This window comes from Euphorbia lathyris, chromosome 6, assembly GCF_963576675.1.
Source record: "Euphorbia lathyris chromosome 6, ddEupLath1.1, whole genome shotgun sequence".
Taxonomy (NCBI): domain Eukaryota; kingdom Viridiplantae; phylum Streptophyta; class Magnoliopsida; order Malpighiales; family Euphorbiaceae; genus Euphorbia; species Euphorbia lathyris.
This window is the reverse complement of record NC_088915.1, coordinates 53634117-53706205: the sequence shown is the minus strand read 5'-3', so window position 1 is coordinate 53706205 and position 72089 is coordinate 53634117. Positions and strand designations below refer to the sequence as shown.

General features: G+C 38.6%; 2 long non-coding RNA genes across 2 annotated transcripts; both read right to left on the bottom strand.

Moving 5' to 3' along the window:
• Positions 1 to 39143: 39143 nt before the first annotated feature.
• Positions 39144 to 40879, bottom strand: LOC136234138 (uncharacterized). The gene is made up of 3 exons (XR_010691081.1): positions 40801 to 40879; positions 40504 to 40598; positions 39144 to 39733 (listed from the first exon to the last, which is right to left on the bottom strand). It is a non-coding gene; the product is annotated as an uncharacterized lncRNA (long non-coding RNA).
• A 25458-nt stretch (positions 40880 to 66337) lies between these two features.
• LOC136231885 (uncharacterized) lies at positions 66338 to 68012 on the bottom strand. The gene is made up of 2 exons (XR_010690169.1): positions 67570 to 68012; positions 66338 to 66804 (listed from the first exon to the last, which is right to left on the bottom strand). It is a non-coding gene; the product is annotated as an uncharacterized lncRNA (long non-coding RNA).
• Positions 68013 to 72089: the final 4077 nt, after the last annotated feature.

Genomic DNA, 72089 nt, shown 5'->3' with positions numbered 1-72089 from the left:
TGGATAACGACAGAAATGGAATTTCATCTCTGAAAGGTGAAACTATAACAACAATTGTTTAATAAAAATAAAACAACAGCACAATTGAGAAAATCAAAAATTGAGTTCATATAAAGCCGGAAATCTAAATTTAGTTAAGAGTTAGCAATCGAAACGATAACACCTAGCAACATATACTAAAAAATAATACAAATTTACAAAATCTTTATTTTAGTCATTTTGAAAAAAAAGACAAATAAAAAAGAAAACATGGATAAGGTAGCGAGAGGTATGGAACCTGGGTAACGACAGAAATAGAATTTCATCTTTGAAAAATGAAACTATAACAACTATTGTTTAATAAAAAGAAAACAACAACACAATTGAGAACAAAAATAACTACAACATATGAAAAAAAAATCGAATAATTACCTTGAGAAACATAAGAATTTCTTGTAATTTTTGACACTTTTGTGTTTTCCGGTTTTAGTTGTTCATGCATCTTCTATTTTTGTCGGATTTCTTCAATTGAAGCTATCAGTTTGGAAAAAAAAACACAAATAAAAAAGAAAACATGGATAAGATAGCGAGGGGTATAGAACCTGGGTAACAACAGAAATGAATCTGAAAGATGAAACTATAACAACTATTGTTTAATAAAACAACAACATAATTGAGAACAAAATAACTACAACATATGGAAAAAAATCGAATATTTACCTTCAGAAATATAATACTATCTATCGTGACCAATGAATATAATAGTGGAATACTATCTATCATGCTTTATATAGAAGTTTATTTGTGACTTTTGGATTTCCTTTGCTTTGTGTTTTTTCATCTTCCCGTAACTGTTGCTTTCTTTTATTATTTTAATTAATAGGTTAGTAATTATTTAATATATTATAAATATAAATTTGTTATTTTTAATTAATTAAATATTTTTAATCTGATTTTTTACACGACTTATCGAAAAGACCTCTAAAACACCTCTTCTCATTTCTCTCTGCTTCCGTAATTATATATAGTATAGATGTTGTAATCTCTATCATTTTAATACAAATTAATGAGTAAATTTAATTGTATAAGTTAATAAAATTATTACAAAACAATTACATTAGTAATTGGTTCATACATGATTTGATCACATGAATATTTATTGCAGATTCCATAAACAACACATAAAATATGAAAACATGTTCCAGAAACAATTAAAACAGAAATTACAACAAAAAAAGTAAGAAAACTGATTAAAAATGCAAAAATGGAATCAGTTGTTGTGTTCCTGAAGATAAAAAGCTGAAGCAGGAAAAGATCGGGAAATCCCCTTAGGAGTACAGAAAGTGATTTTGGTATGATCTTTATCATCAATATAAATATCTGAAATGTTAACCCATATCATAATCTCCTTACTCTTCACCCCTGTCACTCTTCGCATCCGCTTGTTCTCCACGAACGCGGTCACCTCTGTATCATAAGATACGTTTTTACCGATATCTTTGAATTTATGCTGCGTCTTCGCCTTCTGCTTCAGCCAGAAGAAACCAGTGGTGCGGTTATACCCAAACTCAGTGAGATTTTCGAGCTGCAAGAGGCCTTTTGGGAGATTGATCTCCTCGAGGAGTTGAAGATGTTTCTGGTTGCAGATGGATTCTACATTGAAGATCTCGGCCTTTTCTCTGTTTAATTGTATCTGCTGAGATTCCATTTCCGTTCGATTTTTTATTTCTTTTTAGGAGTTGAGAAAAGAGAGGTGAAGATTGGGTGAAGATGGCGGCGATCCCGCAGCTCCCTCAACCACGACCACCGCTTGCCGTCCCACCCGATAAAGAGTCATCACAACATCAGCACGTCCCTCCTCCCCGTCGTTCATGGAAAGAGATAGCAGAAGGAAAGATTGGACGTTCAGCACCAAGAACCTGTCAAGATCTCCGTGCGGCCGGCCTGCTAAAAATTGAGGTATCAGACTCTAACCCTTTGCACCTGAGGGTAACGATAGACCCGGAATTGAAAAAGAAACTGAGCAAACCATGGGAAAAAGCACTGGTAATTAAGCTGTTAGGGAGAAATCTAGGGTATGTTGCTTTACAAAGAAGAACAGAGGAATTGTGGAATCCAATTGCAGGTTTTAGTATGATGGACCTTGGGGAGGGCTTCCACTTAGTTCAATTCGACAACGACTTGGACCGTGATCATGTAATCAACGATGGCCCCTGGCTAGTGCAGGGACACTACCTGACAGTAAGGACGTGGTCGGCGGAATTCAATCCCTCTGAAGCCTTTGTTGAGAAATCTCTTGTTTGGATTCGTTTCCCTCAACTGCCCCTCATGTACTATGATGAAGATGTCCTGATGGGGTTAGCAGAAACAGTAGGAAAGCCAATTCGAGTGGATGAGAATACGGCACTCAGAGCTCGGGGTCGTTTTGCCCGTGTATGTGTGGAATTAAATCTCCAACAACCACTTATCGCCCAATTTGAGCTCGAAGGGGATACACAGAGAGTGGAGTATGAAGGCTTGCACATTGCTTGTACGAATTGTGGGAGATACGGCCACCTGAAGACGGACTGTAACTGGCCAAGTGCAATACCGGCTAAGGATACACACATGAGGAGCAAGATATCAATTAATCAGGACCCTGCTAATATTGGTAATTTGGAAAATAGAGATTCGGAAGAAGCAAAGGTGGAAGGAATAGTTGAGGACAAAACTACACCTACTGAAGATTATGGTCCCTGGATGATTGTTCCTAGAAGAAGGTTCAACCCGAGAGTGCGAGGAGACAGTATGAGGGAGATAAACAATAGCGAGGCAAGGAAAACTTTGATTGAGAATCCTTTCACAGGGTCTGCACCAAGTAAGAAAGCGTCGACACAGGAGTTTGAGGGTTTTGGACAACAACAAAACACTCGCAATACTGGAAATACAAGGGGTTCTCGGCTTGCTCATAGAAGCCTAGTGGGGACTGTAGGTACAAAGAATACTAAGGAGATGAAGCAAATGGGGAATCCTCATCAGAACAGATTTGCAAGCCTAACAGAAAACCAGGGAGTAATGATGGATTTCGAGATAGGAAACTCTTCTATTACAAAAACGAGTGATTCCAACATTGGCCGTGGGAAGAGGATTCGAACTGAACCAGACTCTGGATCCGTCTTGCAGGGAATTGACCTAAATGCTATTAGACCGACTAATATGGAACGAAGTGATGACAGTATGGGATGAGGGACCAGGGATTGGGATCCTTTGAGAAGAGAGGGCGTTGGTGGGGAGAATATTCCCCCGGGTGCCTAAGTTGCGGAAGCTTTCAAGGGTTACGATTTCGACTTACCTTAGTTTTAATGATTGATATGCGAATTATAACTTGGAATTGTTTCGGTGCAGGTGGTACTGAGTTTCAAAGATCTCTTCGCCATCTTGTTCGAGTTTATAAACCTACCATTTTGTGTTTATTAGAGCCGAGACTTCCTGGCTCACGCGTTGAGGAAATTGGTCGTAGGCTTCACTTTCCCAACTGTGAAATTATGGAGGCTGATGGCTTTAGTGGAGGGATATGGAAGTTTTGGGATGATCACCAGGTTCAGATTGAGGTGGTAGATAAGGAACCACAATATATGAATAGCTTGGTTAATTTGAGACATGGAGAAATGCGTGAAAAGACTTTCCTTTTTACTGTGGTCTATGTTAGGCCACAATTACACTTCAAGAGAGCTTTCTTTGAGGCTATGCGGGACAGGAGCCGTAGCATTGGGCATCCGTGGTTATTCAGTGGTGATTTCAACTGTATCAGGACGTCTTGTGAGAAGCAAGGTGGGTCGGCCAGGGTTTTGGATAGATGTACAATGTTTGCTAATTGGATCACTGATCTCGGTCTTGTTGATATGGGTTATACTGGGCCTCGGTTTACATGGTTCAGGGGCTCATCCCCACAGACTCGTGTTGCTTGTAGGCTGGACCGCGCCTTGTGTTCAGTGAGTTGGAGACACGACTTTCCGGAGGCTACCGTGAGGCATTTACAGAGAAATAAATCGGATCATGTCCCTGTCTTGATTAAATTTAAGAAGGAAACTACAAGACCTAATTCCACTTTCCGCTTTATTAATGTTTGGCTAAGCTCGCCGGATCTCAGACCACTTATGAACCAATGGTGGACGAATGGTGCTGGTATGAACAATCAACTCAGGGAGTTGAGTGAGAAGCTTAGAAATTGGAACAGCTTCTCCTTTGGGAATATTATTCAGAGGAAGAAAAGGGTTTATACTAGACTTGCAGGGGTCCAACACGCACTAGCCAAAAGATGCACCCGTGGTCTAGTTCGTCTTGAAGGTAGGCTATTGACCGAACTGAATGAAATTTTGATGCAGGAAGAGTCGCTTTGGGCTCAAAAATCTAGAGTACAATGGCTAAAAGATGGGGATAGGAACACCAATTTCTTCCACATTTCAACTATAATCAGACGAAAAAGGAACAAAGTTGAGGGCATCCGTGATATTACAGGTGTTAGACGAGGTGCCGCGGCCTAATCTCCCGGGCGGACCGGGGGGTGGACACCTCATGGCGACGTAAGCGGTGATTGGCACCGAAAGCAACCAATCGTGGAATCAAGCTGCTCGGCAGGACCGGAGCTCGGAGTATGGAAGAGTCGCCACCCACGAATGGGAAAATGAACACCGATCCCTTACGGGAGACCGGTGAGGGTTCGGGAAACTTAGGTACGAGCCGAGAAGGCTAGCTCCTTTCCGGAGAAAGGCTACTAGGCACCCCGACATCTCCCGGTTATGAACCACCGGCCTCCTACTCAGCGTGTTAGGCGATAACGGACTAATCGCATATTTCTTTAAGTTTAAAATTCATTTGAAATCTTTTCTTTCTCGTTTTGAAAACCGTTTTGAGCATATATTATTGAAAGCCACTTTGGTAAAGAATCACCCATTTACATTGATGCTAAGTATAAAAGAGAGAGGGGGAGAAGGAAGAATTGATTTATTTACAGTGTGTCTTATGCCTCGATTCGTATGTTAACTCTACACTAAACTCACCCCCCGAAAACGAGTTTATTTACATGGTTCGTACCTTAATCGCCGTTGGAACGATTTAGGTACATTTCAAACCCCCGTTAATTTACATGGCATCTACTCGAATCGCCGTTGGAACGACTCGAGCGTTTGAAGACGTGGAATAAAGAATTTTAACCCGAAAACATGGTTAGGCATACAAGTCAATTTATTTTGTACAAATCATTTAAGAAAAAAATTCAAAACTCTATTATTCACAATGAAAACGATTTTAATTACAAGATTCGCTTAATCCGTCGTTGGAACGGATTAAGGTTTTAAAACGTGATGATTTTAAGAAATGGTTTAAAGAGGTCAAGAAAACATTATTTACACTTTTAAGAATATCTAGAAAACTTTAAATTTAAATAAGCAAATTAAACTCTCTTTTTGTGATTTTATTTTTCCCTTTTTACTCAATTAACCCTTAACATTATCATAATCACAACAATAAACCAACTAAACCAAAATTTACCCAATCAAATGCATTTGAAAGAATATACATATAAGTAGGAAAATAGAGGAATATATATAAATATGTATGAATACCAAAATAAGTAATAATATCCATTAAAATACAATAGAGAAAATATTATACAAAAATAAGCAAAAATGGTGATGTAAATGTTAATAAGTATAATGAATTCTTATTCTAATCAAAAACATAAAAAAAATGGATAAGGTTTATAGATAAGAAATCAGTATTTAGTCCCCCCAAAATGATATATGATGAATAGATATAGAAAATAATCCCAAAGATTCCCCAAAACACTCAAATATGTCTAGTTTAAGTGAAATGAAAAAGAAAAATCTATATATATATATATATATATATACATATACTTTATTAAGTCCAAATAATGAAAAATAATTTATAAACACATTAAATAACAATATGTACCAAGTATTTAAAAATAACTTGAAAGTAAGTATTATATAAATATACATATATATATAAAGGATCAAAAGGTTAAAAGTTGAGAAAGAGGGACCAAAACAGCATTTTTTACGTTCCAGCAGATTTACCGACAGAAAATCCGTCGGTAAACAGCAATCAGTGACAGAAAAAAGGAAAATTACAGAACTGCTCCAACTGTTTCCAGATTTATTCAAAAGCTTTAAATTAAGTCTAATTCAATCGTTTTGGATTTCCGAACTACCAAAAATGGATCATAGTCGATAACGGAAATTCCTAAAACGACGTTTTTATTTTAAAACGTTATTCGGAAATATCTTTTCAAAAATTTATAATTACAACGTTTTTAATACCCGAACTACCTTTTAATCGGATCACGGTTCGTATTGGGATATCAAAACGAGGTTTTTTTATTTTAAAACAAAACCGAATTTTACTTAACACGAGATAAAAAAAGAAATAAAGACGAGAAATTAAATAAAACGTGATAAATAAATGAATAACTAAATAAATAAAATTAGGACATAAAAATAAATAAACCAAAGAAATAAATTAAATAAAATAAAACGAGTCTAGTCCTCGGATAATACCTCAAGTTCGGTATTGACGGTTGAAGTCGGTTGATTCCACGAATCGTGCTTTTCCGGTGTTTTTGGTAAAATTTTAACTTTTAGGAAATTTGGAATTTTTAGGAAAAAAAATGTGTTTTCCCAAAAAATGATTTTCTCTCTCTAAAAATGTTTAGAGTGAGAAGCTCCTCTCCAAAGTCCTATCTTTAAATGCATGGGGATCCGTACCTTATATAGGCAAACGGATCCCCGGAACTTTGGGCGACGCCCGAGTAAAATTGGGCGTCGCCCAAAGGGGGTTGGGCGATCGCCCACCCTGGTTGGGCGAACGCCAAACCTATGTTGGGCGAACGCCCAACAATCGTTGGGCGTACGCCCAACTGATGTTGGGCGTTCGCCCAACGTCGTTGGGCGCCTGCCCCAGCGGCCGTCGGGCGCTCGCCCAACGGCTCTCGGGGGTGCGTGCCCGACGGCCGTCGGGCGTCCCGCGGACGCCGAGCGCCCTGCGCTGCCGGATGTGCGTCCGACTGTCGTCGGACACACGTCGGCTGCCGCTAGGCGCTCGCTCTACGTCGCGGAGCGTCCACGAGCCGTTGACTCAACGACCGCGATTCTCGTCGACTCACCGTTTTATTATTATACGTTTTTTTCTTTCAAAATTTTCCCGGAACCAACCGCTTCGACCGCTTTGTTAAAGGTTTTCGTCACAGGTCCTCCGACTCGGTGTCTACAGTTGCCCCTACTTTCCTATTTTGACAGTGATGTGTGTGCTTCGAAAACGTTTTTTGCTAACGCAACACATGCAATGTAAAACATATAAAAGTAAGAGACACGTAAAGAGTAGGAGGAAGAATACCTGACCTTTGCGCTGCGCGTTCCGGCGTCGTTCTCGATCCTTTCTGTCCTTGCCTTTGAATCGGCCGCCGACGGATGTTCTTCTCACGGACCCTAGCCTAAGTTGACTGCGGGTAAAAATGGCTCAAAAGCAACCTTGGTGCCCGACCGCGAGTAAGATGGCTCAAAAGCGATCCTGGTCTACGACCCGGGGGAAACGGCTCAAAAGCGACCCTGGTCTACGACCGCGGGGGAAGTGGCTCAAAAGCAACCCTGGTCCACGACCGCGGGTAAAATGGCTCAAAAGCAACCCTGGTCCATGACCGCGGGTAAAAATGGCTCAAAAGCAACCCTAGTCCACGACCGCGGGTAAAATGGCTCAAAAGCAACCCCGGTTCACGACCGGGGTAAAATGGCTCAAAAGCAACCCTGGTCCACGACCGCGGGTAAAAATGGCTCAAAAGCAACCCTGGTCCACGACCGCGGGTAACAATGGGTCAAAAGCAACCCCGGTTCACAACCGGGGTAAAATGGCTCAAAAGCAACCCTGGTCCACGACCGCGGGTAAAAAAGGCTCAAAAGCGACCCCGGTTCACGAACGGGGTAAAATGGCTCAAAAGCAACCCTAGTCTACGACTGCGGGTAAAAATGGCTCAAAAGCGGAGGTTCTTTCTAACGATTCTGAATTCTTTTAAAACACTGTTGTCTGTATTTTCTCGCTGAAGCTAGTATCTTGGAGGTTTGAATGGTTCGATAGGAACGTCTTTTTAGTCCGGAATGATTCCAACTAACAATCATTTTTCTGTTGACTGTCGTCTGTATTTTGACTGGTGCCACTGCTCTGTAAAAATTGGCTGTCGTCTAGAGTTTCATCTTGATATTATCGGTCACTGTCTGGCAGAAGCGCAAGCTGAAACGGACTGCAAATCGGAGGTCTGTACACCTGGTAAATGATTATTTACTTTTTACCTTTATGTCACATCGTACCTTTTTTACTATCTACGGAAATGCCATTCCCATTTCCTATATAAGGTGGTGGGGTTTCATTTCAACCCCACATCTTCTCTCTCTTCTCTCTCTCTCTAACTTTTGATTTGGATTGTTCTCGGGATGGATTTGGACCAATATGATGGCACGAAGGGCATGGAAGCGGGTTTCGTGAACCTTACTACAGTGGACCCTTTTCAGGACCCCGCAACGCATCTGAGCCGGACCCGCTGTAACCAGGTAAGTACTTTCTTACTTCCTCGTCTTTTGACTAAAATTCTAGGCTTTAGTATCCCTATTTAAACATGATTTGCATGCTAACTTCTAGATTGCCTTAGAATACTTTTAGAAAACATGAATTTCTTCGCTTGCAAGTAACCTTTATTTATCTTTTGTAAGCATGCGAACTATATGCATGTGAATAGTAAAACTACAAACGATGCATGTCAACAGTAAGAACAAACGTGAATAGTGCACGTGAATAGTAAAAAACTTGACTAATGTACGTGAATAGTAAAAACTTGACTAATGCACATGAATAGTAAAAACTTGACTAATGCACGTGAATAGTGAAACTTCACTAATGCACGTGAATAGTGAAACTTGACTAATGCTCGTGAATAGTAAAAACTCGACTAATGCATGTGAATAGTAAAAACTTGACTAATGCACGTGAATAGTGAAACTCGACTAATGCTCGTGAATAGTAAAAACTTGACTAATGCACATGAATAGTGAAACTTGACTAATGCTCGTGAATAGTAAAAACTTGACTAATGCACGTGAATAGTAAAAACTTGACTAATGTACGTGAATAGTAAAAACTTGACTAATGTACGCGAATAGGCCAATGAATAAAGAATTAATCAAATCCTATGCAGACAACCCCAAGGTAGAGATTTCACACAATGACGGTCTAAATTGACAAGATGTCTCTAGGTTAGATTTGACCGAAAGAATAGCTAGATTAACGTGCTTTCGTCAGATGCAAGCCTAGGAATAACCTTTAAACTTACCTGTTCCGTTCTTTCCAGTTTATCGGTATTTCCGGGACTACAACGGATATTCACACGTGGTACTCTATGTTAGGCGCTACGGCAAGAGCCCGTGTGCGAGAGCTGGGCTTTGAGCCTTTTATTTTGGCGCTGCCCCGCGCCAACGGGGTGTGCGACCGCTTTGGCCTACGAGCCTTATACGAGAGATGGGTAGACTCGACCCACACCTTCCACCTTTCCTTCGGGGAGATGACCATCTCGCCCAGAGATTTCTCTTTATTGACTGGGCTGCGGGGGAGTAGCACTCCGGTTCCCCTTTCCTTTGATGCGATGCACCCGCGGGTTGACCGTGCTAGATTGGCTGCTTTGATTGGGCCGGGAGTTTATCCAGGCGCCAAATCCACCCCGGCGAAGTTCATCACTACATCGGGGCTTTTGAGTCGTAGGGACTTTTGCGGGACCGACGACACCGATTTGGCCATCCGCAGCTTCCTGATATATGCTTTGAGCGAGACGATCTTCCGCACCAAAAGCGGAACGATTCATGCAGGTCTCATTCAGGCTTTCAGCGATATGGATGTGGTGGCGTCCTATGATTGGGCGGGAGCGGGTCTAGCTTTCCTGTACAAGTTTTTGGATTTGACTTGCCGGAAGCGTAAGGATTTCGGCGGCTACACCTTTGCTCTTCTGGTACGTGGTGCATCCTTGTCTTGCCCTTTTTATCTTCTTCGCGCTTTCTGTTCGTAACCTTTGTTTTCACGAGCAGGTTTGGGCCTACGAGAGCCGGATTCTTCCTAGCGAGCATCGGCGCAGGCCACGGGTGCCGAAGCCCCCACTCATGGCTCGATGGAGAGAGTTCGATTTAGGTACCGAGGAGAGGCCGATGGTGGCACAACTCCTGGATTGGATTGATTCGCGGACTTTGGGACAGGTAAATATCTTCTAGTCGTGCTAGATTCTTGTTTGATCAGACCTGACTTTTCTTTGTGTTTTTAGATTAAATTCAGGTGGGACGACCTTGACTTCGGTCCCGATTACACGTATGTTACCCTGATCTAGGAGCAGCAGAGTGTGCTTACCGACCCTTGCATGTGGGCCTGGTATTTGGGTGACCGGGGCATCACCGGGGTTAGGGCCTCGCACTGGTCACCAGGCGAGATCCCTGTCTCTATGTTTGCGGTGCGGACCATGCCCTTGTCGGTCATTCGTCAGGATTTGACCCGCCGCTTTGTTGGTAGAGATGTGTGGGTTCATGCCGGGGGCCGTGCTCCTTACCTATCGACCTTGTTGAGTGCGAGGGATGCCCTAGCGGCGGCGATGGAGGTGGACCCTGTGGCAGACGTGTTTTCGCGGGAGGCTATCGCTACAGTCTTTGGTCGGGAGGAGGTCCCGGTGAGTGGTTCGACCTATTTATCTTTATTTACAAGATAGTTAGTGGTATTTATTGTGTCTCTATTTGCAGGAGGGTTCCTGGAGGAGTGCTCATCTGTCAGACTTCTTCAACGGCGCCCGAGCTCAGACGTCTGCGAGTGAGCCGCCATATTATGTGGGCGAGTCCTCCAGCGCCGCCCGACCGGAGAGGTCCCCTTTGGGCGTACCCGTCCCAGATTTTGGGAGGGATTTCGCGACTGTTTGTTATGACGAGTCCGGGGTGGCCTACGCCGGTGTCGAGATGGCTCCTCCGGTCTTTACATCGAGGGTACCGTTTGACCCCTCAGACGCTTCTCAGACCTCGAGAGAGACTTGCACCGATTATGTGGGGCTGTCTGGTTACCTCCGAGATCGACTCAGCTTGCGCTGCGCTGACCATCTGGTATGTATTATTACTTTATTTTAGTGTAGTGGGATGTATGCATATATGTATGTATGATTTTTATTCTTGCCAGTATTTCTTTTTTTTCATATTTGTTTTTTTTCTTTTCAGAGTGATATTCACACACATGAGCGGAGACGGAGCAAGTCGGTGCAGGAGTCCGATGCCAGGGTTGGCCAAGTTTATCGGGAGAGGAACGACCACTAGTCAGAGGTGATGCGGAGAGAGACTGCGGGACACCTTGCTATTGAGGAGAGGGTGCGGGAGGAGACTACCGGACGCCTTGCTGCTGAGGAGAGGGCGCGCATTACCGAGGAGAGACTTCGAGCCGCCGAGGAGGCCCTATCTGCGGAGCGGGCGTCACATCTGAGGGATTTTAAGGCCTGCTGGGATGTCCCTCCTTATTAGGCTCATCATGTATAGCTTTGTAGTTTTTATTAGGATTACCCCGATGTATAGCTGATGTATAGGGAGTGGGGTGGATAGTATGTAGGCTTTTTATTGTGAAAAGTAAAGTAGGAAATGTATAACTCATGATTCGTATTCCCATGCATTCAGTAGATTATGATGATTCCAATCATTCTCTTCAAATATATTCACGCATTTATTTATTTACAAACAACAGAAATACTTAGCCTCTTATACATTATTTTTGTAATTGCTCAAGATATAACTACCGTTACCAGGACCTGCCTTTTTTCGGTTTTCAGATCCCGGCGATTTTTATCTCTTCTTTTACTATCCCGGAATTTTCAAATGAGTGCCCTTTCGGGTTTTCACCCATTGGGATGTCCCTTATTGTTGCATAGGCCGCCCTTTGCGGGTTTTCAACCTATCGGGAATTTTCTTTCGCTTTTTTTTACGAAAAGTATTTCTTAAGCCTATCCAGATTGGTAGGTTCGGAGAACTCCATGCCGTCCATAGTAGTTAACTTCACCGCTCCTTTGCTTAGTATCCTCTTCACGAAGAACGGCCCTTCCCAGTTTGGCCTAAACTTGCCCCTCGGGTCGGTGTGCGTCACGCGGATCTGTTTTAGCATCATATCCCCTTCTTTGATAGAGTTGGCCTTGACCTTTTTGTTGAAGGCTCGGGCCATCCTTCGCTGATATAACTGCACATGGTAAAGGGCCTCCATCCTTTTCTCGTCCACCAATGCTAACTGTTCATACCGCTTCTTTACCCATTCCGTCTCGGGAATCTCTACTTCTACTGCGATTCTCAACGATTGTTTTTCAATCTCAATTGGCAGGACTGCTTCTGCCCCATACACTAAGGAAAACGGCGTTGCCCCAGTTGATGTTCTAATCGTCGTGCGATAAGCCCATAAAGCGAGCGGAAGCTGCTCGTGCCAATTCCGGTGCGATTCTGCTGTCTTTACGAGAATCCTTTTAAGGTTCTTATTAGCGGCTTCTACTACGCCATTAGCCTGTAGTCGATAAGAAGAAGATCTATGATGCTCAATATCGTACTCCTGGAAGAGACTTCTTACTTCCCCCTGAAACTGGACCCCGTTATCCGTAATCATGTGATGAGGCACTCCGAACCTGGTGATCAAATGTTTCTCAATGAACTTTCTCATCTGCTTGGATCCCAATTTGCTAAACGACTCTGCCTCTACCCACTTGGTGAAGTAATCAATGGCGACTGCAATAAATTTGTGCCCATTCGAAGCATTAGGCCTCACCTCACCGATGATATCAATGCCCCAAGCCGCAAATGGCCAAATAGGTGCTAACACATGTAATTCCATGGCTGGTAGATGACTACAATCTCCGTGGATTTGACAATCGTGGCATTTCTTCGCATAATCGTTACAATCTCTTTCCATGGTGAGCCAATAGAAGCCTTGCCTTATGATTTTCTTTGCCAATACCGCCCCTCCCATATGGGCCCCGCAAATTCCTGAGTGTACTGACTCCATTGCCTCGCGGGCTTCTCCCACATCCAAGCACCTCAGTTGTAAACCATCGGTGTGCCTTTTGTAAAGCAAGTCGTTGTGGATGACGAACTGCTGAGCTAACCTTCTAATCACAGCTTGGTCCCTAAGTTTCGATTCTGCCGGGTATGTTCCGCTCTTCATGAAGTTTACGATATCGAAATACCACGGCTTTTCATCTGCCCCTAATAACACTACATCTTTGTAGCATGGTTTGTGAGACCTCCTCAATACCAAAGGCTTCGAGGCGAGGTTCCGAGGGTTGTCCCAAACTGACACCAAAGTGGCCAAAGCATCCGCTGACTGGTTCTGTGCTCGAGGAATGTGATAAAAACGACAATCATTGAATCTTTATGCCAACCCTTCTAGCTGGTCTAGGTATGGACGTAATCTTTCTTCCCTCACTTCCCAGTTTCCTTGTGCCTGCTCGATGATCAGCTTTGAGTCGCCCCAGATTTCCACATACGATGCTCCCAATGTCGTTAGCGACTCTAACCCATAGATGCATGCTTCATACTCGGCCATATTGTTAGTAAGAGGGAATGATAACTTTTTCGCCATTGATATCCTTTCTCCTTCCGGTGAGATAAGTAGCACTCCTACTCCGGCTCCATTCGAATTGACTGCTCCATCGAAGAACATTTTCCACGGTATAACTTCTATTGCGTTCAAGTGCTCATCGGGGAAATCATAGTTTATCTCTTCCTCTTCTGTGTTCAGAGGTTGGTTGGCCAGGAATTCTGCTACGGCTCTCCCCTTGACAACCTTCTTCGTTACATATTCGATATCAAATTCGGACAAAAGCAACAACCATCGAGCTAGCTTCCCTGTTAGAGACGGAGTTTGGTACAGATACTTCATAGGATCCATCCGGGAAATAATGATCACTTTGTAAGATTGAAAATAGTGCTGTAGTTTCTTTGTTAGCCATACTACTGCCACGCACGTTTTTTCGATCATGTTATACTTAAGCTCGTATTCCAGGAACTTCTTACTTAGATAATACACCGCGTGCTCCACACCGGTGTCTCCTTCTTGAGCCAACATTGTTCCAATAGATCGCTCCTCGATCGCCACATAAAGGAGAAGCGGTCTTCCCAGTTTAGGCGGTCTCATAACTGGCGGATTAGACAAGTAGTTCCGGACGTTCTCCAAAGCTTGCTGACACTTATCATTCCAAATGGTGGGTTGATCTTTCCGTAGCAACTTAAAGATTGGCTCGCAAATTTCGGTGAGTCTTGCTATGAACCGACTGATATACTGAACCTGCCCCAAAAACCCTCTCACTTCTTTCTCGTTCTTCGGTGCTGGCATTTCCCGTATGGCTTTCACTTTGTCAGGATCTACTTCAATTCCCTTATTTCTGATTATATAGCCTAAGATTTTCCCCGATGAAACGCCAAAGAAGCACTTCTTCGGGTTCAACCTTAGCTTGAATTCCGCAATTCGGGCCAAAAACTTTTCAAGTGCAGCGAAATGCCCCTCTCTTGTCTCCGATTTGACCATTATGTCATCCACATAAACTTTTACCTCCTTGTGTATCATATCATGGAACAGTGCTGTAGCCATTCGCTGGTAAGTTGCCCCGGCATTTTTCAAACCAAACGGCATCACCCTGTAGCAGTATGTTCCCCACTCAGTTGTGAACGAGGTTTTCGCTTTGTGTTTCTCAGCCATCTAAACTTGCATGTAGCCCATGAAACCGTCCACATTTGTGTGTAAGACGCTTGATGCTGCACTGTCGATCAACACGTCAATATGAGGCAACGCGAATTCATCTTTGGGGCATGCCTTATTAAGATCTCTATAATCGACGCACATTCTCACTTTGCCGTCCTTCTTTGCGATGGGCACTACATTTGCGACCCAAGGGGGATAGTCGATTACTTCGATGAACCCTGCTTCTAACTGCTTCTTCACTTCCTCTCTGATCTTATCTGCCCATTTCGGTCTCATGCGTCGGAGTTTCTGCTTCACGGGCTTCGCGTCGGGGTATGTTGGAATACGATGAGTTACGATTGATTGATCAATTCCTGGCATGTCTTCGTATGTCCAAGCAAACATTATTTCGTATTTTTTAATTATTCTCTCAAATTCTTTCCTCTCTTCAATAGTTAATTCTTGAGCAATTTGTATAAGTTTAGGATTTTCATCCGTGCCAAGATTGAAAGTTGACATTTCTATTGCATTGATTTCAAATGTAGGCATGTTATATGAATGAGAATGCATGGAATGATCACGATCAACATCAAGCAAGTAGGCAAAATCAGAATTCATTTCATTGATAGTGTTGGCGAGTACATCATCGGATTCAAATAAAGCAGTAATACAATTTCCATCATCAGGGTTCTCGGGTTTCTCATAGGCTTTAGAGGTACCGGGTTCATCCACCGCTCCCACAGTGGCCTCAATAGTGATGACTTGCTCCTCGGCATTTAGGTCTAACATCATGATCTCCTCGGTAAAGCAGCTCACCTTTCCTTTGCCCCAGCCGGCAACATCATTGAAGATCTCAAAGCTCGGCAGAATCTTTCCTTCGGCGCTAATAGCCACTTCCGACTCATCATCAGACTCATCCCAGATGTTGATCGAAACCCTCTGATTGATACCTTCCTCGTCGGAGGAACTTCCCCAAATGTCCACGACCATCAAATCCATTATATGAGGGACATTCGGATTTATGTAGGAAGGGTCCGACGATCCATACCGAGCCTAGCCTATCAGTTCTTCATAGTTCTTGAGGAACACTCCATTCATTCTTCTAGCCACGAGTGGAATAGCACCCTTCCGGATGCATATGAGTTGCTCCTGATCACTTAAGGTGACCCGACACGAGGCATACTTGAACCTCCATCTTCTAGCATAATCCACGAATGCTTCCTCGGGAAATTGCTTGATCCTTTCCAAATCTTCCAACGACCCAGTCCACGGGATGTACATCTTATATCTCTGCAAAAAAGCCTCCATGAGGGACCCCTAGTCCCCTTTTGCCTTTGCCGAGAGCATTCGGTGCCACATCAAAGCTTCTCCTACGAGTGTCTTTGGAAAGTGCTGAACCAACTCACTTCGATAGAGTCCTGCGTCAAACATGTAGGCACGGAAACAGTTTATGTGGTCGATCGGGTTCTCACCTCCTTTGTACTTAGCCATGGTTAACACCGCCTCAGGGGTCTCCTCATCGGGTGACTCAGGCATTTCCTCTGGATGTCCCCATGCGGTGTATTTCTTGATGAACCTCTTAGTCATTTCTGCCCAATTCACTTTTACGTACATCGGAAGAGACATGTACCATACCAGTGACTCTCCTGCCAATGAGTTGCAAAACAAGCTCGTAATCTCATCCTCTTTGAAACCTAGAGGACCTATAGCCGACAGATAAAAATGCAAATGCTCCATGGGGTCCTTCCCTTCATTATACTTGCTAACAGTCGGAAACGGACGTTTGATAGGCCCAATTTGCATCGCGCTATATTCTCCTGCCTGTGTTTTGTTTCTTCGATACTTCATTAAAAACAAGCTCGACATCAGTGACCAATCATGCTTAGTCGAGTCAGGTAGCGATTGAAACCACCTCAAAGGTTCGCCCACCAGCGAAAGATAGAACCATGGAGCGACTTTTTCCACTTTGTATGGCTCCCCAAACATAGCACACACGTATCCATACAAATGAGCTTCGGGGTCTTCTACCCCACTAAACAATTTCAACACAGGCATGATCCTCTGAGATGATACTTCCTCGGTTTCCTCAGTTTCAGTCCTATCGTCCAACACTTCTTCCGTTGGCTCTTCCTCCAAAATAGACACGTATAACCCATTTCCCACATTCCTTTTCTCATCGGAGTCCAACAACTCCTCTTCGCTTGCCCTGAAGGATTCCATCACTAAACTCTCTTCGAGCCCCGGCCCGATCATGCTCACCTTGTGATGAAGCAATGGATTACGCCTAGTGGAAGGGTTTGCTGATGAAGGATCAGCTATCTTTTTCTCCTCAATCAAATCTTGGATCTCGTGCTTCAGCCTCTCACAATTCTCAATAGTATGCACATAATTGCTGTGGAACTCGCAATATCCTCTAGCCTGTATCTGCGGAGTGGGCGGAGCTTTGTTATAAGGAGTAAGGGCTTTCAATAATCCTTTCTTCTGCAAACGTTCGAAAACTTTTGCGTAGGTTTGATCGAATTTGGCGAACTGCCTCTTTTCGATAGCATTGAGATCAAGCACTTTCACTGCTGCCGATTCTGCACTCGCACTTGGCCCTCCGGCACTATACCCAGACTTCGTCCATTTAGTGTACGCCTTTTTCGGTTCCCCGTCCCCCTCAACAGTTAAGGCACAACTATACATCTGATTGAAATCGGTAAAAGGCATATACCGCAGCTCGTTCTTAATATACGGCAATGTGTTACCGACCACCATTCGGATCTGATCCTGCTCAAGCGGCTTCTGCTTCATAACCGCGGCCTTGGCCCTCCATCTTCTTACAAAATTGGAAAAAGATTCCCCAGTCTGCTGCTTAGTGCTCTCAAGTTCCTTCAAAGTGACCTCAAGCATGGTGTTGAACCTTTACTGAGCGATGAATGACTTCGCTAACTCTTTCCAATCCCTCTTCATCACTATTGGCAACGCGTGAAACCATGTGAGGGCAGCCCCCTCCAGATAAGTGTTAAACAGCCCCAGGACTTGATCCTCAGTCAGGATCATGTGCTTCATCACAGCAACATACTGATTCATGTGAGCAGTAGGATCTCCAGTTCCATCGAACTTTTTCATGTCAGGGAGCCGGAATTTCAAAGGCAAAGCCGTTGCCGATAAAAAATTCTTCAAGTTATAAAAGTCCTGACTCCCGGAACTTCCCCCACGTAGATCCTGCACCTCCTGAGTGATGTGTTGCTTCCACTCCTCCTCCTTAGCTTTCTCTTTCTCCAGCTGCTTTCGGATATAATCCTGATAGTCATCCTCATTCCCAAAGCGCGGACCATCGTTCACCTCATTCTCAGCGTGCTTACTGCCACTTTTGTCATCTTTCATGGCCAACTTAGCTATCTGGGCCACTATCGCGGCTAACTGCTCATTAATGTTGTTCACAGAGTTTTCCAATCCGGCCACCTTTTCGTCGGTCGCAGACATGCTGACGGAAGAATGAGTATACCCGGATGAAGACGAATCAGAAGCCACAATTGCCGATTCAGAACTGTCAATCTGTAGCTAATCAAACTGCCTGACTAGCCGACTGCTCTCTCGGTACCACAACCGCTTAATGATGACGTCTGCGTGAACGGTATCCATTAGTATGTATGCATGATTTTATATGCATGATTCGTGGTGTGTGCGTTTATTATTTACGGATATATAAGATAAGAAGAGTCATTAGTCAAATCCACAGTCTCGTCCACATGGCGCAATTATGCGGTTTGGTTTAATTCGGCTTTGTGATTTTTAAGCGGCGTATATACCAGTTCGAGACATGTATTTAACGACATTGGTTCATTTTCTTTAACTACCCTCGGGATGGATATATATCGTAGATACAGAATGACTTTGGTCGTTTGTCTATCTTTGCTTTTCTTTTATTTTCTTAGTCACTTTTGCGGACACGTCCATTTCTCCTAAGAACGACACAAGGCATAATGTAAGAGCTCGTCTTTTATTCAGAAGGGACGGGCCACGTTTGCGAAACTCTTTACGTTACAACGGGGTCATTCGAAACAGAAACGTTCTTTGTTTTCATTTTGTCATAATCTCGCTTTATCCCAACCTATTTAAAGAATGTGAATAACGGCTACTGTTAATATAATCTTTTGAATCGAGATATAACTATCCTTAATACCAAACCGATTCATACTAATACGTGCTTACGTCATAACGCATTTCCTGAACATGTGCCTGCTTCGGGACACGGAAAGGGACCAGGCGGGTCGCACAAGTTCATTCATACGAGATGACTAAGTCGTCTTTAGTTCGAATCGTTTCGATGTTTTGGGGTAGTTTGTATATCGGTATAAGAGTATATATTAACGCATCGTTTCTTTTTCTTTGCATATTTTAGGATTAGACATGTATCATGGCAATTTGAAAACACGAACTGATTCATTTATCACATCAAAAATGGTAACGGGTAATCCTATGGCAACTTCTAAGGCTACTATATGCTGACACGGCTGATCGCGGGACCTCACAGGACCGCACAAATTCGCCCCTAACGAATGGATGGGGACCCTTTGGCGCCTTACTATAAGGGGGAACTTACACTAGCCTCTTTCGAGCGACGAATGGACTCTCGCTAGAGGTTTCGCGAAAATTACCCAAAAGGTTTGCAATAATGCACATGAATGCATACGAAAAGAAATAATACGATCCGTCCCCGTTAAGGGCTTAATACACGCCTTCCGGAATCAAATTTCTCGCTTCCCCAGCAGAGTCACCACTTGTTAGACGAGGTGCCGCGGCCTAATCTCCCGGGCGGACCGGGGGGTGGACACCTCATGGCGACGTAAGCGGTGATTGGCGCCGAAAGCAACCAATCGTGGAATCAAGCTGCTCGGCAGGACCGGAGCTCGGAGTATGGAAGAGTCGCCACCCACGAATGGGAAAATGAACACCGATCCCTTGCGGGAGACCGGTGAGGGTTCGGGAAACTTAGGTACGAGCCGAGAAGGCTAGCTCCTTTCTGGAGAAAGGCTACTAGGCACCCCGACATCGCCCGGTTATGAACCACCGGCCTCCTACTCAGCGTGTTAGGCGATAACGGACTAATCGCATATTTTTTTAAGTTTAAAATTCATTTGAAACCTTTTCTTTCTCGTTTTGAAAACCGTTTTGAGCATATATTATTGAAAGCCACTTTGGTAAAGAATCACCCATTTACATTGATGCTAAGTATAAAAGAGAGAGCGGGAGAAGGAAGAATTGATTTATTTACAGTGTGTCTTATGCCTCGATTCGTATGTTAACTCTACACTAAACTCACCCCCCGAAAACGAGTTTATTTACATGGTTCGTACCTTAATCGCCGTTGGAACGATTTAGGTACATTTCAAAACCCCGTTAATTTACATGGCATCTACTCGAATCGCCGTTGGAACGACTCGAGCGTTTGAAGACGTGGAATAAAGAATTTTAACCCGAAAACATGGTTAGGCATACAAGTCAATTTATTTTGTACAAATCATTTAAGAAAACAATTCAAAACTCTATTATTCACAATGAAAACGATTTTAATTACAAGATTCGTTTAATCCGTCGTTGGAACGGATTAAGGTTTTAAAACGTGATGATTTTAAGAAATGGTTTAAAGAGGTCAAGAAAACATTATTTACACTTTTAAGAATATCTAGAAAACTTTAAATTTAAATAAGCAAATTAAACTCTCTTTTTGTGATTTTATTTTTCCCTTTTTACTCAATTAACCTTTAACATTATCATAATCACAACAATAAACCAACTAAACCAAAATTTACCCAATCAAATGCATTTGAAAGAATATACATATAAGTAGGAAAATAGAGGAATATATATAAATATGTATGAATACCAAAATAAGTACTAATATCCATTAAAATACAATAGAGAAAATATTATACAAAAATAAGCAAAAATGGTGATGTAAATGTTAATAAGTATAATGAATTCTTATTCTAATCAAAAACATAAAAAAAATGGATAAGGTTTATAGATAAGAAATCAGTATTTAGTCCCCCCCAAAATGATATATGATGAATAGATATAGAAAATAATCCCAAAGATTCCCCAAAACACTCAAATATGTCTAGTTTAAGTGAAATGAAAAAGAAAAATCTATATATATATATATATATACATATACTTTATTAAGTCCAAATAATGAAAAATAATTTATAAACACATTCAATAACAATATGTACCAAGTATTTAAAAATAACTTGAAAGTAAGTATTACATAAATATATATATATATATATAAAGGATCAAAAGCTTAAAAGTTGAGAAAGAGGGACCAAAACAGCATTTTTTACGTTCCAGCAGATTTACCGACAGAAAATCCGTCGGTAAACAGCAATCAGTGACAGAAAAAAGGAAAATTACAGAACTGCTCCAACTGTTTCCAGATTTATTCAAAAGCTTTAAATTAAGTCTAATTCAATCGTTTTGGATTTCCGAACTACCAAAAATGGATCATAGTCAATAACGGAAATTCCTAAAACGACGTTTTTATTTTAAAACGTTATTCGGAAATATCTTTTCAAAAATTTATAATTACAACGTTTTTAATACCCGAACTACCTTTTAATCGGATCACGGTTCGTATTGGGATATCAAAACGAGGTTTTTTTATTTTAAAACAAAACCGAATTTTACTTAACACGAGATAAAAAAATAAATAAAGACGAGAAATTAAATAAAACGTGATAAATAAATGAATAACTAAATAAATAAAATTAGGACATAAAAATAAATAAACCAAAGAAATAAATTAAATAAAATAAAACGAGTCTAGTCCTCGGATAATACCTCAAGTTCGGTATTGACGGTTGAAGTCGGTTGATTCCACGAATCGTGCTTTTCCGGTGTTTTTGTGTTTTTGGTAAAATTTTAACTTTTAGGAAATTTGGAATTTTTAGGAAAAAAAATGTTTTTTCCTAAAAAAAAAGATTTTCTCTCTCTAAAAATGTTTAGAGTGAGAAGCTCCTCTCCAAAGTCCTCTCTTTAAATGCATGGGGATCCGTGCCTTATATAGGCAAACGGATCTCCGGAACTTTGGGCGACGCCCGAGTAAAATTGGGCGTCGCCAAAGGGGGTTGGGCGATCGCCCACCCTGGTTGGGCGAACGCCCAACCTATGTTGGGCGAACGCCCAACAATCGTTGGGCGTACGCCCAACAATCGTTGGGCATCCGCCCAACGTCGTTGGGCGCCTGCCCCAGCGGCCGTCGGGCGCTCTCCCAATGGCTGTCGGGGGTGCGTGCCCGACGACCGTCGGGCGTCCCGCGGACGCCGAGCGCACGCCCTGCGCTGCCGGACGTGCGTCCGACTGTCGTCGGACACACGTCGGCTGCCGCTAGGCGCTCGCTCTACGTCGCGGAGCGTCCACGAGCCATTCACTCAACGACCGCGATTCTCGTCGACTCACCGTTTTATTATTATACGTTTTTTTCTTTCAAAATTTTTCCGGAACCAACCGCTTCGACCGCTTTGTTAAAGGTTTTCGTCACAGGTCCTCCGACTCGGTGTCTACAACAGGGCTGTGGGTTTGAGATGAGTCAAGGCTGAGGAGTATGGCAGTTAGGTTCTTCAGCGAGCTATATCAGGAAGAATCTCCGGACATAATTAAGCTCATGTCAGGCCACTCCTTTCCGGTAATTAGCGATACTTGTATCCAAACTCTAAATGCGATGTACTGCTCCAATGAAGTCCATAGAGCGATTTTTTCAATGGCTCCGTGGAAAGCTCTTGGACCGGATGGCTTCCAGGCGGGTTTCTATCTTCGGTTTTGGGACATAGTGGGTTCAGACACAAGCCGATGTGCCTTGCAAGCTCTGAATGAAGGAACACTGGAGGAAGAGACTAATCAAACAGTAATCACCCTCATCCCTAAGGTGAATTCCCCTGAATATTTCTCACAAGTCAGGCCTATTAGCCTGTGTAATGTGATGTACAAAACGATCACAAAGTGCATTGTAAATCGGTTAAAACCGATCCTCCCGGAGATAGTAGGTCATATGCAAAGTAGTTTTGTCCCCGGTCGGCAGATAACCGACAACATCATTCTTTTACAGGAGGCTATGTTTTCTTTCAACAGGAAAAAAGGAAGAAAGGGGCTGATGATTATTAAACTTGATCTTGAGAAGGCTTACGATAGGCTTAACTGGAATTTTATCAGGGAAACTCTGATGGAGTTAAGGCTTCCCTTGAGGATGGTAGACACTATTATGCAATGTGTAACGTCTTCTTCCCTTCAGGTGATGTGGAATGGCACGAAGTGTGAAGGCTTCAAACCTTCACGGGGTATTAGGCAGGGGGACCCCCTGTCACCGTATCTTTTTGTTCTCTGCTTGGAGAGGCTCAGCCACTTAATTCTGGATGCAGTGGCGGATAATTCGTGGGAGCCTGTGAGACTCGCCCAAGGAGGACCTAACCTTTCTCATTGTTTTTTTTGCAGATGATATTATCCTAATGGCACAGGCTTCTGGAAGACAGGCTCGGGTAATAAAAAACTGTTGGAAATAGGGCTAAGGTATAGCAGCGGAAATATAAAAAATTTAGCCTACTTCCTTTTAACCATAGGATCCGTTAATCGTTATTTCATATAAAGAGGGATAAGAAGATATACCTTTCGATGATCAATCTACCGTTGCAAACGAAGTGCCCACAACTTCAAAGGAGATGTAAACTGTTTACCAATCTGCCCCTATTCGAAATAGACCTTCCAGACCTCTGAACGACGATCCCTTCGGTGGAAACGTGGAAGAATGTGTCTAGAAGCTACTGTCCAAAAATCGCGACGATCCGACGGTTCAATCTCCGGGAATCCTTGAAATAGTGAACTGACCTGATGTAGGCGAAGAAAAACGAATTTCTCCCTTTTGATTGTTTTTCTTCTTTTATGAACACGGTGAGGTTAAATTAGAATCAACCCTTATGAGATGTAACCAAAATAGATTACCTCTAATTAACCAACACAAGATCAAGGAGAAAGAGGGATGAATTAGATTAATCAATCGATGGAATGCCGAATGAATTCTTGTCCACGAACTTGGGGATGGAATTCACTTTCTCTCTCTAGCTAGTAGATTTCGAAAATCACAAGGGGTGGGGCTAGTGTGTGTATCGAAATTCACTAGGTAAGGGGTATATATATTATCTTGTCTCTAAACCCTAGTTAGATAGGATTAGGTTACTTAATAGCAATCCAATTCGGAATAGGATTTCTAATTATTATCTTACTATATATCTAATATAATTAGGATAATAATAAGTAACCTAGTTAGATAATAATAGGAGGACATTAATCCAATTAATAACTCCTAACTTGATTATCTCTTAATTAATTTAATTTCACAATCCTAATCCAATTAGGAAGAGTGGAATAAATTAATTCCCTTCCTTTAATACATATAATTTCGACCCCCCCCTTATCCATGGGCCTTACTGGGCTCAACTGGGCTTCCATCTATTAATCAGATCCATCTCTCTTTTGTTTCCAAGTCTTATGTGTGATCCATTAGGTCCTTACTACTTCTGGCCGTATGCAACTATTAAATTAATTTCTCCAAGAATTATATTTAATCCTTGCATAACGGAATGATGAACAGAGCATGTTATCGGCATGTCCGTAATCATTCCCCCAGAGTCCGTTAAGAAGACAGGTTGATTCTGCCGTTAACCCTTCCGTATTAGTTGCAGTATAATTCGATCCTTTATCAACTACATCCTTGAACTGAATCTTATGACTATGGATGATGTCAAGTCATATATAGCGAGACGTTCGTTTTACTTGTACAGGCCGAGTCAACTCAAATAGATAGGTTAAGTGAAATCTGTATTTCTACTCTTAAGCTATCACCTTGCAAGGATTTAGAGTCGAGTCTTCCACAAGTGATCCTTGGACGTATCTCCCATTCGTCGGGAGTGATAAATGCTCAATCCAATGTATAACTACCCTGACATTACCTCCTGTGACACCCAACCTTTGCAGTTCACACCCCAGAGTCATCTCTGTTAAGGATCGTGGGACCACGCGATCAAAGTCTCACATTCAGTAATTCAGGATGACCAATTAACATTCCTTTGAGTCTGAGGATTATTTATACCTATTAATACCAATGAGATGAACATGTGACAAGGACGAATCTACCCATCCTGTTATCTCAAATCGGATCCCCAATCCTAATGAACGACGTTTCATCGGATCTATGTAACTGTCCAGATATCTATATATGTGAAGCTTGTGAGATCAGTTTTCTGTCGGACAGAAGACATTATTACATACAAGTCTCAACAGTGATATGTCAATCCTAAACATCTCACTTGACTTGGGGTGGTTTTAAGTTTATTAGTTTATTATAAAGTCTTATCTCACTTCATGCTTGTATGAACACTTTATAATCACTTTAAACAAACTTACGGATTTCCTTTTATTAGACTTTATTTAGTGCTGTAAAAGGGTTTGCCTTTATATAGTTATTAAACATATATCTTATTAAAACAAATGATATAAAGAACAATTCATTTACAATAAGTTTGTATCCTGCAACAATTGTCTATAGGACACTAAACCCCAACATACTCCCACTTGGACTAAAGCCAATTGTTTCTAAAACTTATCCCAGTAGAAGTCAAATGACGATCATGTACTTTCTGGGCTAACGGCTTTGTCAACGGATCTGCAACGTTGTCCTCGGTAGGTACTCTTTCTATTCTCACATCTCCTCTAGCCACAATCTCTCTGATGATGTGGTATCGCTTTAGGTAGTGTTTGGATGCATTATGAGACCGTGGTTCCTTTGCTTGCGCAATGGCTCTATTGTTATCACAGTACAGAGTAATGGGATTGACAATGTCAGGCACCACTCCTAGTTCTGTAATGAACTTTCTAATCCAAACCACTTCGTTTGCCGCTTCTGCAGCAGCGATGTACTCTGACTCGGTCGTAAAGAAAGCCACGCTTCCCTGCTTGGAACTCTTCCAACTGACCGCGCCGCCATTCAAGATAAACAGGTATCCTGATTGGGATTTAAAATCATTCTCATCTGTGAGATGACTAGCGTCTGAAAATCCTTCAATTTTCAGATCTCCTTCTCCGTACACTAGGAACATATCTTTAGTCCTTCTCAAGTACTTAAGAATGTTCTTGACGGCAATCCAATGCTCGTCTCCCGGATTCCCTTGGTAATGACTCGTTACTGATAACGCGAACGCTACGTCAGGTCTAGTGCATAGCATAGCATACATAATCGAACCGATCGCGCTGGCATACGGGACTACAGCCATGCGTCGTTTGTCATCATCAGTTTTAGGACATTGATGATTGTTTAACTTCACTCCATGCACCATGGGTAAGTTACCTCGTTTCGATTCAAGCATGCTAAACCGATTTAGCACCTTTTCAATGTATGTAGCCTGTGAAAGACCAAGCAGTCTACGCGATCTATCTCTATAGATCTTTATACCAAGTATATAGGCTGCTTCACCAAGGTCTTTCATTGAGAAGTTACCGGATAACCAAACTTTCACCGATTGTAATAGAGCAATGTCATTTCCCATTAATAGTATATCGTCCACATATAGTATGAGAAATGCTATAGAGCTCCCACTTGCTTTCTTCTAAATGCAAGCTTCCTCGCAATTTTGTTCGAAACCAAATTGTTTTATGGTTTCGTCAAAACGCTAATTCCAGCTTCTAGATGCTTGCTTGAGTCCATAAATGGATCTCTGAAGTTTGCAAACTTTATTTGCATCCTTTGATATGAAACCTTCAGGCTGCATCATGTATACATCCTCAAGCAGGTTTCCGTTTAGGAAAGCTGTTTTCACATCCATTTGCCAAATCTCATAATCAAAATGAGCGGCAATTGCAAGCATGATTCTGATTGATTTGGACATAGCAACTGGAGAGAAGGTTTCGTCATAATCAACACCTTGTTTTTGACGATATCCTTTCGCTACCAACCTAGCCTTGTAGGTGCTAACCTTTCCATCCATGTCAGTCTTCCTTTTGAAGATCCACCTGCACCCGATGGGTTTTATTCCTTCGGGTGGATCAACCAAAGTCCACACTTGGTTAGTATACATGGAATCCATTTCAGAATCCATGGCCTCAAGCCATGCTTTAGAATCTGGACTAGTAAGAGCCTCTTCGTAGTTTTCGGGTTCGTCGTCTAGCACGGGAACCTCGTCATCATCACCCACTAGAAAACCATATCTAATTGGGAGTTCACGAACTCTTCGTGATCTACGAATAGGTGCCACTGGAGTCTCATCTAATGGGACTTCTTCGGGTACTTCAACCGCTTCTGTTGTTTCAGCCGGCGTCTCTTCCTCTTGAACTTCGTCGAGTTCAATCACGCTTCCCTTTTGTGTTTCTTCGAGAAACTCTTTCTCTAAGAAGGTTGCGTATCTGGATACTATTACTTTCTGATCATCTGGATGATAGAAGTAATACCCTACGGTTTCTTTGGGATATCCAATGAAGAAACATTTATCAGATTTAGAATCTAATTTGTCGGATGCAATGCGTTTGACATATGCCGAACAACCCCATACTCTCATAAATGAGAACACGGGTTTCCTACCAACGAACAATTCATACGGCGTGGAACTAGCGGATTTAGTTGGTACTCGATTTAGGGTGAAGAGGGCAGTTTCTAAGGCATAGCCCCAGAACATCTTTGGAAGTAAGGCCATGCTCATCATGGACCGTACCATATCTAATAGGGTACGGTTTCTCCTCTCGGATACACCATTGTGTTGTGGTGTATAGGGAGGTGTCCATTGCGAGCATATCCCACATTCAGTTCGATAATTCAGAAAATTATCAAAAAGATATTCGCCACCTCGATCGGATCGAAGCGTCTTTATTTTCTTTCCTAATTGAGTTTCTACTTCATTCTTGAAGCATTTGAACTTGTCAAAGGCTTCTGATTTGTGCCTCATCAAGTAGATATAACCATAGCGAGTATGGTCATCTATGAAGCTAATGAAGTATCTGAATCCTCCTCTTGCTTGGACTGACATAGGACCACATACATCCGAATGAATGAGTCCTAGAGTGTCTGATACACGCTCACCTTTATTGCTAAAGGGTGTCTTTGTCATTTTACCTTTTAAACATGATTCGTATGTTTCCAATGATTCAGAATCGAGTGGATCTATAAGCCCACTGAATGTAGCTTTTAGTATGCGTCTCTTGTTTATATGACAATCCCACAAGCAAGTTGAATTATCTAGCTTATGTCTTTTGGTATCAATTGCGAAAACAGAAATCTAACACATAAATCCCATTTTGTGATATTCCTGGAAAATAGAAAATCCTATCTCTATAAAAATCGCAATGTTTGTTCTTTATCGAAATATAGAACATACCAGATGTTGGAGTACCGGCCTTTTCCCTTCTTGAGGGTAGCTAGGTACACCAAACAGTTTCCTTTCCAATGCCTTTCTTCACCACAGAAGTGGCACTCTCCTTTGGGCTTCTTAACTTACTTTCCCTTGGACACATCTTTCTTACCTTTCTTGGGATGTTTAGGATTGGGAAAATTCCCTTTCCTCTTCTTTGATCCCTCAATTACAAGAGCCGGTATGGCCTTGTCTTTCTTCATATTGGGCTCAACTGACTTGAGCATGTTTGCAAGCTCTTCAAGAGAAGTTTGCAAGTCATTCATCTGATAGTTCATGATGAACTGTGAATAACTCTCTGGGAGGGATTGAAGAATCAAGTCTATACTTAATTCGTTGTCCATCACAAATCCAATACTAGAAAGTTTGGTAATGTAGCCAATCATCTTGACACAATGTGTCATGACTGATGTGCCCTCTTGCATCCGGCAACGATATAGCAATTTGGATATCTCGTAGCGTTCGCACCTGGTCTGTTTCCCAAACAGTTCCTTTAGGTGCATGATGACGGAATAGGCATCCATCTCCTCATGTTGCCTTTGTAATTCCGACGTCATCGATGCAAGTATGATGCAACCGGCATGATCATCATCAGCCTTGTGCTTCTGGTAAGCATCAATTTCCTCGATGGGAGCATCATCTTCCGGGATAGGGGGTATCGGTGTATCAAGTACATACCCAATTTTCTCGAACTTCAAAACAATTTTGAGGTTACGAAACCAGTCGGTGAAGTTTGAACCATTCAACTTGTTATCGGTAAGAATGTTTTGCAGATTGGTTTTAGTCATGATTTTAAGAGTATATGTTTAAACAAAAACCTGAGAGTGAGAAAGAGTAAACGTATGTTATTCATTTGTTTTAAAGTGTAACAATCTAAAATTATAGGCCTTTTAATTTATTTCAGATTGCTCCCACTATTTTGCCAAATTAATAACCCTCCATATTAATTCGAAGAATTTCACAAATCCTTTAGTGAGCTAGGATCCTAACTCCTGAGATTTCGCCTTAACTTTAGCCAACAAACTAGTCTCATTCATTAGGTAGATTCATTCAATCAATCACATCTCGAATGTGACTCCTAGGTTATTGGGTTACTAACAACATTAGTAACTAATATGTCATTCATATTAATCCCAACCATTTTGCCCATTAGTGTATGAACAACATGACTTTTGCCAACCAATTGTCATACTCTAATTTAAGTATTACCCCATATTCATGAAATAACTATTTTCGATAATCCAGGTGTTACCATAAGACCCCGAGCTTGACTTTTGCCAACAACCCAAAGGCCCCCAGTACTGCCGGCTGAATTATAATATTAGGGAGGGGCAACCGATTTTAATAACTTATTTATTTACTTAACTTTTTAATGAGGGATTTTTATTTAAGTCTCATAATCTAACTTAGTCTTGATTTGCTTTAGCATACATCAGACATACATTCACACATACATTGGCGTTATGGACATATCATCTAAATTATTCCGTCGAGCCAGAGACAGAATAAAAGGGCAAACCTAAGGAAATACTAACTATTACATATTTCTCTTTAGGTCCTCCGTCTTCTCCATGACGCCTTGAAAATTACACATTAATTTTCTATACTACTAAAGAAAACTTCAATTGAAAATTGAAGGGAATAGATGAGAAGAGAAATTACAATAGATAGTAGAAAGGCAGGACGCGCAGGCCCTATTTCAAAAATACCAAAAGAATAAAAGAGGGTCCAAATATGTCCATAACTCCAAACATGCAAAGACTCAATTAAATAAATTTAATTGGTTGATTACATAACTTATTTATGTAATATTTATGTTAATCAAATTAACTCATCAAATTAATTCCCATCTAATTTTACTTCTAACCGTTTTGCATCTTTATATTAATTCTTAGATTAATATAACCATACAAAACTTCAATTATGCATGTCCCAATTATTTTGATTTCAATTCATTTAACGCTTTGATTTACAACTTGGTAAAAATAAACTTTTAAACGAATTTTCATTCGATAATCAAAACAGAAAACTATTAATTTCCGAAACATGTATATATATTTTATATTCAAAACTAATTTTAAACACATATATATCAGATTTTCAAAATGGTTGAAAAGCGATTTTCAGAAATAGGAAAAACTACAATAGATTTCCGTTTTATCTTTAGAATCAATAAAACTAATTTTATTAATCTAACCATAAAACTAATAGATTTTTGTTATAATGATTATCAACCGAAATAATTAGGAACATAAGCATAATCAGTTTTAATTAACAATTAATCAAAACTTTATTTATCTTTAGAATTAATCAATCAATACTATTTGTCAATTAATCCTAACCATAAATATTTATTCAATCCTATTGAAAACTTCTATATTTTCATATATGAAATAACAGATTTAACGATGGCTCTGATACCACTGTTGGAAATAGGGCTAAGGTATAGCAGCGAAAATATAAAAATTTTAGCCTACTTCCTTTTAACCATAGGATCCGTTAATCGTTATTTCATATAAAGAGGGATAAGAAGATATACCTTTCGACGATCAATCTACCGTTGCAAACGAAGTGCCCACAACTTCAAAGGAGATGTAAACTGTTTACCAATCTGCCCCTATTCGAAATAGACCTTCCAGACCTCCGAACGATGATCCCTTCGGTGGAAACGTGGAAGAATGTGTCTAGAAGCTACTGTCCAAAAATCGTGACGATCCGACGGTTCAATCTCCGGGAATCCTTGAAATAGTGAACTGACCTGATGTAGGCGAAGAAAAACGAATTTCTCCCTTTTGATTGTTTTTCTTCTTTTATGAACACGGTGAGGTTAAATTAGAATCAACCCTTATGAGATGTAACCAAAATAGATTACCTCTAATTAACCAACACAAGATCAAGGAGAAAGAGGGATGGATTAGATTAATCAATCGATGGAATGCCGAATGAATTCTTGTCCACGAACTTGGGGATGGAATTCACTTTCTCTCTCTAGCTAGTAGATTTCGAAAATCACAAGGGGTGGGGCTAGTGTGTGTATCGAAATTCACTAGGTAAGGGGTATATATATTATCTTGTCTCTAAACCCTAGTTAGATAGGATTAGGTTACTTAATAGCAATCCAATTCGGAATAGGATTTCTAATTATTATCTTACTATATATCTAATATAATTAGGATAATAATAAGTAACCTAGTTAGATAATAATAGGAGGACATTAATCCAATTAATAACTCCTAACTTGATTATCTCTTAATTAATTTAATTTCACAATCCTAATCCAATTAGGAAGAGTGGAATAAATTAATTCCCTTCCTTTAATACATATAATTTCGACCCCCCCCTTATCCATGGGCCTTACTGGGCTCAACTGGGCTTCCATCTATTAATCAGATCCATCTCTCTTTTGTTTCCAAGTCTTATGTGTGATCCATTAGGTCCTTACTACTTCTGGCCGTATGCAACTATTAAATTAATTTCTCCAAGAATTATATTTAATCCTTGCATAACGGAATGATGAACAGAGCATGTTATCGGCATGTCCGTAATCATTCCCCCAGAGTCCGTTAAGAAGACAGGTTGATTCTGCCGTTAACCCTTCCGTATTAGTTACAGTATAATTCGATCCTTTATCAACTACATCCTTGAACTGAATCTTATGACTATGGATGATGTCAAGTCATATATAGCGAGACGTTCGTTTTACTTGTACAGGCCGAGTCAACTCAAATAGATAGGTTAAGTGAAATCTGTATTTCTACTCTTAAGCTATCACCTTGCAAGGATTTAGAGTCGAGTCTTCCACAAGCGATCCTTGGACGTATCTCCCATTCGTCGGGAGTGATAAATGCTCAATCCAATGTATAACTACCCTGACATTACCTCCTGTGACACCCAACCTTTGCAGTTCACACCTCAGAGTCATCTCTGTTAAGGATCGTGGGACCACGCGATCAAAGTCTCACATTCAGTAATTCAGGATGACCAATTAACATTCCTTTGAGTCTGAGGATTATTTATACCTATTAATACCAATGAGATGAACAGGTGACAAAGACGAATCTACCCATCCTGTTATCTCAAATCGGATCCCCAATCCTAATGAACGACGTTTCATCGGATCTATGTAACTGTCTAGATATCTATATATGTGAAGCTTGTGAGATCAGCTTTCTGTCGGACAGAAGACATTGTTACATACAAGTCTCAACAGTGATATGTCAATCCTAAACATCTCACTTGACTTGGGGTGGTTTTAAGTTTATTAGTTTATTATAAAGTCTTGTCTCACTTCATGCTTGTATGAACACTTTATAATCACTTTAAACAAACTTACGGATTTCCTTTTATTAGACTTTATTTAGTGCTGTAAAAGGGTTTGCCTTTATATAGTTATTAAACATATATCTTATTAAAACAAATGATATAAAGAACAATTCATTTACAATAAGTTTGTATCCTGCAACAATTGTCTATAGGACACTAAACCCCAACAAAAACATCCTAACCTACTTCTGTGATTGCTCGGGTTAGAAAGTCAGTCTAGCAAAATCAAGTGTTTTCTTCTCAAAGAACACAAGTCTGCGCATCCAAAGGGAGGTGGAACGGGAGCTCGGCATTCAGAAAACAATGAACCTTGGAACCTATCTGGGGGTCCCGATTATACATGACAGAATAAGCAAACATACGTATAAACATGTGATTGATAGGGTCAGGGAAAGATTAGTAGGTTGGAAAGAAATATTTTGTCTTTTGCAGAGCGCATCACTTTGATTAAGTCTGTGTTGACCGCCCTCCCAACGTACACTATGCAGACAGCCTTGTTACCTCAAAGTACATATTCAACTCTAGACGCGATTAGAAGATGCTTTTTATGGGGTAGCCGATATGGAAGTAGGAAACTAAGCTTGGTCAAATGGGATAAAGTCTGTGAGTCACGGCAGAATGGGGGGCTTGGAATCCGTCGTACTCGGGATTTTAATATTGCGCTAATAGCCAAACTAAACTGGCGGATGATTACAGAACCAGAGATATTGTGGGTTCGGGTGCTGAAAAATATTTATTCAAAGGGAGCCAAAGATTTGGAGATGTTCAAAATCCGAAGGAATGCGAGCAGTGTTTGGAGGTCCATTAATGCAGGGACGGGAGTGCTAACCCAAGGTTTACACAGGTTAGTCCGAACAGGTACTGACATTTTATTTTAGACGGATACGTGGTTAGATGATGATAAATTGATACAGAAAGCTATTAGCACTGTTCCTCAAATAGAAATGGGATGGCGAATTCGTGACTACTGGCTCGACTCGGGGGGATGGAACTGGACGGTTCTTAAAAACTATCTTCCCGAAGAGAGCTTGATGCAACTCATGTCCATGGTCTTGTTTGATAATAAGGAGGATATCGATGGGTGGTACTGGAGGAATTCTGACTCGGGCAATTTCTCGGTTAAATCAGCCTATATTGGGATGATTAATCAGGCGGGAGTCACCAGCAGTAGGCCTGATAAGAGCTGGTCAGTAATATGGAGTTTGAGGGTTACTGAACGTGTCCGGGGTTTTCTTTGGCTGGTACATCACCAGGCAATTTTAACGAACGCTACTAGGGTTAGAAGGCATCTAAGCACGGATGCGAGCTGCCCCTTGTGCAGGGAGGTGGAGACGATTATTCATGTTTTGAGGGACTGCCCTCAGGCTCGGGCGATTTGGGATTTTTTTATCCCACGGGGGTGGAGAAGTTGGTTTCATGCTGGTATTCTTGAAGACTGGCTGGTCAATAATCTTCGGATTCAGGCCTGCTGGAGAAATATTGAGTGGCCGACGCTGTTTGCTACAACGTGTTGGTGGATCTGGCGTTGGAGGAATGAATTAATTTTTGGGAATAACAATATAGAAGTTAGGCGTAAAATCGAGTTTGTGATTAGCCAAGCGAAGGAGTATATGTCGAGTGGGGCAGAGTCCGTAACCAATATGAGACGGCATAGACAGATTATGGTTGCTTGGGTTCCTCCAGATGAAGGGTGGGTCAAAGTTAACTGTGATGGGGCCAGTAAAGGAAATCCAGGGAGAGCTGCAATAGGAGGTCTGATGCGGGATGAGCATGGTCTCTGGATTGGTGGTTTTGTTTGCAATCTCGGGTACTGTAATGCGGAACTGGCGGAACTGTGGGGCTTTTATTATGGGTTGGTCATGGCTTGGCAGAGAGGTTTGAAGAAGGTAATTGTGGAATTAGACTCGCTCTTGGTAATCCGGCTCATTAGGATCAGGCTAAATCTTATCACCGCTTTTACTGGATTATTGAAAGATGCAAGTTGATGTTGAATCAAGAGTAGGATGTCAAAGTGACTCATACCTTTAGAGAAGGTAATAGAGCCGCGGATTGGATGGCGAATTTCGTAGGAACTTTTCCTTTGGGTCATCACGAGTGTGATAGACAACCTGCAGGCCTCCGGGATATCCTTTTTGAAGACCAAATGGGGGCAAGTTTGCCTCGTTTAGTTTAATTGTTAGATTGCTTTTCTCTCTTTTCTCCTCTTTTTTTCTCTTTCGCTTTTCCTGTTTGCCTGGAGCTGTTTAGCTCTTCCTCTCCTACCAAAAAAAAAAGAACTGAATTAGATAAGGTATTAATTAAGTTTGTATGATATGTGAAATAATGATAAACTAATTCAAAATTTAATATTTAATCTGTTGGCCCTCATCAAACCCTTTTCTCTTTTTGTTTTTTTAATTAACCGTTTAATCGGTTGGAAGTTGTTCAGATACTTCTTTTGGTGTCTCCTCTTTTACTTATGAATTGTTTATGTACACTAATAATTAGAATCGAGATTTAGTTTAAGCAATTAGAGACACTTATTATTTAGATGTGATAAGTAAATGACACATGTTCTAGGTATCAAGTTGACTTGTGTATTATGTAAGAAAGCAATCTATTTAGGAAGACTAGTAGTACACTGTTTTGGAATTGTATTCCAGTAAAGATTCAACTATAGTCATAAGTTACTGTTAGAACAGAAATTGGAAAATCACCAAAATTAACCGAACATAATAATGAGATGAGTCGCAGACTATGTCACTTTCTTTAAGACGGTCTGGACGGACAGTAGCGGCACACACGTGTGGTGGTCAAGCATCAAGTAGATTTTCACTCTCTCGCAAAAGTAGGGTATTGCTTGAGGCACATCCAAGTGTATAAGGACATTCTTTATAAATATCACCACTAAGTGATTTCTAAGCAATATGGGATACCTTACTCTTCTAAATCTCTTTGAAGACAATCATTTGAGCTTTTTTCATAAATTCAAATTGGACCAAGTGACCTAGCCCAACAACCCCCCTAATATTGGTTTATATTTAATCTATGTAGTATTATTTTAATAGTTCAAAGTGGTTGAACTGGTATAAGAGGCTGTTTTAAGGTGAGAGGTTATGAGTTCAAAGTTTGCTAAACTCATTTTGTTTTATGAAGCTTTATTTTTTATAACACTTTTGAACTTATTTTTTTATTATATCTCTTTCTATAATTTTTTTTATTACTTTTGAGACTTAAATAATTTAATTTCCAAATTAAATTTTATGAAAACTATATAAGATCTATGTAAAAATGTTATAATTTTTAGCCAACATACAAAAACCACAAAGTTTCAATATGCTAGAGGCTAAAAAAAGATTATCCAGTCGTGGAGGGTTGGACTTCAGAAAATTACTCCCAACAACAGAGCTAAAATTAATCACGGCTCTGCCATTAGTCATACTCCTCATAGGGCAGCTTAAGAATGGTTTATATTATGTACTAGTGTTGTCAGCATGTCCAATTCAAATAAACGTTACAACTTTATCTGCGTGGCATGCTTGCTTGGGCCATGATGCTTTTCCCATAGTTAGAAAATTATTATCTTCCAATGTTTTGTTAGCATCGAATAAAAAGATTCAAACTCTGTGTGAGAGTTGTTGTTTAAACAAAATTCATCAATTTCCATTTGTTCGTTCATCTTTTATTGCTACTCAACTGTTACATTTAATTTGTTATGATGTTTAGGGACCTACAAAATACAATCTCATGATGGATATTCGTATTATAGGTATTCTTGAATTTATTTCTTGAAACGCAAATCAAAAGTGTTTGATATCATTGTCCATTTTTATTAAATTGTTGATTTTTTTGTTTACCAATTAATTTTATTTAATCTCATTGGGATGGAGAATATCGTTCATTAACCAAATATTTATCTAATAATGACATCACTCAACGTTCATTATATCTTTATACATCTTAACACAATGAATATGGTGAGGGGCGGATTTAGGGGGGGTGGTCAAAGGGGGCATTTGCCCCCCTTCATTCGGGAAATTTTTTCCCCCCAAAACGATGTCATTTTGGTTCCAACCAAAACGACGTCGTTTTGGTTAATGGTTTAATTGACAAACTACACAAAACGCAGCGCACAGCACAGACTTGGCAAATCATAAGCCATCGCCTCCTCCTCCAGGATTTCGCAAACATCGCTCCCTTCCTTCGTGATTTACAAAGCACGACCCTCCTCTCTTCTCCAGCGCGCACGACCCTCCTCTCCCTCCTCAGCGCCGGCGGCGTCGATGCCTCCTCCTCTCATCCTCTCTATCCGGCCGGCGGCCACCATCTCCAAACAGGTTAGTTTATTTTTTTTATCCTTTAACTTAAATTTTAGGTTAAATTAAATGTTAGGTTAAATTAATTTTAGGTTAATGGATATTGTCAATTAGTTAGTTTGTTCTTAATTGTTAGTTTTGATGGTTAGTTTGTTCTTAATTGTTATTCTTAATTTTAGGTTAATGTATATTGATTGATAGATTCTTCTTAATTTTAGGTTATTCTTAATTTTGGGTTAATGGATTGAATTGGTTGAATTGATTTGGAATTATTAATTGAATTGATTTGGTATTATTGATTGAATTGATTTGGCATTATTCATTTATGTAGGTTAATGGATAAATTTGTGTTTAAAAGAGCACGAATATCGGTTGATGAATTAGCGAGCAGTAGTAATCCTAATACACAAATACTTCTCAATTCAAATCTTAGTGCTGAGTTTAATCCAAATGATATAGTTAGTGATCCTGGCCTAAGAAAACAGATTGAAGAATTTGATGTTAACCTTAGGGATCGTGTTCAAAGAGAGTACATATCTAGAGGTCCTTGTCGACCAGTTGGGCATACATTTCCTCAACGTCAATTTGGTCCATCTAAAAGGGGTTTTAGAGTTGAATGGTTTGACAAGTACGATTGGTTAGAATATAGCATATCGAATGATGCCGCTTATTGTTTTTGTTGTTTTCTATTCAAGCCACCTAATGTTAGTCGCTATAGAGATGAAGTATTTAATACCAAAGGATTTTACAATTGGAAAAAAGCCAATGAAAAATTTATTAAACATGTTGGTGGAGTTACGAGTGTGCATCATAGTGCTATTAGGAATCTTAAAGCATTTAGAAATCAAAGACAAAGTGTAACCCATTCATTGTCAAAGCAAAGTCAAGAGGTTGAATTTGATTATTACGTGCGTTTGACTGCTAGTTTAGATGCGATTAGATTTTTATTGCGACAAGGCTTGTCTTTTCGTGGACACGATAAGTCTTCAACTTCTTTTAATAAAGGAAACTTTCGTGAGTTGCTTGAATGGTACACCTCAAAAAACAAATGTGTTGGAAAGGTTTCTGGAATTAGTGCTCCGCAGAATAATCTTATGATTTGTCCCACTATTCAAAAGGAAATGACTAATGCATGTGCTGTGGAGACTACACTTTTTGTATTAAATGATATTGGTGATAAGTGTTTCACTATTTTGGTTGATGAATCTCGTGATAGCTCTGTGAAAGAACAAATGGCAGTAGTACTTAGATATGTCAACAAATGTGGAGAAGTTATTGAATGATTGTTAGGGGTGGTTCATGTCAAAGAGACTTCATCACAATGTTTAAAAGATTCTATTGATGCATTATTTGCCAATCGTGGATTATCTCTGTCTAGATTGAGAGGTCAAGGATACGATGGCGCTTCAAATATGTGAGGAAAGTTTAAAGGGTTGAAGACCTTGATTTTAAGAGAAAATCCTCACGCATTCTATGTTCATTGTTTTGCTCATTAGCTTCAATTGGTGATTATTGCAGTCGCCAAAGGATCAAACAAAATTGTTGGTGATTTCTCTACTCTAGTTACTATGATTGTGAACACGAGTGGAGCATCTTGTAAACGAGCCGACAATCTTAGACAACTTCAACATGATGGTGAATGTAAGAACATCTCCAATGGTTCATACTCACAACCACTCAACATATATGCCACATCATCTATTTAATAAACTTCATTTTATTAAACTATCCAACTCAAATTGTTAAAGTCTATAACCACTTAATCATAATGGATCCACCAATTAATTAAACCCTATCATATTATTTTAAAAATTCAAAAAATATATATAAAGAGTAAAGCTTAATAAACTACTCAATATCTATTGAGTGTTTGATGAATGCTCAATATATATATCACTAGTACAGAAATGCTTACTTGTGTCACACTTTTTCAGGTTGTTGTGTCGAACTTTTGTGCGACACAACAGGGGTGCGACACAAGAACTTTGCATCGCTCTTGAGAGCGACACAATCTACTCATCTGTTGTGTCGCACTTGTCACACGCACGACACAATAGAGCGATAACTCTTATGACGCGCTTCTAAAGTGCGCGACACAACATATGATAATTCTTGTGATGCGCTCCACTGGTGCGCGACACAAGCTCCCCGATTAATCTGGTACACTTTGTATCGCTCCTTCCTCACGCGCGACACAAAAGTTTGATATTTTTTAAAAAAAAATTTACAAAATTTTCCAGCATCTAGCATAAAATTTTATAATCAAAATTTATTTGATTCTACAAGATATTATAAAACATACACATAAAACTACAAGTACCACATTGCAGAAAAATAGAACAGAAAGAAAAATTGTACTTACACATTGTTTTCGCAAACATGAGAAATAAATGTATAGATTGAACAACTTGATATATATTTTACTAATAACTCCATCCTACAAAACACATACTTGCAAGTGCTTGAAACAACAACTCTATGTCCAAGAATATCTATAAGCACCTCAATCCCAGCCAATTTATGACATCTATGCCTGTGATGAACTGCGAGTGCTATTTTATAATGCATTTCCATCAGAAACTGCATGATTGCATGAAATGAACAAGAAATCAAAGGGATATTTGAGCAATATCAAATTATAAAAATTTAGTACATAGAATTATATTATCACTATAAAAACTCTATCTGGCCGAAAAATGTTGATCTTGTCAAGAACAACAACGCTTGAGGGATAGTTATCCCTACATTCAATGAGAAACAACATTGTATTCACAAAATTAATTCAGAAAGAAGAATATAACAAGTCAAAGAGCAATACGAATGCACCGTATATTTCCAAGAATCCATCAACAACTGTCTGAACAGAACAGCACGTGCTACCACATCTCTTGAAAAGAGAGGGACTGCAGAAATAAGGGACAAAATGTGGCACACAATCGACACCTGCATATACATAGAGAATAGAAGAATTACATTCACATACAAGGAGAAGCAATTTAGTCCACTCTGAAAAGCGAATAAACTAGTACGGATTATAAATCATCTCTCCACACATTATGAATCAAATAAGAATACATAAGAATTTCTAGAAAGATAATAAGAAAGTTCACAACTGGAACCTCAATATATCAAATGTAATAGTGAAATGTGAAAAGAGCTTCTAAAGGCTATAACTAATGTCTCAAAACAACATAATTTTAACTACAAAAGAGTCACAATTATCAAAAGAGTCACAATCATCAAAAGAGTCACAATTATGATAACAGAAATTATCGCTATAATCATATAGAAAAAGGCAAGCTTTTTATGACAAGTTTTCTTTTGCTCTGCATCGAGGTTTCATTTCTTTCCATGATAAGCTATATGCAGTTCCAAATGTGATTCATCATATATGTACCCATTCATACAGTTTCAGTAATAAGGCTCCTAATTCTTGGAAATAGAAAAATCTTAGTTATGCATGTATAGCTTCACCTGCTCCAAAGAGTGTTGGTAAAAAATAAATCTTGTCATGCACAAAAAAAAAGGAAAAAAGGAACAGAACACAAGTGTTCCTTCAAAATAACTAACAGAGCATTTCATAAAACTTGTAATGTACATTATTTGAGAGAATAAATTGAGAAGTTAAGTCACAGAGACACTAAGAAATTGTAATGCGCAAGAAAGGTCAAACTGATACAGCATTAGAGGACCAAGCTGTAGTAAAAGACAACCTTAGGCCAACTTCAACTATCACAGTCTCCATTCCTTCTTTTCTCTTCTTTCCAAGGAAGCTCTCAGTCCTCAAATTCTCAGGTTGATATGTTTCCTGCAAAAGCCACTTAAGAACCCGAAGTTTATCATTTGGAATTTTTGATTGAAGCCCAATATTGAAACACTACTCAGTCTGCAATCCAGCAATCTCATTCGAGATTGTTGTTTGAATAGACTTGAGTAGTTCAAGAGTTGCATTCTCTTGTATCAACGGCACACGATAAAAATGCTTTAACTGAGTGTCTCACATTAAGTACCTTAGTTTTGTCATTCATTCCAATATAGTCGCATAACTTTTTATCCTCATGAAGTGTTTCCCAGCCCAATGAAGCTGAGTTGTTTCTTCTCGAAATAGTTCCACATCTGCAAAAAAATTGATAGCATGAGCTCCATCTAGTGCCCTTTAACATACATCCCAAAATCATTATCAAACAAACAAACAAATAACAAGCTATATTACATGATCACCAGCTGATCAGCTACATATAAACCATACAATATCATAGAAGAACATCAAACCTAGAAGAAAAAAGTTAATAGCTAAATTTTAAACTGTCAATTGAAGTACCTATAAAGAGCTGTTGGACTTGATTTGGATTCTCACTCCAATGGGAGAGTTTAATAAAGGAGTATATATAATGAGTGATTCATTATACTCTATTGGAGATTCTCTAAACATAGACATACTGTTGAAACTAGCATCACATTGGTCTCTCATGATAAGCTCATCACCGGTCCTTACATTTTATTGGCCATAGGCAAGTACGAGATAGGAGCCCTTTAATAAAAAAATGTACATAAAAATTTATAATATATTCCAAAATGATAAACAAAAAATTATTTCATGGTACAATATGTATTATTATGTTCATCAAATACGTTTACCCAAAATCAAAAAGATATTTCACAATTTCTTTAAATTAACCCTCAAATGATATTCAAAAAATCAATTTGTCATCTTTTAAGTCTAAAATATTAATTATTTGGGTCCTTTAAAGTCTATAATGTATTAACTTCAAAACGCAGACTAATAAACTAAAAACGACTTAATTGATATTTTTTACATATCAATCCACCCCTTTAGAATCTTGTCCTGAAGGCTCAGGTCTCTTCTAAATCTCAAATTGAACCCCCAAGTGATTTCCTTAGGTCCTCTGTTAGATCACAAGATCAATCTTTAGTTGCCGCCGGATTCCCTCCATCTTTCAACACATGAACATGACTTTTAAAGTACAATATCTGAAGTTGTTTGACAGGTGATGACAACTCAATAGAAAATCTAAGAAATAGCTCCAAACTTTTAGGAGTAATCTGAAAATACGTAGGTTGGACTTCTATTGCAATTTCAAGTGATCTTATTTTTATTTCACAGCTAGAGAAAAATTTAGACTAACTTCCAATCCCATACTTCCGATCATTGTGTCCTCATTACTAATCAAAGCAACTTCATTCTTAAACTTTTCACTTCCTTGTCTAGAATATTTGGTAGTCTCTCCTATGCAATTTCTTTTCCACCGTGTAACACCCTTTATAAACTGCTCCCATACCACTTTTCCCAAACTTGTTATCATTAAAATAATCATTTTGCACTCTAGCAAGCTTTGTTATAAGATTATTTGTAAGGTCTGCCTCCGTTTTTTTTTTCATCTATGCATGTGTTTCTGAAACTTTATTAATCTCATTAGTGTCTAAACTCAAACTATTTTATGTCTAATACAATCATTTGACCTAAAATAAATTCTGAAGTTCAAATATTTATAACTATTTTAAATTTTTTTATAGTTCATTTATTTTTTATATGGTTAATATATTCAAATATTAGTATTTTAGAGTTAAGTCTTTAAATTAAAAAGTAATGTTGTAATCTCAAGCATATTTTAATAGAAAATAATGAGTAAATTTAATTATAAAAGTCAATAAAAATATTACAAAACAATTACAATAGTAATTGGTTCATATCTATTAACCATGAATTGATCACATGAATATTTATTAAACATTCCATAAACAACACATAAAATATGAAAACATGTTCCAGAAACAATTAAAATAGAAATTACAACAAAAAATTAAGAAAACTTATTAAAAATACATAAATGGATTGGAATCAGTTGTTGTGTTCCTGAAGATCAAAAGCTGAAGCAGGAAAAGACCTGGAAATCCCCTTAGGAGTACGGAAAGTGATTTTGGTATGATCCTTATCATCAATGTAAATATCTGAAATGTTAACCCATATCATAATCTCCTTACTCTTCACCCCTGTCACTCCTCGCATCCGCTTGTTCTCCACGAACGCCGTCACCTCTGTATCATAAGATACGTTTTTACCGATATCTTTGAATTTATGCTGCGTCTTCGCCTTCTGCTTGAGCCAGAAGAAGCCAGTGGTGCGGTTATACCCGAACTCTGTGAGATTTTCGAGCTGCAAGAGGCCTTTTGGGAGATTGATCTCCTCGAGAAGATGAAGATGTTTCTGGTTGCAGATGGATTCTACGTTGAAGATCTCGGCTTTTTCTCTGTTTAATTGTATCTGCTGAGATTCCATTTTCGTTCGATTTTTTTTTTTATGTATCTGTTTATGTTTACGAATTGAGAAAAGAGATGTGAAGATTGGGTGAGGATTTTCCTGAATATATATACACCTTGATTGTGTGATGTAAATGTTGTTAGTCAGGAATATTCAAACACTTTTATTTGAATTACTAAAATAACCCTGTTCAGTCAAATACTTCAGAATATTGACTACTTGTCTTTTTTGAATGTGTCAATATATAATATGATTATTATTTATAATATTGACTAAAAGTTTAGTTTAGCAAAATTTACTTTTTTTATTTATTTTTTAGTGAAAGTTTGAAGCTAAAACTTAAAAGACATCCCAAGTTCGAAATTAGAGAAGTAGACCTGTCAATTTCGTATTCGAGTCGTGTCATTTTCGGGTTTATATTGAAAAAAGTAAATCCAAATCCAACTCAAAAACTTTCGTGTAATAATTGTGTTAATCTGTTTGGATAGTGTCGATTTCGTATTGTGTTTTCGGGTTACCTGTAATTTTGTTATGCATATATATTAATGATAACTTTTAAAAAGATAATAAGGTATGATACTATTTTTAAATACTTTATGTCATTTTTATATTAGTATGTTAACACTAACCATCGAAAATGCCGCTAATATCATATTAAGGGGCCATCTAATGTGTTTATAACAATTTAAGAGGTTGAAATCATATTTACAAAAAATAATTATAGTTTTATTATCTTTATTAATAAAATGATATAAAAATATGAGAGAATATAACAGTAATTTTAAAAATTCGTGTCATTTCGTTTCGTTTTCAGGTTAGAATCTCAATCCTAACCCAACCTAGAAATTTGCGTGTCAGTTTCGTGTCAACCAAAAATAACACATTACCTACTAAACTAAATCCAAACACTAAAAATGTATGTCGATTTCGTATCGTATAATCGGATCATATGTACTTTTACCACCTCTACTCCGAAGTTCTGAATATTATTAATAAAAAATAAAAAATGAATAAAGAAAATAAACCAATAGAGTTTGTATCTTATTATTAATAAATTTAAATATAAAAATATATTTAATTTTGGGTGTTGCTATTTACTGCCCCTTTTTGCTTTTACCGCCTCCATTTGGATAATTTTACCCTTTCAATAATTTTTTTTTTGAATTTCTAAAGAAAAGCACCAGTTTTGGCCTAGGCGGGTGTTTCACCCGCCCAAGCTATAGGCGGGGCGGATCCTTCAACCGTCCAGCCAATAGTTTTGGAGGATGAAACACTCGTCCATCCAATGGTTTGAGAGGGTGAAACACCCGCCCATCCAATGGCGTGGGCGGATATAGCATTCCCCGAAGCCATTGGCTGGGCGGGGTGTTTCACCCGCCCAAGCCATTGGATGGGCGAGTGTTTCACCCTCTCAAACCATTGGCTGGGTGGGTCAGCCACCCGCCTAGACCAAAATTGGGTCTAGGTACAATTTAATATTTTTAGTGGTGGAAAATGTCAATTTTTTTGTGAGAAAAAATATAAAATTCTCTAATTTTTTGTGACGAAAAATATAAAATCGTCACGAAAAATATGCATTATGTTCATGATTTTAAAAAAAAAATATTTAAATTTTAATATTTCCGACTCATAGTCATCTATTTTCGGGGTTCGGGTTGTCACATATCAATTATTTGCATAATTTTAATTATTGTAGTTCGGGTTCGTGATTTTGGAGAGAGAATTTATAGTTTTTGATCAAAATTATGAAAAAGGGCAAACAAATCCAAATGAGAGCGGTAAGTAGAAAAAAAAGACGGTAAATAACAATCCACTTAATTTTTTTATTGAAAAAACACTCGTCCTCTGTTATAAACAGAAAAGGAATGGAAGACAATAAATCTAATAGTCTCCAACGTGACTGTTGGCCCAAAATAAATAAATTTTATTTTATATATATATATATATAATGCTTGTTTGTCAATTTTAGGATATAGTTTTCATTGTATATAGAAAATAATAATGATAAAATAAAAATAATAAATACATTCGTAAATTCATCCCAAATACGCGAGGCGTACATCTTCATACGCGGGGCGTACTCCACACATCCAAAGGCGTTTCAGGATCAGGAGCACGTTTACGCGTGGCGTGCATTTCCATGCGCAGGGCGTATACCGCACATCCGAAGACGTTCCACTTCAGAGACTCGTTTACGCGGGACGTACCCTTCCATACGCCACGCGTAAACGTCATCGACAGAACGCGCAAGCTTTAGAAGCCCTGATACGCAGGGCGTAACCGACTTTACGCGGGGCGTATCCTCTCTTCCGGCAGCAGTTGAAAGTAGTCAACAGCAGTTAGTGGGAGTTGAAGAAGTTAAGTTAGTTGGTGATGTGGCAAGTTAGTGGGAGAGAATTTCAAGGGGTAGTTGGTGAATAATTACCAAAATTCCACTTGATAATTACCAAAATGCCACTCCAAAATACTATAAATAGACCCCCTCCCCTTCATAAAAAAAAAACACTGAATCCAACACAACAAAACCCCTTCCTAAGGTCGCTTCCAATGCTCTCTAGTTCTTAGTTCTTAAGTCCCTTTGTTCTTAGTTCTTCAAGTTCTTTCTTTCGTTCTTCGTTTTTCTTAGCTTCGATTCCTCTTTTAGCTCTTCTTTAGCTCCAATTAAAGTTCCAATAGCCTCTTTCCAAGTTTTTCTAATTCAATTTAGTATTCCAAGTCTTTAATTTGCTCAATTCCTAGCTAGAGCTCTGTTTTACTTTCAAAGCCCGATTGCGTCTATTTAAAGTCATTTTTTGCTGTCAATCCCTTCGACAAAGTTGTTCCTGACGTCTTGAAGTTCAATCTCGTATATTCATTTGCCCAGAAACTCTATTTACAAGCCGATCTGTCCAGCCCAAATCCTTTTAGACATTCTGTTTCCAGAATTTTCCAAATTCGTCCAGTTATTTTCAACTCCCAATTTCGTCTACTTAGCATCCGTTTTAGCCTTCGATCCCTTATAGAAGTTTGTTCCTGACCTCCTGAAGTTAAATTTAGCCTATTTACTCGTCCAATTCCATGTTCTTAAACATCCAAACGAGCCTCCCGAAGTTGAGAGTTAAATCTGCCCCATTTGCCTACCAACGTTTTGCCATTGCCAAGATCATATACCGTACGGGCCCGACCGGTTGCAGCTCTCCAAGGACCTCGCACCGATACCAAAATTCAACATCAATCCGAGATAGCTATTGTGGCTCCGAGTTTGTTGTTGAATTCCAATTTATTTCAATTGCATTTCAATTCCTTGTATATGATTTGTTCTTCCAGTTCAATTGAATTAGCTATATGTTTAGTATAGAAGTTCTTCAATTGTAATTCATTTTCAATTTCATGCTTACCTCAAACACATTTATTCAAACCTTGATTTACATCAATAAAATACCGATTTTTCACCAAATCTCGTGTTAATTTCGCACCTTCAATTTCTTTACTTTTCCCGTCTTCAATTATACGCTTAGCTTAAATAAAAAACAATTTATCTCGCAAAGTTTCTATAACGGCGCGAGAGACCCAAGAGGGACTTTTTCAATCCTTGCGTCCCTCGCCAAACGTTTCGTTTAGAATTCAAGTTTTGGCGCGCAAATTCCATAAACTTAACCATTTTAATTGAGAAGTAATCTTCTCTGGCACGCCCGCACCCTAACCACACGTGACAAGGTTGAAAATTAGCATATTTCGAAAATATCGCTAACAATTTTTGGCACGCCCAGTGGGACCTTTTGTTTTTAGCTTAGCCAAAAATTGCAAAACCCATCACACACATTTTTTTTTCTTCACACTCGTTATCCCACTTCCACTTTACCAAAATTTATTAGCTAACGCTAACAATTTTTGGCACGCCCAGTGGGACCTTTATTTAAGCTTTGCCAAAAATTGCAAAAGCCGGTTTCTTTTCAAACCACGTATATATTTTTCATTCAGTTTTTAAACCACTTGTTTTTCATGCTTTGCTTTAATTCCATTAATAAGTGTTTATTTATTTCTTTGTTCTTTCTTTTTTCAACACTAGATTTACTAACTTAATTTCATCATTTTCACTTATAAATACTCACGGAGGATGCCTCCCAGGAAGAACACCGGGAAAGATCCAATTCCATCGGACTTCGAAGAGAGCCAAAATCAAAACCAAGACCGTAACAACGAACCCGGAATGCCCGAAGGCTTTGTGGCCGAGACTGTGAGCCATAGTCGCGATACAAACCAACAACCACCTCAAGGCCCGCCCATATTCGACTTGGCACCATTTATAGCAAATATGGAGAAGCAAATCAACCAATTTCTACATGGGTTTTCACAAACCATGAGAGAGAATAATGAAGCTATATACAACGCAATGCAAGCTAGCAATGAGGCCATGTTCAAAGCTAACGGCGAGGCGATAAACGATTCCAACAAGGTTCCGGCCCTCGAGGAGAGGATTGTCGATTTAACCGGAGAAATCGGCAAAATCCCAGAGAAATGCGCCGAGCTTTTCTCACAAAAGTCAAGATCCCAAGGACCGGCAAGCAATGGAAAAGGAACGCCGATCTCAGGTGCCAGTGAAAGATATACCCCTCCACCAATCCGGGAAGAAAACCTCAGGTTCAATGAGCGCGGCGATAGGATCAGCCCAGAACACGTCCAAGTCCCACCACCTCAACAACAGTTTAGGTCTCATACCGGGCCTAGTAACCATGCCGAACATTACGAGGAGAGCTATGCTCGTAACCCGGGGGGCAATGGGAGGGGAAGCAGCTTTCACCCACAACGGACGATGCATACATGCGTGGAACCCACCAACAACGTAGGGGAGGCCCAACGCATAAAGAACATCGTCCAAGAGATTTATGGGCCAGCCGTGAGGGAGGTGTACCGGCCCGAATTCCAAAAACCGTACCCACGGCAGTATGACCAACTCTATCCCTTACCTCAAAATTTTAGAGTCCCTGATTTCACTTTATTTTCAGGAGAGGAAGGGCAATCCACCGTAGAACATGTGGCACGCTTCACCTTTTAGTGCAGTGGTTTGAGCATGGATACGAACTTCGACATGTTGTGCTTGCGACTATTCCCAGGATCACTAACGGGACCAGCATTCTCTTGGTATGCCACTCTGCCATCAGGGTCCATTCACGTATGGGAGCAAATGGAAAGGATTTTCCACAACCAATTCTACCGGATGGAGCCCGAAGTTTGCGTGGCGGAACTGTCCCGAATGACACAGCGACATGGGGAACCGGTTGAAAATTTTATCAACCGATTCAAAAAGATGCGACATCGATGTCGAATCAATATCCCCGAGGTTGAATTCGTAAAGATTGCCCAACGCGGACTAGAATTCGAGAACCGGAAGAAATTTCAGGGGATTGATTTTCATGATTACTATGAGATGGTGGCCAAAGTGTCGGAATATGAGGAACTAATGAGAGAAGATCATCGACGCAAGAAGAACTCGATGGGAAGCTATCAAGGGGATGTACAAACACATGAGGTAGCCATCGCCGATTTAACAAACACCGGATCTCGAACATGTCCCGTGTTGTTAAAGAATCCCAAAACCCCAGAGGTAGTCAAAAGGGTTCCAACCACCCAATATACTTTCGACGTCTCAAAGACGGAAGAGATCTTCGATTACTTGCTAAAAGAGCAGTTCATCACATTGCCTCCTAGACATGTGATCCCATCCAAAGATGAAATACACGGACGAGATTACTGTAAGTATCACCACAACTGGAGCCATAACACTCAAGCTTGTTTTGGTTTTAGAAACGCCGTGCAGGATAGGATTAACCGCAGGATACTCCAATTCCCGGAAAAGAAGGAAAGCATGTTGATCGATGAGGACCCATTCCCGATAGCCAACATGATCAATGCCACTTCACTAGTGTGGGGGGGCAAAGGAAAGCAACATCGCGACCTGAGGACTCGGCAGATATGGGTACCAAAAGCGACACCACCTAAGTTGGATGAAAGCTCAAGGCAAAATACAAAGAAAAGAGACGTACAACAACGGCGACCACGTTTCGTGACACCTTCGAGCATGTCGCCCATCGATCAATGGCAATTGAATAGCCACAAGAAATTCCCAAAGCCTCTCTCTAAAAATGCGAAAAGAAAATTAAGGAAGAGAGAGGCAGAAAAGAGGAATGATCAAAAGGAATCATCCAGCGTTAACTCTAATGATGCGAAAGGAGGAGGAAAAAACCAAAAGAAAGACGTCCAGATCCGGGTCGGAGATTTCATCATACGGATAGAGTGCGCAGCCACCTCTTTAATCTTACCTTCGGATTTTAGAGGTGAAGATACCAAGAAGGAAGTCCCCAAACCCGAGCACAGAGAGCAAGAAGACATGGTACCCAACGCATCAGGTGAAGAGGGCATGAAGAGGGTTTACTTTGACAAGCCCACTCCAAGGATGACTCGCCATATTAAACCTCTATATGTCAAGGCTCATGTAGATGGCAAACCGATCTCCAGAGTACTCATCGACAATGGATCAGCCGTTAACATCATACCTATGAAGATGGTCCTAGCTTTAGGAAAATCGGAGGAAGATATAATCTCATCAGAGGTGTCAGTTTCAGCCTTCACGGGAGAAATCGCAAAGACTTATGGTGTCCTACCTTTGGAACTCACGATTGGCTCTCACACCGCCATGGCTGCATTCTTCGTGGTAAATTCAACTGCGAGCTATCAGGCACTTTTGGGGAGGGATTGGATTCATTCCAACTCATGCATCCCTTCATCATTGCACCAACTCCTTCTATTTTGGAAGGGAGACGATGTGGAAATTGTTCGGGCAAATGAGAAGTCGTTCGAAACTTACTCCGATGTGGTCGAAGCCAGACTCTACGAGGAATCCGTCGGCCCAATCCGAGTTGGGGCCCATCACAAAGAGCAATCATGTGGCGAAGAGATTAAGAATGTCTTAAAACCAACGGCAATCATGCCTCGTCGAAGGCCATTCCACAATGAACCAATAATTGAAGAAGTTCCATGATTAAGACAATATCGAGAAAAGAAGCGGTAGCTTCAGCCGCTATATCAAAACTGAATACACAACAACTAGCGGAGAAACTATACCAAGAAAATGACATGAGGGTCTCAGAAGTCGAAACCCCCAAAGGAATAACAGAATTGAATCCTCAAGGAGAAGAAATCCAACTACAAGATCTGAAGAGGGCAAACCCAAAGTTGGAAGATGAAGGTTCCATGGCAGTCGATCCTTTGGACGAAGTAAATCTAGGAACGGAAGAGGAACCTCGGGTTACATTTGTCAGTAGCCTACTACGCCCAGCCTTAAAAGAGGCCATCATCAATTTGCTTCACGAGTTCAAGGACTGTTTCGCTTGGAATTATGATGAAATGCCCGGGTTAAGCAAAGACGTAGTGGAATATAGATTGCCAATCAAACCGGAGTTCAGACCCTTCAAGCAACCAACAAGGAGAATGAGCAAAGAAGTGGAAGGCAAGGTGAAGGAGGAGATAGAAAAAATTTTCAAAGCTAAATTCATCAGACCAGCAAAGTACGCTGTATGGCTATCTAACGTCGTGCCTGTAGTGAAAAAGAACGGTAAACTACTCGTATGCGTAGATTTCCGCGATCTAAATTTGGCCACGCCAAAAGACATCTATGTAATGCCTATAGCCGACATGTTAGTAGATGATGTATCTAAGAATGAATTAATATCTCTGTGTGATTGCTATGCGGGATATAACCAAATCCCCATTGCCGAAGAAGACATTGCAAAAACGGCATTTCGATGCCCAGGGTCAATCGGCACATTCGAATGGGTCGTCATGCCATTCGGTTTAAAGAATGCCGGCGCCACATACCAAAGAGAAATGAATGCCATTTTTCACGATTTACTCGGCACCTCTATGGAAGTATACGTAGACGACATCGTTATCAAGTCCAAGCGAGAAATGGAACATGTCGGCCATTTGAGGAAAAGCTTCGAACGAATGCGGAAGTATAACTTGAAGCTCAATCCTCTAAAGTGCGCCTTCGGAGTCAAAGCGGGAAACTTCCTCGGATTCTTGGTCCATCAAAGAGGGATCGAGATCGACAACCATAAGGCGAAAGCAATCAAAGAAGCACAACCTCCGAAGAATAAAAAAGAGTTACAACGATTCTTGGGCCAAGTAAACTATTTGAGACGATTCATATCCAACTTGGCTGGGAAGTCCAGAGCATTCTCAAATCTTTTGAGGCTCAAAGACAAAGAAAGCTTCAAGTGGGACGACAATCATCAAGTGGCGTTCGAGGAAATCATAACTCACTTGAGTAATCCACCTGTTTTGATGCCACCAAGAGAGGGCACTCCACTCAAGCTCTATATATCAGCAACCGATGAGTCAATTGGGTGTCTACTCGCCCAAGATAATGCAAACCGCCATGAACAAGCCATCTACTACTTAAGCCGAACATTGTTATCAGCAGAGACAAGATATAGTCCAGTTGAGAAAACGTGCTTAGCCCTCTATTTCGCTTGCACGAAGTTGAGGCATTACTTGCTCAAAGCAAGAGTTTACGTGATCGCCAGCACAGACTTGATCAAATACATGCTAAACCAGCCCATCCTCTCGGGAAGAATAGGGAAATGGTCACTAGCATTGGCCGAGTTCACCTTGACATATCTCCCACAATCCTCAGTAAAGGGGAAAGCAATCGCAGATTTTGTAGCAGATCACCCAACCAGTTTCCAATATCCCGAAGAGGCAGAACTTCCAATCTACCTGACACATAAAGAGCCTTGGCAGTTAAAGTTCGATGGGTCGAGCACAGACAGCTCCAACGGAGCAGGAGTAATCATCACAGCCCCATCTGGGACTAAGATGATATTAGCTGTAAACTTGGATTTCGAATGTACAAACAATCAAGCTGAGTATGAAGCTCTGATCATTGGTTTGGAAATCTTAATCGACCTAGGAGCAAAAGAATTCAAGATTTTCGGAGATTCACAATTGGTCATCCGGCACCTAACAGGAGAATACAAATGCTCAAGTTTATCTCTGTTACCTTACTTCGCGTTCGCAATCCAACTTCTGGAGATGTTTGACGAGGTCAGTTTGGAGCATATTCCAAGAAATGACAATTGGGAAGCTGACGAGTTAGCCCAAATCGCTTCTGGAATGAAGATCTCTAAAGAGACAGCATACAAAGTCGTCATCATCAGAAGACAGGGTCATCCTTCCGTGGCAGATAGAGGTGTCCAGTTCGAATCATTCGACATCGATATCAACTTAGCTCAGGATTGGAGGAACATTTCGTCGAATACCTCAATGACCCAACCAAAAAAGTAAAATATTCACTAAGCATTCAATCTCGAAATTACATGTTGATGGCAGGTGATTTGTACCGTAAGAGCTACGATGGAATGCTACTTAAATGCCTCGGCTTCCCAAAAGCAATGGAGGTCATAAAGCAAGTCCATGAAGGCATATGCGGAGCTCACCAGTCTGGAAGGAGAATGCGGTGGCTTATTAATCGTCATGGGTACTTCTGGCCCACGATTCTACGAGATTGCATCACGTATGCGAAGGGTTGCAAGAAGTGCCAATTGTATGGCCAAGTCCAACGAGTGCCCTCAGAAGAATTACACTCAGTTGTGAAACCATGGCCTTTTAGAGGATGGGCCATCGACCTAATTGGGAAAATATTTCCAGCTTCATCAAAAAGCCATTGTTTCATCATAGTTGCCACAGATTACTTTTCCAAGTGGGTAGAAGCAGCACCAATGAAGCAAGTCGGCCAAGCACAAGTAATCCAGTTCATCAAAGAGAACTTAATTCATAGATTCGGAATTCCAGAATCCATTACCACGGACCAAGGAACCATGTTCACAGGCGAAGATATGAATGAGTTCGCAGAAGAGTACGGGATTAAATTGATTCATTCCACTCCATTTTATGCACAAGCGAATGGTCAAGCCGAGGCGTCCAATAAGATCCTGATCCAAATCTTGGAGAAGATGTTAGTAGACAATCCTAGGGAGTGGCATAAAGTTCTCTCAGAAACACTTTGGGCCATGCGAACATCTAAGACACGAGCGACTGGAGTGAGTCCGTTTTTTCTAACGTTTGGTCATGATGCAGTAATACCATTAGAAGTCATCGTGCCTTCATTACGAGTAATGCGTCAGAATGACTTGGAGCCGGACAATTATGTGCAAGCCATGACCATGGAACTAGAAGATTTGGACTACGAAAGGCGGAAAGCGCTCGATTGCATGATGGTCCAAAAGAAAAAGGTGGAGGACGTGTACAACAAGAGAGTAAAGAAGAAAAGCTTCAAGGAAGGCGAGCTAGTATGGAAACTAATCCTACCAATCGGGACGAAAGACCGTGAGCTTGGGAAATGGTCACCCAACTGGGAAGGACCATTTCAAATCCACAAGGTGCTTCCTGGGAACGCATATTGGTTGAAGAGCTTGAGCGGAGAACCACATAGGAGATACATCAACGACAAATATTTGAAGAAATATTTTCAAAGTATGTGGGACATAATTAGCATAGGAACCAACGAAAGCGTCTTGCACTGCACGGAGCAACCAGCCCGCGAGATGTAGAAGAAGCGCAAATACACGCGGTGTAACACCAGAAACACCCCGCGTAGTCATCATCAATAAGACGCTTCAGGGTCAGAGGCTCCAATACGCGGGGCGTAGCTGGACCTACGCGGGGCGTAAACCAGACGTGCATAGAAGTCATACACCAGAAGCTCAACTACGCACGGCGTAACGCAAGTTACGCCACGCGTAGTCATCATCAATGAGACGCCCCAGGATCAGAGGCTCCTACATGCGGGGCGTATCTGGACCTACGCGGGGCGTACTATTCTTCTCGGCACAAACATGAAAATAGATACTAGCAAATATTCAAGCGGCAATCAACTCGTAAAATAATGTCCATTTGTGCTACATACATAAACGAATGAAAGAATGAGCGTACATAGTCGCAAACACAAAACAAAAGGGAAAGCACAAGCAACCCATGAACGTACCTCACGGAAACAAACAAAAATCAGGCTTTGGGTATTTCGCCCAAGATTCACAAAGTTTGGAAGCAGCCTCTTTGTGTTGCTCGCTCTGTCGGTGCCATTCTAACATCTCGTCATAATGATTGGCCAATCGATCTTTCTCACGGCCCAGCTCTTCCTCCATCCACGGGAAACAAGCTCTAAACCCGGAACTGGCTCTAACCATTTCCGCTTTAGACGCTCGAGCTTCAGCCACCTCCTTCTCTAAGACCAAAAGACGCTCCTCTACAGCTGCAATTTTGGCTAACCGTTGCCTATCCGCTTCTTCAGCATCAACCAAAGCATTAAAATTCTTGCTATAGGACTCAAGCTCCGCCATGTTTGATCTAACCCGAGCTGCAAGGCCCGCTGCCACGTTTTTCTCAGTAACGTAGGACTGATAGCAAAACAACATATGGTTCTTAGCGGATTTCAACAGTTCAGTCTTGAAAGGATGAGCGCACGCACCCATCATGAGATCAAAATCGATCATTGCCCTTTCAATACGGGTGGGAGTCCAGGAATCAAGAGGAGAAGCAACGAGCTTACTAAGATTGGCACGAACGTCACTCAAGGAGTCATCATTAGGCAAGGATGAATCAGCTGCAACAGTAGACGGTCCTTTCAAAAATGAAAAATCCAAGCCGACAAAAGGATTATCAGCTTTAAGACCGACAGGGACCAACAACAAAGGACGCACAAGAGCTGATTCCTGCCATATTTTAGCAATTCAATCAATCAATCTAGACAATTCATCTCAAGCATAGCTCATAGATAACAGATTAGCAAGATCACACAAACCTGAGACAATTCTGCAAGAACCAATCGGTTCAGGGAAGACGCAGAAGGAAGATGGGTTCGTGCCGGAAGTTGTAATGGAGTCATAGCTACCTCAGTCGAGTCCTCATCAAGGAACAAGGTGCCAAGCGAAGACGTCAAGTTCCAACGTGCCCCCAGTTGATCCAGTGTCTCATCCTCAAAACAAAAGTATAGGCCTTCGTCGGAGTCCTCTTCTTCTTCCCTTTGTCTCACAGAAGGCCCTGCTGCTGCAGCTGCGCTCTCTCCCTCATCCATCATGACTGCTTTTCCTTTTCCCTTATCGTTAATGTCAAGCACATTCGGGGCTAGGAGAGTCGGATTGTTGTCTTTCCCTGAGCTACCGCTTGAATCTAAAAAAAAAAGAATAATAAAAAAATACATATATATCTAAATAAAACAAAAGAACTTACCAACAGGTGGGATGCAATGTTGGAAAATGGTTTCCCACCAAGCATCAAACGAAGGTTGATCCGATCCAAGCAGAAGTGGTCCCTGATCATATCCCGCATCCAGAACCGCAGTCGCTATATCTTCATCACTAGCCCCGCACCGCTGAGAAGGGGTAGGAAATGGGAGTTGCCCTGGGATAGATTAGAAAAAGCCTAATTGACGTGCCCAAATACATGGCGCATACAAGGTCAAACCAGGGTTTGATGAGCGAGAGATTCTGTTTCGGTTCACCCCATGGTGTAACCGACGTGTCGCACATACCGTCATCCACCATTCAGCCCCTTCATGGGGGGGCAGCAGACAAATAAGAGCGAGCCCAAGATGGTAGACACGAGTTATTCTTTTCCCAAAAAAGAAACAGCGTGTTATCAGTAGATGGCACCAAAGTACGAAGAAATCTCACAACTACACTGACAGCCAAACTCGAAGAGCTGTAGCAAAGGTCCACGCCAAGATGCCCCAAAGTCTCCATCGACGATGCGGTAGCCAAATGAGGAAAATAGATAAAAAGCCACAGCTGCAACAGCCACAAACCACCTCTAGGTTTTATGAATGGCCTATCCTCAACAGTGAGAGCCAGGCGATGGAATGTTGAGGCCAACAACATGGTGCCAAGAGCTAAACGACGGCCCGAAGCCAGAGCCTTAGCAATGATCAATATTTTTGCAGTAGGCCTGAGGCCTTACGGCTCAAAGATATAATTGCTAAGCATCATCCACAGAAAATGCACATGATCCTCATCATCCAATTCCCTCTTGTCCAATTTCCTTCTGATCATTTGGACATACGTCCCAGCCTCTTTGGATAAGATAGCCTTCACTTCAGGAAATGCATTCATCTCAACACAACTCGGGACCTCCTCTCCGATAATAGGCAACCCCGTCAAAGCCACTACATCACGTAAGGTGATAGACATGGGATCCAGTGGAAGGATCAACGAATTACACACCGGCGACCAATAATTCAGCACCCCCTCCAGTACATTCACACAAGGAGTAATTTCATGACGGGTCAGACGAATAAAATCCCTAATGCCAACTTGGTTCCAAACACTCTCATATCTCGGCTCTAGGCGATCTACAAGGTCATTCCATCCAATGTAACAGCGAGGAAATATCAGCCCTTTCTTACTTGCAGGGAATGGATAAGTTTTTCTATGGAGGGCCAATTCGGTAGAACTGCTCATGGGATATGGGGGCAAAGGGGAATTATTCGCAGCAACAGGGCTAATAGTAAAGACACTATCCTGAAATTGAAGTATAAACACGATCAATTAAAGCCTATCGATGCTACCTTCAAACACATGATCAGGAAATTGCAAAGTTCATTGAAAATTACCTCCTGCAAGCCAAGTGTTATGCCCAAGCGAGAATCAGCGCGAATGGTGTCAGAATAGGAACACGCAGCTGAGACAGACAGACACGAAATTTCAGCAATACAATCCCATTCACACATGGTAGTTCTAAAAATTCTCACATTAAATTTCAATTCAATTTATCAGCTTTTCAATGAATATAATTCTACATATACAAAAGCAAAAGAAACAGAGAAAGAAATATAGAAGGAAAATAGCTTGCATACCCATGTTTGAAAAGATTGAGAGCTTGATTCCGAATGCTTCTTGAGCTTTGGGGAAAGAAAATGGTAGAAACAAAAATAACAAAAGAGGAAGAAGAGTTGTAGATTGATTAAGATAGAGAGAGTTCCTAGGCAATTCAAATTCTAAAAATCCTGCAGGATTCTCTCTCTATTATCTTGATAATGATAAAAAAAAAGAGAGAAAAAGATATTTAATAAAACTTCTTTTATGCATAAATTTTATTTTTGTTAATTAATTTATGCACAAAAGAGGGGGGCAATTGTTGGCCCAAAGGCGTTTTAGGATCAGGAGCACGTTTACGCGGGGCGTGCATTTCCATACGCAGGGCGTATACCGCGCATCCGAAGACGTTCCACTTCAGAGACTCGTTTACGCGGGACGTACCCTTCCATACGCCACGCGTAAACGTCATCGACAGAACGCGCAAGCTTTAGAAGCCCTGATACGCAGGGCGTAACTGACTTTACGCGGGGCGTATCCTCTCTTCCGGGAGCAGTTGGAAGCAGTCAACAGCAGTTAGTGGGAGTTGAAGAAGTTAAGTTAGTTGGTGATGTGGCAAGTTAGTGGGAGAGAATTTCAAGGGGTAGTTGGTGAATAATTACCAAAATGCCACTTGATAATTACCAAAATGCCACTCCAAAATACTATAAATAGACTCCCTCCCCTTCATAAAAAAATACTGAATCCAACACAACAAAACTCCTTCCTAAGGTCCCTTCCAATGCTCTCTAGTTCTTAGTTCTAGTTCTTAGTTCTTAAGTCCCTTTGTTCTTAGTTCTTCAAGTTCTTTCTTTCGTTCTTCGTTTTTCTTAGCTTCGATTCCTCTTTTAGCTCTTCTTTAGCTCCAATTAAAGTTCTAATAGCCTCTTTCCAAGTTTTTCTAATTCAATTTAGTATTCCAAGTCTTTAATTTGCTCAATTCCTAGCCAGAGCTCTGTTTTCAAATCGATTTTCCAGATTCGTCCAATTACTTTCAAAGCCCGATTGCGTCTATTTAAAGTCATTTTTTGCTTTCAATCCCTTCGAAAAAGTTGTTCCTGACGTCTTGAAGTTCAATCTCGTATATTTATTTGCCCAATTTCGTGCCCATAAACTCTATTTACAAGCCGATCTGTCCAGCCCAAATCCTTTTAGACATTCTGTTTCCAGAATTTTCCAGATTCGTCCAGTTATTTTCAACTCCCAATTTCGTCTACTTAGCATCCGTTTTAGCCTTCGATCCCTTATAGAAGTTTGTTCCTGACCTCCTGAAGTTAAATTTAGCCTATTTACTCGTCCAATTCCGTATTCTTAAGCATCCAAACGAGCCTCCCGAAGTTGAGAGTTAAATCTGCCCCATTTGTCTACCAACGTTTTGCCATTGCCAAGATCATATACCGTACGGGCCCGACCGGTTGCAGCTCTCCAAGGACCTCGCACCGACACCAAAATTCAACATCAATCCGAGATAGCTATTGTGGCTCCGAGTTTGTTGTTGAATTCCAATTTATTTCAATTGCATTTCAATTCCTTGTATTTGATTTGTTCTTCCAATTCAATTGAATTAGCTATATGTTTAGTATAGAAGTTCTTCAATTGTAATTCATTTTCAATTTCATGCTTACCTCAAACACATGTATTCAAACCTTGATTTACATCAATAAAATACCGATTTTTCACCAAATCTCGTGTTAATTTCGCACCTTCAATTTCTTTACTTTTCCCGTCTTCAATCTATACGCTTAGCTTAAATAAAAAACAATTTATCTCGCAAAGTTTCTATAACGGCGCGAGAGACCCAAGAGGGACTTTTTCAATCCTTGCGTCCCTCGCCAATCGTTTTGTTTAGAATTCAAGTTTTGGCGCGCAAATTCCATAAACTTAACCATTTTAATTGAGAAGTAATCTTCTCTGGCACGCCCGCACCCTAACCACACGTGACAAGGTTGAAAATTAGCATATTTCGAAAATATCGCTAACAGTGACTAATTAAAAAAATACGTTATATTGAGTTGTAGGTAATTTTCTAAGGGTCCGTTTGGTATGCCGTAATGCAATGTAATGTAATCAAGGTCGTAATGTAATCAAAGTTGTAATGTAATGGAATGGAATAGTGATTCTATAACCATGTTTGGTTGAGAATTATGATGTAATTTAATAACCATTACAATACTTATATTTTTCTAATTAAATGCAATCATAAAATTTTATTTACATAATTAAAATCAACGAAAAACATGAAAAATATGAAAAATGGAATCGAAATCAAATACAAAATTAGATTAACCGAAATCAATAAATTAGTATATAGTTTTTCACTTTTTCATATTTTTTTACATTTTTCTCGTTTCTTTTAATTTCTATTTTCAATATTTTTCACCGTTTTTCTATTTTCTCATTTTTCCGGTTTTACATTTTTTTTTTCATTTTTCGCATTTTTTTGGTTTTTCATTTTTCTCGTTTTCAATTTTCATGTTTTTCTACTTTTTGCGTTTTTGACAAGAATGAGAGGTGAGATTTGAGAAATGAGAAGTTAGATGACAATGTAATGAGAATTCAAGTCATTTTTCTATATAATGGGGATTACAAGATTTTTTCAACAAAATTTAACTCAAGGTTTTCTCATTCCATTACAATCAAATTGTAAAATGCAACCAAACATGGTAATGAGCCTTCAATGTAATGGTCATTCCATTATGAAGGTCATTACATCTTACCAAACGACACCTAAGTGTTTTTTGTAAACGAAGATGATGATTCTGCTCAATTCAAATTTGATTGTTAATGACCTAAAAGATAATAAATTCTAAAAATTTGATAATATATTAAACATATTTGTTTTATCTACTATTTGTTGTTGGAAAAAAAATGTTTTTCTAAAAGTACCTTAAAATAATAATTTTTAAAAAATGTGATTTTATGATAAATATGATACTAAATAAATGGAATTTTCAATTTTGAGGCACAATTCTTATTTTGAAAAAAAAAAAACCCCATAAGACAATCCGTAAATCAATCTAACTAGGTAGTTTTTTTTTTTTTAATTGACCATAGTCTTAAAGTTATAATTGAGGACAACTCAATATTTGTACCCAAAACTAGAGGTGCACATGGTCGGTTAACCAATCCATTAACAAAAACCATTAACCAGTCCATTTAATTCGATTAACTATATTTCAGTTAGTTTATTACTTCGGTCGGTTAACCTATATTTCGATCGGTTAACAATTAGTGACTTTTCGTACCAAATATCACTTTAAAATAAATATATAACTATTTAAATATTAAATAAAAATATTGAACTTCAAATTTAATTAACAAAATCGCCAAAACAAATAAATTTTACGTTATTTTAATATTTTTAACTTAAAAATTAAATATAAATATGTATACTTATATATTTAATACATAATTAGTTTTACAAGTTATTTAATTATCAATATATAAGTATACATATTTATATTGAATTTTTAAGTTAAAAATATTAAAATAACTTAAAATTTATTTGTTTTGACGATTTTGTTAATTAAATTTGAAGTTAAATATTTTTATTTAATATTTAAATAGTTATATATTTATTTTAAATAGTTATATATTTATTCAATATAAATATGTATATTTATATATTGATAATTAAATTTCTAGATATATTTATATTAGTTTTATATGTATCAATACATAATTGGTTTATTTTTCGGTTTCGGTTAACCATCGGTTGTTGAAATGAAAAACCGTAAACTAGTCCACCGATTATAGTTAACCTATTTTTCAGTTCGGTTTCGGTTTCGGAAATCGATTTTCCGGTTAGTTATGTGCAGCCCTACCCAAAACCTTTTATTTAGTTCGTTTACCAAATAGATTTTTCAAGTACTTAGTTTTTTTTTAAAAAAAGTGGACTGAACTTTTCCAAAATAGTGAAAGACCAAATCAAATGTCATTAATTATAGAATAAGGTCATATTCAAAATTTTCAGAAAAAAAAGGCCATTCAAAATGAATCAAAATCATTTTACAAATTGTCTGAATAAAGAATATAAAAGACTGGTATCCAAACAAGACGGAATTAAATATTCTCTTCATTTGAATCTTGGGGTTGAAAAGAAAGATCATTAAAATATTTTCACATTATCTGAAGTTAGGATTAGATTTTTCTTAACCATAAGATGAAGGAGTTCTTACTCAGTTCATATTTAGGCACGTGTATTGTGATCCACTAAATAAATAAAACAGTGAAACCTCTTATAATATGTGTGTCCATATTACACATGTCAAAATATATATAGAAAGTCATCCATTTGACATGAAAAACCAGATTCTTCTAATAATTTCATCAGTTGAAGATTGTGTTAAAAGGAATAATATTATTTTAAATTATAAAAAACGATTAGATGCATGTAATTATTTGTTAAGAATTGAATTAAAACATGTTTCAGAATTTTTTTTTCACAAATTAACTCAGAACATAATATTTAAGAGAAGAAATATTAGGAAATGTTTGATTGCTGATTTTTTACCTTTTGTTTGCATTTTCACTTCGAAAATGAGAATTTTAGTTGTTCGGTTAGACACCTCTGTTTGCAATTTACAGCTGAAAAGTACCTTTTTATTAAAAAAAAAAGGAATATCTGCTTTTTTGGAAAAGTAACATTTTCAAACAACAAACAGTAATAGGAAACAACAACAGCAAACAATAGATAAAACAAACGGACCCTTAATTTGAGAATTAGATTACAAGATCTGTGACACACTCACCAAACCCTTTATTTGTTAACGAACTTTCTCTTGCCAGATATTATAATGAAAGTTATTATTGAATCTTAACTACTAGCTTCAATGTATGGTAGAGATTATAATAAAAGCGATTATTAAGATTAAACTATAGTAGGATATTAAATGTAATTTAGAAAATAGGTGGAGGGTAGTTTAGATTTTCTATAGTTATTGTATAAATAGTTAAATGCTATTAGTTTTAGCGTTTAATTTTTCAGTTCATCAACTTAGTTATTTCTCCGTTTTCATCAATACAAAATTCTCTCTAGAATCCTTTTTCAATTTGTTCATTCTCTAGAGTTATTATAGTATCAGAGCACTTCCGTGCATCACCTCTTCAGATCTAGTGATATTTTCAGTCTGATTTCATCTTCCAAAGAGGGATTCATTTTTTTATTTTCGTTTTAATTTTTCTTGTAACGATTTCACTTTCTTTTCTTGTTTTCTCGTTTTCATTCTTCTTCTTGTTCGGTTAATAGTTTTCCATGGCATCTATTAGTACTTAATCAACCACTGATACGAATCCGGCTACAGATCCATCTTAGAGTCCTTTCAGTCTTTTTATTTGCATCCTAGAGAGAATCTAAGCTTAGTGTTGGTACCGCAACCGTTGATTGGAGATAATTTTCATTCTTGGAGTCACGAGTTTAAGTGAGGTCTTCGACCAAAAATAAGTTGTGTTTCATTAATGGATCTTTGGAATTTCCAACTACAGATGACTCAACACTAGTAACTTGGGAACATTGTAACACAATGGTCTTCTCCTGGATTTGTAGGCCAGTTTTACCTTATATAGTTTCTAGCAATCAATGGTTTGACAATTGTGTGGCTACATAAGGGAATTTGGATGCATGGTTTGACAATTGTAACACAATGGTCTTCCCCTGGATTTTCATACTTTTATTTAATATGGTTATAGGGATAAGGTTAAAATTTTCTCCTAACATTTTGGGGAAGTGTAGATATATTCCTAATATACGGAATAATATATGTACCGTTCACGCTTGCAAGCAAGATCAAATATACTGATATCTAATATCTAATGTAAAATTTGAACATAGTGGTTTGCCTATTATATTGGATTTAGAAAAGAAGTTTGTGGATAAATTAAACCAATTTCGTGCATTTTAATAGGGTGTTTGCAACCTTTTGGATACATGGATAATGTTTTTTTTTGTGATCAACTTATATGTGACAGACTTAGTTATTGATATTTTGACAGGTTGTTTGCAACTATGTTAGTAATACAATAAATATTTTAGAAATAATTGATATTTGGAAAGTTCGACATGACAGTTAAATATAGTAAAATAAATCCGTTCTAATTTTTCATTGAGTATGAATTGACGTTGTTTGAAAATATTATGGATAAATTTGTATCATTTTATATATTAAAAATAAATCTAAACTTTTCCAAAATGGGTAAGAGTAAATTTGTACCTTACCTCATATTTATATTATCCAAAACATTACAATACTAAAAACTACTACTCATTTTTTTCATAAGAGATATATTTCTTAGATTTTTTGTTGTTTTATAATACAAGTTGATGTATACTGGATATGTCTTTATTTAAATTACTTTATTTATTTATTTTGGAAATAAATAATGGATGTAATCAATAAAAAAATAACAAAACCTTTTAATTAAAACAAATAATATTTCTTAATTGGTGTGCATTTTTCTAGAAAGATAATTATTGTAAAACAATAGAATACTATTTAATTAAAATAAGAAAAAGTAAAAAAAATTACTCCATGCATGTTGTAGGGTTCTTACTCTATAATATATTGAGAAATACATAAATATTATTTCCCTCTAATTAGAATGCTACTATAATTTCTTTCATGCATTAATGTATAAATTGGACATCCGTGCATTGCACGTGTCTACTGTTAGTATATATATATCGCACATTCCATAAACAACACATAAAACCAATTAAAATATAAAAATAATGTCCCAGAAAGAAAGAAAAACAGGTTTATTAAAATAGAAACTACAATAAAAAGTTAAGAAATTAAAACTTAAAACAAGAAAAAAGTAAACTTAATAATAATGCATAAATGTAATCAGTTCTTCTGTTCTTATTGTTGGCCCTAATGTGAATTCAGCTTCTTTTATGAATGATAATCATCCAATTCCAATTGTTGTGAATTCATCTCGGTTTGATCATCCATCCTCATCCTCAGCCTCCTATGAATGATAATCAGAATCAGTTTTCTCAGGCTCAAATGGATGAACCTTTGTTTCATATCCTCCTATGAATGGATCTTTGTTTCATTCATAGGAGGATGAGCAAACAAAGATACATTCATAGGAGGACGAATGAAACAAAGATCCCCATTGGAGCTGAGAAAACTGATTCTAATTATCATTCATACGAGGCTGAGGATGAGGATGGATGAGCAAACTGAGATAATTCACAACAATTGGAATTGGATGATTATCATTCATAAACGAAGGTGAATTCACATTAGATCCAACAATCATTGCCAATATCTTTGAATTTATGGGGTGTCTTTGCCTTCTGCTTCAGCCAGACAAAAGCCAATGAGATATTGGAGCCGCAAGAGGCCTTTTGGGAGATTGATTTGGTCGACAAGAAATAATTCTAACACATGAGATAAACAATTCAATGAAAACTTCATACTAATAAAAAGAAGAAAGATTAACATAATGTCTAAATAATTTTCAAATTCAAAACTGGTTTAACCCTAGAATAACATACATTATAAGTCTAAATAGTATTTGCAACATTTTATGTCATAAAAAATATGTATTGTTACTAGATGAGAACGAACCTCATCTCTTACAGTATATGATGTCTACTCAAACTATTTGTGACATACACCGCAGAAACACACAAACACTACAAAAAAAAAAAACAATCTTTTACAATAGATATTTCTACTGTAGCGAGGGTTTCGCTATAAATATTATGACGGTTTTAAAAACCGTCAGAAAATGTGTTGTTAATGCCGTTGTTGCTACATTTAGCGACAGTTTAACTAGTGCAAGATGGGATGGGAGAAAGTAAAATAGAAACAAATTCCTAAGAGAATTCAGTTCTGATTACTTGAATGAGCTGTTGTCTAGTAATTTGTCTTCTCTTTAAGTTCATTAATTTTTGCTTGCCTTTCTAGAGTTTTCTGATCCTTGCGCTCACCTACAAGATATATAACTTGATTGAGAATACTAAATGTGCCAGTTCCAGACTCCAATGAAAATGATCATATTGAACTTTTTACATTAAAAACAGAGAAAGGAAATGAAACAAGAAAAATCTTCAAGAAATCAAGTTCTATGGAAGTTTGAGACACTTACAATCTAAGAGATGAAGCTCATAAAAGCCAAATAAGGTGTAGATGATAACCAATTCTCTGTTTATTTGTACCTGCTGCCACTCCATTTTTTAAATCTTTTTCTGAATTGAGAAAAGAGATAAAGATTGGGTGAGGATTTTCCACACTATATATACACCTTTTTACAATGTGTCATTTACTCTTAGATTTTGCCTTTTCAAAATGCAGTCTCGTGGATTCTGCTATCTAGGATGAAACCGATAGCTAGTCCACCTATTTAAAAAAAAAAACCGGTAGGTTAGCTAGCGGTTTCACTATATATATATATATATATATATATATATATATATATATATATATATACACCTTCTATCTTTACCGGTTTCACTATATATTTTTTTAAATAGAAAGTCTTGTGGATTCTGCTATCTATACCGGTTTTAAATTTTAAATTGTAAAGAAAAACCAGTAACGATTTCATTATTATAAATGCAAAATCAGCTAGTTACCAAACTGAATTAGTGAGGCGGGTTGTGTATATACTTGGTAAAGATTGATTAAAGAAGAATCCTTCTTTAGACAAAAGAGGTAACTCTATTGGGACTTTAGCCTCTTAATATGGATATTATAGTTTACAAGTTTTCTGTTAACAAATGCACCAGTTTTGTTTTTGATATATTAACTAGTATTATGATCACACATTGCGCGGGGTAATAAATTGTTTATATAGAAATCGAAAATTGTAATATTTTTTAACTACATATCATTGAATATAATGATTGTAGATACCCATTTTTGTCCGGAACATTTTTTAAACTTTAACTGATTATATTTGGAATTCTAACAAATTCGTGAATTATATTAGAAATGCAAACTTTCTATTACAAGTATAATTTATTAAAAAAAATTATATTTTATACCAATTTTTATATCTCGGTATAATTATCAAATTAAATCCGAGATGTGATTCACTGGAATAGAAATATTTTTCAGGTTATAAATTATATTTGAAATATAATTTGTTGTATTCTAAATAAGATTTTTGGAATGGTTATATTTCAAATTCATTAGTTAAATTCAACTTGCATCTAATTAGTTAGAATAATTTTCCAATTTTAATTCATTAATTGTGAAAGTATATTGGAAATCCTTATATTCTAAATATGAAGCTATGATAAAATTAATTCTTAAAGTTATCCATAATTACTTTTTAAGATAATTTTGGTTTGCAAGTCATATTTAGGATATAATTTCCAAAATTAGCTCATAAAAATGAATTAATAAATTGAACTATTGAAAAATGATGGAACAAAAATAAAATGAAGTGCTCTTATTAAGAAAATAAAAATTTACATTGACAAATGCTAATTTATATCTTCATGTTACAGATTTCTCTATCCAAATCCAGCTATTACAAAAACAAGGAGGGAAATACATTCAACAAGGTCAACTTCAGCTTTGATTCAGGAATTCAAAATGAGAAAAGGACAAATTCACAACTCTTGAAAATGGGCATTGTCACAAGGGACAAAGGCACTGCACCTTGAAACTAGCCTTGCATCTTGAAAAGAGGCAATTGTCAAGAAAGACAATTGCACTGCACCTTGAAACCAGCCTTGCATCTTGAAAAGAGGCAATTGTCAAGAAAGACAAGTGCACTGCACCTTGAAACCAGCCACTGCACACATTGGAAAAAATGCAGCAGAAAAAACTCCAGCAAAAAGACAATCCCAGCTGTTGTCTTTAAGCATCTATAAATGGAGGAAGTTGAACCTGTATGAAGGGTGAGAAAAAACATTAGAGCAAAAGAAAAGGGAGGCAGCAAGAACATTAGACCAAAAAGAGCAGAAAAAAGGGAAACGAAACAAGAGAAGAGCAGAGATTAGCAACAACATTAGAACAAAAAACAAAAAAAGAGAAGAGAGAAAAATCACTGTACGAAGGGGAAAAATCACTGTACGAAGGGGAAAAATATCTGTAATCTCAGTGTAAAGGGAGAGCAAAATCAATGTAAACAGGTTGAGCGAAAGAGAGGAGTTCCTCAATCTCTTCTTTACTGCATACAGTAATTAAGAGAAAGAGGAAGCTAATTGTAAACAAAGAAGTTGCATGTAAACAAAGAAGTTCAAGAAATCAAAGAGTCGAACAAGAACATAAACTCAGTTTCATTCCCGAACCAACCCGAGCCAGGATCGAAAACACCCTCCAGAGCCGGTAATGGCTCTGGTTGCATTTCCAAAACTCATTTGAGGGTCCCAAAAGACCCTCCCACACAAAAACCAAGTTGCAGGCCGATAGGAAACAGAGACTAGAACAGGGTGAGAAATCACAAAACTACATAAACATCACAATAACCATCCCAAACCCAAACTCAGGCCAATATAAATAGAAATAATCCCAGAAAATACACATCTCCATCCCAGCAAACAAAACAAACATTTCAAACCAAATCATACGGGATAAAAATTGCAATAGGAACCAAAGATAAGCCGAGATCAGTGAAAGGGAGAGAGAGAGGGCGACAAACCATAATTTTACCTTGCAGGTCGAGTTAGGAGTGGACCGGACCTCCTCAGGCTACTAAATTTCATCATCGGAGGCGGAAATCGCCACCGCTGTCGCCGGAATCAGTCCGACAGAGCCTCCTAAAGGCCCGAAATCGAACAAAAAGCCATAGACCCAAGTTAAGAGAGAAGGCTGGCAGAATCCAAGGCAGGCCGAGCAGAAGACATTTAACCGTGGAAGGCGGCCGACGGCGGTGCTAGACGGAAGCAGCTCGACTAAGGCAGTCGGAGATGACGAATGGCGGCGAAAATAACTGGCAACGGCGGAACGGCGACCGAACGGAGGAGTGAGGTCGCAGACGTCGGAGACGCCACGGTGAAGGCGGAACCTAAGTCGCCGGCAGCCATGGAGGAGAGCTGCGAAGTTTTTTAAGAAAGAGAATGGAGGTGAGCACGAAAATGAGAAGGTATGGTGGCTGCAAAAGAGTGCAGAAATAACCCTAATATCCAAACTTATGTTTTTATATCTCATTATTTTAAATATTTCCCATTGATCCCTATAGTTTTAATTCTCTTCAATTTGATTCTGATTAACCCTTTCTCTCATATCCTAACATCAGCTCAACAAATCTAATTAAAAATACTTCATCCATTTTAATTCATACTAGTATTTTCTTTATATATTTACTTCTATTAATTTCAATTTCATTTTAAATACACATGTATTTTATATTAAGTTACTAGATAATATATAATTCCGTTTTATTCATCGAATTTTAATTACTGAATAGTGATTATAATACGACTAGCTCATCTCTATTGATGGATAACGATCTTGATAAATAAACGGTAAATGTTTGATAATCGTATAATTTTCCAATATTTCTTCTTATAAATGAAAAATAATATATTTTTCATTCATTTATTAGGATTCCAATCGCTGGATAGCGTTTTGAAGCGATAAGATTATCTCGATCACTGAATAGTGATTCGTATAAATAATTGTTAAACCGTACATCATTATGTTATAATAAATATAATAATTCTTCATTGTCGATCCCATTAAAACTATATTTTCATTGATAACCATTAATAATATACAACTTCTGTTATCAAGTTTCAGTCGCTGAATAGCGATCATATGACGAATCAATTTTGATCGTTGGATAACGACTCTATTACGGTCGTATGACCACAACCTTACAAGTATCGTCAAAGGCTTGAATTGATACAATTAACAACATTTCAAAGCGATCATAGACACAAGCACATAGAGCAAGCATTTGGAAGTACAACAGTACTGATTTATCGGGCGGGGTAGGGTGAGATTACGTCTCTTCCCTACACGTAACCGGAAACCGAGCTTAGAATCATCGCAGACCAATATCTTATCCAAACTAACCCGAATGGGTCAATTCGAAATCAAATCGGTGTCCAATCAGACCGTCAAACTGATTGGTGGCGACTCGAAAACCCATTGGACCAGTCTCCTTGGAGGGACTGTCCAACACCGTTAGAAAACCAGTAGAGCGGGAGCCATATCGAAGATATAAACAGTTCGCGATCCGCGGGCACGGGCGCGACAGCTGGCGACTCTGCTGGGGAGTTGATTTCCTGGCTGTGTACGTATTTCTATATGCTTGTACTATGTGTTCACTATTATATATGTTATTGCTTTGATTAAATGTTATTTTATGGACATATCATTCAAGCCACACTATCACACTCGCACTCAAAGGTCATGTATATGATCTTACCCTTTTTTAGGATCTAGGACGAGGCAAAGTACGGACTGTCCTCTCGGGAACACCGAGGTTGGGGTCCTGAAACGACTCAACTCAAATTGGACTTCCCTATTCAGCAATGATGGGGTTAAGGATTTGTGACCCGAACCTCGACTTTTGTACCTTTAGAAATAGATCCAAGAGCTACCCAATAGAAGCTAGCCTTTTTGTGCAGGTCAACCCTATAGGATTTACATCATAATATAAAAATTGCTTGGTGTGATTTGATTTACATGTCTATAAATGATTATACCTAATTGTTTGTACTTGCGTCGTTGTCCAAAATAACCTGATTTTTCCATGAAAGATTATGAAATAATAATGGCTTATCCTTGAAAAGTCTAAGACGTTAAAGAATATCTATTTTATTGAAGACTTTGTTTTAAGCATGAAATAATCACCTTTCAGATGCCAAAAGTGATTCATCTTTTGTCCAAAATATTCTAAGAAATGGAATGGACCTTCTAAGGATAATTCAGTCGTTATAATCATAATTTAAATGGGGAGATTTTGTCATTCATTCGCGGCTAAAAAATAAAAATAAAAAAAAAATTAAAATGGAATATGATTTCGTGGCACTAATGTTTTGTTTTCTCTCTTATACCTATTATCGAACAAATATATAAATATGGATATTCGATATTTTCTCAAGGCATCTTCTTCAAGTATAATAGAAATCTTGAATAAAAAAACAACAATGAAAAGTTGATCTTGAAAAAAATAGGTATCAAAATAGATTCATTAACTCATCAATGGGATAAAATAATACGGTTAATATGCTTGAAGAAAAAGATAATTATCGAATGCTTATATTTATATTTTGTTTCGATCCTGTGTACGAAGAGTGTCTAAGGAAGCATTTCTTGCCTAGTTAGATTGTATTTTGATAGCATCATTACATACGTTGTATCATGTCATCAGTACACGTGTGTCCAGCATATGTTTTTATCATAGGTCTTATAGCATGATGTATTCTTGTGCACTCCATTACGCAACATACGTCTTCTAATTTCATAACATTTTCCATGTTGTACATTCTTGTCACATGTCATATCATTATGTCAACGTACGTTTAGGATACACAATATCACATATCATGATTTGTGTCACCACACATATGTGAACACCCCCGTGTCAATCATTTAATATGATGAAAACAATCATTCAACATTACCACAGTTTTTTTTACTCTGCACGCCACTATGGTTGTGCGACCTCTTTTTTCACATGTCAGTTTGTGTCATTCATTATCATGCATAAGCTTTTATAATGATTTTTTTTTTCATAACCGTAACATTTTCATACGTGACATGGTCAAATGTGACCTAGTTTCACACAACATGCATTTCGTGTGTCACATTTCATTCTTCGTTTTAACGAGAGCAAAATGCTAGGGACCTTTTAAAAAAAAAGGCTTTCAACATCTCATGCATTTGCATTGTTTTTTTAAAGAAAAAATAAAAAATAAAAACGCATTTAAAAAAAATCGTCTGTTTGGCTTGTTCAATAAATAATCCAACAAAAAAAGAAAAAAAAAGAAAAAAACCAAAAGATAAAGGCCATGAATCATAAAAAAAAGGAAAAAATAAAGTCGGGGATCTTACTTTAATGCCTCACGCAAAATTATTCAATAGATTGCTTCGGAAGTATCAGCACGTTCTGAACCTCTACGACCACCTTGTTCGAAGCGGTATAATCTTAAGTGCTAAATGCGCGTACCATTCATGAGCCATTGGAAATTCAGGAAGGCTGAAATTGATTGGACAAAGGATGTATCACAAAGCATCATCTTAAATCGTGCCGGAGGTTTAAGAAAGGCTCATTCATTTCAAATATCATCAGTGTCATAATTCTTTAATAAAATGCATGTTATCATCTTCATTTTATTCATACCTCATACTATATTTTCCCTATTTATTTCACTTTTAAACACACCATTCTCCAAATGATAATGGAACCATTTCGAAAGGTGATAATGATCAAGATAGAATTTTCATTGACCTTCACGCACTTGGGAGATGCTTGAGTTGAGTTTCGAAAAAATAGAAAAAAGAAAAAATAGAAAAAGAAAAAAAAGAAAAAAGAAAAAGAAATAAAAGTTTGATCATATCATCAATGAGATCAATGAAGACCACATGATAGATGTTTTGCAATCAATTTGTCATTTTCTAGGAAAATTGTCTTGATTAAGTCAAAATTTAAAATCATTTGATTATTCCTCGAAGCGAAATATCAGACTACTCATGATTAAGGAAATGATTAAGGCCTTCTTTGGATCGTACATTCGGCCTTCAACCTACCTTTTTCAATATACTCATTTGTTCACCCATTTGAGCCATAGACATTTTTTTTTCATATCGCCAATTTCCCCGTTTTCCAAAAAGGAAACCAATTGATTGAAGAATGATCAAAATTCAATAAAGTGTCAATATTTCTTCAATTTGTCAAGTCTAAAGAAGAACATTTGAAGACAATACAATAGATGAACAAAGTTGTTGAAATCTTTTAAAGAAAAGTGTCTGCTAGGTTGAAAACCCGTATGGGCGATCTAGACAAAAGTTAGGGCAAATAAAAAGGAAAAAAGAGCCTGCTAGATTGACATTCTCAAAAAGAAATCTAGGCAAAAGAAAAGGCAAGCAACAAAAGTCGATCGCGTGAAACTGAAAGTCGATTGAGGGAAAAATCATCCAAGATAGTAGTTTCCTTTTGACAAATAGGGAATTCTCAAAATCAATTGGTTTACTTGATTCTTCTAAACCCTCTTCCATCA